Consider the following 72,089-nt stretch of genomic DNA (forward strand, 5'->3'; position numbering starts at 1 on the left):
TATTAGCTCAACGGTGTTGTAGTTAGGTATTATAAGATTAACCAAAATCATCTTTAATGACAACGCTGTAAAAATTGATGGATTTTCGAATTCCAAAATTCATCAATAATTGAATTGAAAATATTTCCCCAACATGATTTCACTAGGCAATTTTGAAAAAGAGCGTATTTTTTACGTTACGTTTGTAGCGTTTATAGGATAATATATTTTAAAAATTGCATTGAATGGTGTCAAGGCAGTTGGAAGGTAGGTAGATTGTCATTAATGTAATAGAATTTAGTCTAAGGGTAGTCTAATTTAACGGATTTTTAAATGCTTCTTGCCAACCAATTTCTGAGAATTCTTTCACAATATTCTTTGAGTATGTTTGCAGTTCTGTCCACGATTTTCTCTTTGACAACACACTTCTAAATTAGATGCTAGGAAGGGCTCCTATCTTTAAGCAAATATAGCGTCCACGTGTGTTTGAGTCTAAAAGGTCATCACAGCGGGCTGAGGAATTCAGCAGTAACTTAAGGGCTTCAAGCTCTCATCTTCGAAAGGGGAGGGGAGGAGGGAGAAAACTTTTCGAGCATACATATTTATAGACAAGTATCTTGTATAGATGCTTGCGAGCAAACATAACAGAAGTTTTGGAGTAATAGTGGCTGTACGGTGGAGCTCATCTCTAGCCTCCCTAGTGAAGAATCCTCTCTTATTCCAGGACCATCTTCTATTTCCAATTCAGACAGCCTTTACTATGCAATTTCATGTTCGTTTTACACTGCTGGCCAGACATGGGTTTATGATGCCGACGAAGGAAGACATTAATTAAAGAGAAACGCAATATCAGGAATGGCCGAAACCTTAGCGACGGGACATTGTGTTCTGGTCGAGGGAGCAGGAGCAAATAACGACCGGCGTCGTAAGTGTCTGCTTGATGTTGGAGTGCGGCACATGTTGTCAAATGACAACCACCATTTGACATTGCACTGCGTAATGAAAACAAGACGCATCGTGTTACTTTTGAGACAAAATAATGACATCAAGAGCTGTTGCTGACTTGGCAATAAAGGAATTTTACTGCTGTCGAAAGCGCGGTAGCTGGTAGAGATTACGGATGTTATGCTTGATGATCGAAGAAAAATAAAAAGTGACAAGGAAAGCAGAGGTCAACAACAAAAATTGTTTTTGGTAAAATATTTTTCCTTCAAATCCTTCCTTCAGCCATTTTTACGGAAATTAAAATACAAACAAATTTACCCTCACTCTACGCCTCGGGGGCGCGGGAGCCTAGTGGGTTGGGATATTCGCTGCAGACCGTAAGGTCATAAGGATACACTTTAAATTATGACGAATGTATTCATCCGTCAATTTATAGGATGAGATTCATAGCAATCCCATTTTCGTCAGCAACGAGCTTGTTTATCACAATGATGAACTCGTAATAAAGCGATCAATAAGAAAACAAGTCCACCAACATAATAAAACATACCTAAATACAAGATAAAACATGACGTAATATAGCATACCTCACATGGGTTTGGTTCCCGGTAACTTTGGACATTCGCAGCTTCACACAAGCTGGGCCAGTTTTTGGAGACCAGATCTTCCTCTGAAATACTATTCGGCACGCGGCAAGGAAATTGCCCCCAACGCTGTTTTGTGAACTATATTTTCCAGTGAATGCTGTTCCTTTATCCTATCATTGGAGGGCGAAATTCAGTTAATCATTGCAGTACTTCCAACTATAATACGCCCAAATTGACGATCAATGAAGGGGAACTTTTTTGAGGATGTGATATACAAAAAGAAATTAGTAAAAAGACTTAACGCGAAAATTAACGCGCTTTACTAAATAATAGCGCTTAACGCTCTTGATGAAAAGGTAAACATAATGGAAAAATTAACGTATTTGGCAAATTTCTGCAATCAGAAGAAATTATCAATGAATTGTAGGTATTGATTCATAAGCCAGCGAATGAAATGAAAGTATAACAGTCGAAAGGTCTTATAATTCATATACTAGTTGAAACCTAAAGGTTGTAGCTCTATAACATAAAAATGTATTCCATACTATGATTGCTACGAAAGGCACGTTTTGAAAATGGTACAGTGGAAAATATAACATTGTCACAAGACAAAGAAGACGCATTCATATTAGCTATTTTTATTGCTACACATCAAACCGCAATCGGGAGTAGAAGACCAAGCGTATTTCCCGATTATTTTCACTTTTTCATTTTAAAAGTTAAATGATTCAATGTTTAGCCCCTTATAACTCGGGTAATTGGCGATGGGTCGCAAATGGACGAAAAGCAAAAGATACTAGTGAACTACTTAAAGTAACCGCTTATTTTAGTTTACCGCATTTTTATTTCTTTTAACTCTTTATAAAGATTACTTCTACGGAATGGAAAAAGAGGCATGGGCAGAATTGGAGATAGGAATGAATGTTGATGGGGAATCCATAAAATAAATTTGTTTTGCCGATGTTCAAGTTTGAGTGAGTTAGTAAGTTCAAGTTTGAGTTTGAGTTAGTCAGCTGAGGGTTTACAATCATTACCGAAAGCATTAGAAAATCAATTTGATAGGTACGCGATGAGGGGCATTGAAAACAAAACCAAATTTATGAAGTTTTTTAAAAAGAAGGAGAGTAAGGGAAACGTTGTAATAGAAAGGCTAAAACTAGAGTGGGTGGCACAGTTCGCCTATCTTGGAAGTGTTTTGAACCGAGATAGTCAAAGAAGTAGAAACTCCAGGAAAATATTCGATTCCGGAAAACCTTTCCCAAAGAGGAGGAAATTGATAACAAGGACGTCAAGTAAGAATTTTAAGAAAGGACTTCTGAAAATTTTGATATGGAGCACAGTTCTATACAGAGCTGAAACATGGCTGTTGAATCAAGTTGATAGACATGATTTTGAGTGTTTTGAGATGCAGTTGTGGGGAAGGATGGGAAAGGTAATATGGATATATTACCTTTCCCATCCCAATATGGATATATTTCCTTTCCCATCATTCTCCACAACTGCATCTCAAAAGACAAAATCATGTCCATGGAAAACATAAAATGGAAAGGAAAACGAAAGAAGTGCTAGGCATGGCGGGAGAGCAGAAAGGATTGATGGGAGTAATCTTAAGGAGGCAGGACATTTGAATACCGAGAACCATGATTGGCGATGGAATTCTGTAATGAAGGGAGAAGGAATGTATGCCGAATTGAAGAAGAATTTATTGTGATGTGGCAGGTAAGGTTTTTCTTGCTAGGCGAAACTGAGAAATGTAGCTATGGCTCCTCTGTATTCCCATCTAAAACCTTCCATAAGTGGTATACAGCGTAGTAGTAATATGAAATGTATCACTTTCGAGGATTTTATTTCACGTGAAGGTATGTGGGGCTGAAATTAATTAAGGAATAACGAGAAGGAACTATATATTGCAATTTAATTCCTGTCCTCAATAATCCCCTCGAAGAAACTCCATTTACCATTGAAACTTTTCATGGGGATTTGGACGTGTATTATTCTTTGTAACTCCCATATTACTTGGAACAATGTCCAATGCCCTGCCCGCGTTCATCATAATGGAGCATTTTAGCATTTGCCTCCTACCTCTAATGAATCAATACAATTGCATTGAAATCTTAAAACCTGAAACCTTAAGCCATGTTAGGGGAAGAGTGAAAATGAGTGAAATTTTACGAGCCAGAGGATCTGAGTTTAGAATCCTCTTATCATTTACATTCTTCGGAGCTTTTTTTTCAATTAAATATGTTATGATAAACTCCCTAAGATGAGCTTGATCCACGCTATATTGAGCATAGTTTTTATTGGGAAACTCAGTCTAGTTTCAAAATAAGTTTACAAAAGTCTCCGTAATTTTGATATGTATGAAAACTATAGATAGTACACTACGAAATATTTCAGCGAAGATTTTAAGCACAAATTTGGCCATAGTTTTAAGTAGTACACCATGTGTGCATGGTTCATGTTAAAACCAAATCTTTGCACTGAAAAGCAGAGAATAGTGAAATACGATAATTGAAATATATTTTCCACGCGCAGTAATGAAAACAATGGTTGAAAGCTATGTGTAGACGAAATGGTACGTAGAGATTAATAGCATCCCCGGGTAAGAATGTGCTAATATTTCGTTATATAGTATATCGTGATTTTCGAGTGTAACTTCCGTTCAACAAGTCTAATACACAAATAGTAGCAAAGGTGAATACTTTATGCCTGCTTACCGAGCAAAATTTAAAAATATCCCAAAATATTTTGGCCACTTTTCCAAATGTTTGTTTCAAACGAGGAGGGTATAATATTTTTTAATTGGAAGAAAATAGATGTACCGAATTTTTAAAGAAGTGGATAAGAAGTGTGCTTGAAAAAGTCATTGAAGAGAATAGTCAATCGAGAGATTCCGCAAATTTCATTAAAAATGTCTTCCAAAATTAAGTTTTTTTGAAACGTTCCACAAATTACAAGCACAAGTAAATCGCAGAAATTCTTCCCAGCATAACTATCCATGTGTGTGAGTGTGTTTACATGTGTATGTATGCATACTGTAAATCCCTCTCATGAACTACATCCTTGACGTGGTGAAAGGGCTTGTGTGTACCGATGACCCCTAGAGCCGTGATGGCGGGAGCAATGATAATTACCCTAACCGGTAGATTAGCCAATAATATATATGTATATACATGTATGTGTGTGTATATATATATATATATATATATATATATATATATATATATGTGTGTATATATATATATATATACATATATATATATATATATATGTATATACATATACCCATGTGTGTGTGCATCATGAAAAGCTTCTTTAAAAGATAAAAAACATGTTTTTGCGCTCTCTATTAATGTCGAAGAGATGCATGTATACGAGATAAATATAAAATGCGTATAAATAAAATATATATGTTGGTTTTCATTATCTGGAGATTACAGCCTTAATAGAGTATGGTAGTTGGGACTATCATAATGAATATAAGTTACCATTTCTAGAGTACGTATATTTTGATTATGGTTTGCCATTTCTTCAACGTTCCCAGTTCCAATCAAGGATAGTGGCGGACGAAATCCTGTGGAGAGTGGACCACGATGATACCTTTCACTTCCGTCTGCCGTGGGACTACCTGAATTGACCCAACATCTAGGGAATTCGAATATACTAGGCCTGGCTTCTAGCATGTTTGTGTATTCCACAATTTGCCCAAGGCAAATGGACCCGACCTTTAGAGCATTCATTTATAATTGCGGAAGGAGTAATATTTGCCCACGTGTCATACTTTCGGTGGATTTAAATCAGTTCCTATAGGAAATGGATGAGATGATAATGTTATTGATTTGAAAAGGAATTAATTAATTGGTTCGGCGAAGTTTCTCGAATTTCCCATCAAAGTTCTACTAATCCTCTTAAAGACCCATGACCAAGCGTCCGGAGGTGATATTTACCTGTACCTCATGCAATTTGCCAGCTTCAATTGATTACAATAATTCCCTCATATAGTATTTACATTCCGTCAGAAAGAAAGAAAGCCAGTCCGAAGAAAAAACTACCATAATAAGAAAAACCCTATTACCGGAATATATTCAGGTATTTTCTGAAAATATGATGAAAATATTTGCCAATTTGTTCACATTGGATGTAAGTTCGTACTATTTTTATGATTGAGGGAAATATGGCACATCTTTTAAGACGATGAAAACGTTAGTTCTTGAAGTCAATTCTTGAGGCATTCTAGGAGTTGTTTATTGTTCTATTAAATGATTAATTTAAGTGAAAAATTTTGATTATTCTGGAATTATAACTTAGGAAAAGCCTTTTAATAGTATAAATTACTGCTTTCTTGAAATTCCTGAATATTAAACAACTGAATCGCGATGCAATTACAGCCACTATTTTGACCGGATAAATATCTCGGTTAAATTACTTCAATTTGGCATCTCACAGCCGTAAGTAAAACTATAAGGGGAGATATAAACAGCAAATCAGCGTTCTTTATGATGTGTGTGGAACTAACAAATGATAATAATTATTAGTTTTCAAAGATTTAATTTTCTGCTACGTTTATATTTATTCTATAATATGAATCAAAAGTAATCAAATTAAAAATAATTATTAATATGCCTTGAAGTTTTAATAACAGAACTATTGGAGAAAATAATGAAACATTTGGATATTTAGCAAAGTATTTGAAAAATGGTGGAGTATTTAAGAACACCTTGCCAACACATCAGGCTGCTTTAAACTTTAACCTTTTCGAGTAGGAGCTAATTACTGTTCCTGTTTTCGCCCTCCTTTGAAACCATTGGTAAACAATTATGTACTACTGTTGCTGATCAATAGAGCGGTTAATAGCTCTCCGTTTTCCCAAGATAAAGGCGCAGATATTTCGGAACAGCCCGCTTTTACATTAATCGCCATGGCCATTATCTCTAACCCATGGTGTATGGAATTTCAGTTCTTATGGAGTGAATTTAATCACATAAGACCTATAAGGAGCATGGTTTTTATCCGAGTTATAAAAGACCCCAACTTTATTGTCTGAATCATTTCGCTCAAAAAAACCTTGCTACCATTTTTCTCACATAGGCTGAGGGAAATTTCTCAACTAGTTAAATTGGCGATAATGGTGCAAAATTCCAGGTTACCCTCTCGTTTTTCGTGCCTGTGAGAATGAAATATCAGAATTCTGTTTTCTTCGGGAATACCATCAAAAATCATGCAGTAGGTGTATGTAAATCGTAGACTTCATTTAATGTGAAATAAATAAACCCTACATTTTCCTTAGCATTAAATTAATGATTTCTGAGTATCAAGGACGCAATAGGAATGGTTCACTGTTTCATCATGAGAGATTTTTCTAAATGATGATTTATTTTATAACGAAATATTTAATATGGCTAGATCATATTAAAAAAATATAAGGAAAAACCTTTCTTTATAATTTTTAACACTTATTCGAAGGACAGAGAAAAGAGTTCTATGGTTCTATTATTGCTGTTTACATAGGGCTGACCATTTTGAATTACATGCATGTAGTTTTAGATGTTAGGTTCGAATTCAGGGAGGCATTGCATTATTGAGCTGTCATATCTATCGATGACAGGCCAACATGACAAATGTTTACTTTTTACCACTTACGAATATGCCTATAGAAAAGTGAATTTTCTCATTCACTATTAACGAGATTCACATATTGTATCCAAGATAGTCTTTGTGTGGACAAAAAACTTTAATATAAGCAAAATGTCTGGAAAGGAATCGTTTATACCCGGGGGTTGAAAGCAAATTCATTTTATAGTCTTTGTTCCTCTAATGTTTGTGTTAACACAGAATTTTACTCTACGCTCTCGACGACGCTGACTGAAACAATGGTGGTGGTATTTAACAAATAACATTCTTAACGAGCAGGTCGTAAAATATTTAATTTATGAACAGTGAAGATTTATAATGGGCGCAAGTTGACTACGCCATGATGTTATGAAATGACAATGTATTCGATCACGCCTGACTAGCGTTGGCTACGGTGGTTACCGTTCCGTAGGCTATATCCTCTTTAGAGCACGGGAGGAAGTGTTCCGATAGGAGAGGGGCACGATAACCTCAAGGGAATGTGCGAAGTCGGAGTGTAAAACATAAATTCCAAATGAGGGAGGCGGAAGTTGGGATATTTCATCGCGAGAGCGGTGAGATTGATCTGGATTGGAGGGTGTAATGGATGCGTGGGATGATTCATAAATAAATAGGAGATTCAGAGTGCTATAGAGAGGGATTCGGGGGTGAGTCCCGGATTCGAGGAGGTGGAGTGTGAAGAGAGGGGAGACAGCAAGGAGGGATTGGATGATGACGATTGGCTGGGGCGGGAGTGATCGGGTGATTCTGTCGGAAGATGGATGAAAAAAGATGAGGGCATAATACAGGTAAGGTCGGAGTTGGAATTTTCTCAAAAGAAAATTCACTCAAGGAAAAAAAGTTATTTTTGAAAGTTTTCGGAAAATGGATGTAACAATGGAATTCCGAGAAAGTTTTTATGGACCTTTTCATGTTGTGCACATTATATTAATTTATTTTTAGGCAAAAAGTTTTCATAAAAAAAGGTGAGGGTTCCATTTCGGTTTAAAAAATTTATGAATGCATATCCGGGTATAATGTTATATATAATATTATTTATAAATCAACATTTATCATTAATATTACTTACATAGCCCTTTCTTTTATAATGGTTAATAATATTCTGTTTTAAAATTTTGATTACAAGTAAGCAATGCTGTTGCCGTTCTCAATCTTAAAAAACGTTTCCGGGTATTATCCGTGACGTACTCAGCAAATTTTTGGATCACGTCAAATGAAGAGCACCCCCACATAATAATTTTTATTTAGCATTAATATTAAATAATCACATAATTATTCATTGCATAAGGAGAAACAATATACTGTCCAACTTGGACGTCACAAAAATGAAATTATTTTCGCTATCACCTTAAAAACCTCTCTGGTCGTACTGCGGCAAAATCAATTTGAGTAATTTTAAAATGAATACTGTTTTTATATGAAACAAGGATAGGATTGTTAACGTCGTGATTATGTTGTTTGAGTGCAAAAAAATTGACATACAAATAGGTTTTACGGAAAAGGTATATGATCTTGTGTAACGTTTTGAAATTAGTTTACGGGAGGACAGCCTTGAGGTTTTAATACCCGTTCAACTAAATGTTTAGAGATATTCTGAGGGTTTTAAAGTGTTACTATCCATGTCCAGCTGATGCTGGATTATTTAAAAGTGGAAAATGGCCAGACATATTTAGATTATTTGTATTCTGTTGACACCATCTTTGTAACTTCAAAAATCACGAGATAAACATGTCATGGCACATTTTTTATATGACCAGATAGTTTTGGACAAATGATAACTCTTTTTCGTATTTCTCATATCTTTCCATGCCTATTGTCTTATGAAATTATGCCTTTTTAATGGATCTTAATTAAAATCTTGTAAAAATGTTGGTTTTTGTGGCTTCCGATATCAGTTTTGAATCTCGCTGGGTTCTATAAATTGAAACGTGGAATCACCTTAAATATTATAATGATATACGATATAATATTCCCTGTATTCTCGTGTATTTTTCGGAAGGCATGCGAACATAGAGACACTTCTAGTTTCACAGGTATAAAAACAGAGCAATTTCACAATTAATATTCCCTGGCTAAGATCGTGGTTTCACCTCTGCGTTCCCAACTGATTTGGCACCATGGTCGTAGAGAGTAAATAGTGTGTGTAGAGAGTGTTTCTAGAATTGCTGTTTCTTTTTTATCTGTGCAATGGAAAACTTTTATCCTATAACGGCTTAAAGAGTTTCAAACGTTCTGTAATCAGAAAAGTTAAGAGGGTACAACCTCATCGCTTAAATCTTGCACCTTGTAAAGTGACCTCGTGGTTACAGAGCAATTATTTTCTAGCGGCGGAAGATAATAAGCGTCATGCATGGCATTGTAGTGAATCAACTAATGCCATTCAATCTCTCACTCAAGATACGTGAGCAAATAGCGCTGAGAATTCCTTCAAAGTGGTCACGTCAAGTGACCACTTTGAAGTAGTCCCCGCCCTTATCATTGATCGCTATCTCGCACCTCACTCCAGGTTTTTCACCCGTCGGAAACATCAACTCTCTTTTCTTTCGGACTCTTTTCATGTGACCTGCGTTTACAAAAAATATTAGTGTTATCTTCGCATACATTTTGGCTGTGGTTTCCCTTATTGTCGTAACGTATATGCCTTTCAGCATCGTGCCATCTTTGCTGATTTTGTCTTTTGGTAAATCATGACCGCAAGCCACATTGAGAAATTTTCATGGGAAAATCGGCTGAGTCTGCCTCCAAAATTATCCGCGGAGTTACTGAAATGAGTATTATTAATCTGCTCCAAATTGTGTTGCCTTACCCATAATTGGTGCAAAATGACCATAATTAAATCCGTCTGCGGATTATGTTAGCCTGATAGAATGATTATTATATTTATTAGCTGTAGTTTTTTGTTATTTGAAGCATTAGATTTGAAGAATAGTCATTGTTTCATTATTAACGTAATGTGGCAAATAATATTAAGATTATTCATCACCCTCTGGGCTTGAATTACTATTCAATTAAGGAGTACTTTATGGATAATATGAGCTTTAGCACCCAGTTTCTCCATGATATTGACCAGTAAAGTATGTAATATGATTGGCGTATAAAACCAATCAGAAGTTTCTAAAAATCGCGGTTTGAAATCATTGATTCAGAATATGTTGTCTCACGGTTCTGCTCAGCGAGAAATAAGTGGACAATACAGATATGAATGTGATTTATTTTTCTACGTTGCCCAAATTTTTGTATAAAATTAAAAAAATTGAATTGCATTGATTGTTCTGTTTTATCATAAATAAAAATAAAGATAATTTTGGGGATAGAAATAGGATATAAAGACGCTGTAATGGGTGAAAATTCTATGCTCAAATTGAAGTCATAAAATAAATGCGCAATCAAATTTTTATTTTTCTGTTCCTATAGCAGAGACTGCCATTAATACTCTCCCTTTCGTTTCGGTTCGTTATGTTTAAGGTACACATGAAGTATGATGATTAAAATACACGCCTGGAAATATCTTTAATTAAGGATAACTCTGGTTTGGTAATTGAGCGGGAGATAGTTGTGAACACTTTGGAACTGAAAGTGAGGGGTCCAAAAATGCGAACAGGTGAATGGAACTTGAAGGATAACACATTTTATCCAGGGTGGATTTGACCCATGGACCTCACGGTAGGAAGTCACGCCTATCGGTTTTCCTGATATCTCTTTGTGAAACCACTCGTTCCATTTTGCCACTTCTTCCGTCGTTTCATTTTTAACCCCCTTTAACTCTCTCATCGTCAGTGGGCACCGCTAATTATCCCTATTCTTCAGCTTAACGTGTCTTTGTTCTCCACTTTCCGGGCGTCGCCTGTGATAGCGAGACTACGCGCCTCTGGGCTCGTTCACCCTCCACGTTTGAATTTAATTGTCCTCTTTTGTACAGAAATATAGTATGTAGATAAAATTTCGACCTTTTATTACATATGGTCCCCATATGTAGTTAGAACCTTTCAACACCCATTTTATTAAGCCATTCGATCCCCTTTACACAGTTTATAATCTATTCCGTCTACTGTACAATTTTATCTATGACGGTTTGTGTTTTTAAATAAATGTCTATTCGCCGTCAATTGGCGATATAGTTTCTGAGAAAATATGACAGCGTCTGGAAGCTACTTAAAAGTTAATTTTCGCATCAATTGTTTCATTCTATCAAGCATAAAATCTTGCTATCCTTTAGCTGAACTGTCATTCCTTCTCGTGTTGTTTTGACATGTATTCCTGAAGCTTAATCGCAGGTATTTAATACATAAAGAACTAATTACATAGTGTAGCTTGAGATGCACACGTTGGGCACCTTAAAAGGTAAAGGTTGAATATTATTTGTGAAATGAAGAATATTAGTGCCGTATTTCGTGCTTTTCCATTTTTGAAGGACTGAGGTGATAAATAGACGCGGAGTGAGAAATCATTCGTTTCATTCAGCTAAAACTCGGAATTCTGACTATGCAGAAAGGCTCGAGAGGAATTTATCCCTTAATTATCCCACTCTTGACGAGAAACTGTTAAGGACATTATTCATCGCGTGGAATTGCTCCCAACATGAAACCCAATTTAATTCAGGATTAACCTTGTAAAATTAGCCGTTCCAGGAATTAAATTCGGTACATGGAATGAGAGGGTCTCACAAAAATAACTAATTAGTCTACTGTATTTATGATATGTTTGTAATTTGCACTAATTTTGTCTCGTTGCACCCTGATGTCATTATCCTCTTTTGATTTTCTAGCTATTCAACAAATTCCATCCAATGTTTTGTATTGCATCTTAGAATGTTCTCTGTTCCCTACATCATTTGGTGTATTATATTTTGACAGTCTTGAATGCTACAGATCTAACGTTCCATGGATAATATTATTTACTTGAGTCGCTTATTTAAACGGACAATATACTGTGCGAGCAAAAATACAAGTGAAAAAGTTTCCTGCTAATCTAATTTTTCTCGTTCTCTAGATAGGTGCTGGTAGTCATTTGATCCGCCTCCGATGCGCTCACTAATCGTTTTTCACCGCGACCCTGGGGTGTTGGCCCATGATCGAAGGAGCAATCTCAATCAAATCGACACACTATTGAACCCTACCTATCCCTTTTTGAACCTGCGTGTTACCGATCGGACTCCCTTCTCCATTAGGAGAGGAAGTGTTCCAATTGTGGCACATGGAATTAGTCTCCGTGCTGACGGAGGAGAAGTGCTTCGTTTCCTTCTTTCTCCCTTCTCTCTCTCTTTTGTCTCTCTTATCTTTCTGTCTATGCGCCGTCGAAACCACGCTCCCCCGCATCACCTTTCATTTCGTCATATACGCCTGACCTTTTATCCCTATTTGGGACGGACGGCCCTCTTTATTCCGTTCATCACTTCGTTTTCGCCTCACTGTTTCGCGAAAGTTGGATCGCCTCTTGCCGGATGGCCAGCCCTAGGGGAGACGTGATAAGCGCTCCTGCCACAGAGCAATGAAAATACCGCGTGTCCGGTCCGTGCGGCTAGTCGTGGCGTCCTTTCGTTTCGGTGGTATGAACCTCCCGTTCTTCGATCGAGTCGTGAGAGTGTCAGTAATGCGCAGCTTCAGGAATGTCCCCCTACCCCTCTCGCACCACCGCTGGAGCTGGCACATGATTCGGATGTGTCATATTTGGTAGATTTAGCTTCCTACTCAAAAGAAAAAAATAAATAGAATTCTGGAAGGGAAACTTCCTTCTATTTTTTTTTCGACGACAGATTAATCAGTTGGCATGAATACGCTTGCCGTTTTGACACGAAAAAAGGGTTTTCCCTAAAAAAAATGAATGAAAAGCGAGAAGAGGAAATGGGAAGAAGATTTCTTGGCAGACCGAATGTCGTACCCATGAACTTGGGGCCAAAATAGAGGACATTTTATGAGATTTTCTGCCAGGCAAACTGAAATTTTACTTTGTATTAATGGTCATGTGTCAGCTATGGAATTCTCTCCATGTTCCCCATTAAGTCACAAATTCCGTTGTTAAACAGGAATCTGCTCGGGAACTCTTTCGCGGGTTTTGGGATTTCACATTGGATATTGACGGCGGAGACCCACCATATTTTCTCTGAGCTGGGAGTTGATTTTTAATATCATGTCTATGTTATTACCAATAGATAGGCTTCCAGACGAAGCAAGAATCCATACGTTTCATCATCGGTAGGTGAATGTCACTTTATTTACTGCATCGTATTTTGGTGTCAACCGTTACGAAGGAGAAAAATGTTGTGATTGGATTGAATTCATCGTCCATGTCATAGGTTGGTCATTGAATTAAACAGCGTAGGTCACTTTAGCTCCCATGTGCATTTTTACCCGGGTCTCGGAAGAAAAGCAAACACCAAGTATAGCAAGCTATTTTGTATTCTTCATCCGAAATTCTTGCCTTTGGAATATAAATGCTGAGTACATTGACGTCATGAATTGTCCTAAGAATTATCTACACCATTTTGAGAGCTTTAGACCGAGAGAGGTTTTCATCATAAATGATAATAAAATTTGGAGAACAATTAAAGTTTATAAATGTCTAAGTCATAACGAAAGTTCAATTCATATTATATGAAAATTGTTTTTGCTCCTAATTTTGACAGTAAAAACAATGAATTTTCGTATCAAGTTTATTGGTTTCAACCATTTAAAATTAAATTAAGATGAGCGCTCTCAGTAATCTATGTTTTCAGGCTCGTTTAAGAACATACCTTTTCACTCCTTATAAATAAACTTCCTGGCCTTCTCCATTCCCCCCACCCCCCTGGCGACCTCCCCCTCCCCCACTTGCCCTTGCACACCTCTCCTCCACCTCTATCTCTCCTACCAGCTTCAATCAATCCAACAACCTCTTTATCCCTTCTGCACCTCTACTCTTGAACACATACAACATATACGTATACCTGTATATGTAAGCGACCTGCATTATAAACTTTGTAACTGAGGATGACGCCGATGCGTTGAAACTAGTCGTACCTAATTAAAATTGGTGGATGGATTTATTTTGTGTTTTTTTTTCTTTCAGTGTAAATTTTAAATTAATCTTATACGATTGCCATGACCAGTCATAAAATCTTCAAGATATGATCATAAATTATTTTTCATCACCTTTGAAGCCTCTTACAATAATGTAGCATACGTGTACTTCATAATGGTTGTTTCGAATTGTGATCATTTTTTATCATCCTTTATTGTGACCATTTTTGGAAAGGAAAGAATCGATTAAAGAAATGATTAATAATAGATAAAATGATAATTATAATAGTTTATAGGCCGCAGAATCAAATTTTTAGACCTAAGGGCGTAGGTGAGTGTTCGATGCGTAATGTAAGCATAAGGAAATTGTAGCAAGTAGGAGAGCCTGATGTAACATGCAGCATATTCCCTTAAAAATGAAAAATAATGATCCAAAAGTGCACACATTTGTATTATATAGCGAGCCTTTTAAAATTTGATACCCTGAATGTCAAAGTCCTAGCGAAAAAATACAATCGCATCTATGCTCAACTTCTTTGAACATTTGTAGTTTGGTTTGTGATTTCCGATCATCGTTAGTGTTTCAAGCGAAATTGATTTTATTCTGAAGTCGCTTGTTCGATGATGTTTTCTTAGAGTTATCCATAGTTAAAAATGGTCTCATCAGGTTTTATCTTTGTGTTACTGAAAATAATATTCTTTATATTGATTTGTCATAAGCACTACATGCGGTGTTACTAGTCTTCAACCACAAAACAACTTTCAATATTGATGTTACCGGCAGTTCATATGACTACCTCCTCAATTTTCTTTCCCATATTGCACGCCAATGGAAATTTTATATTTAATTAACAATGATATTCATTATTTAGATAATTTTAATAATAAATATAAACAAATGCTGCAGTCATTTCACAATGGAATTACGTATGAAAATGGTATGGTGTACTTCATTGACTATGATACGATTCCCATTATGCATGATCGGCATAATCAATTATTAATGATAAAAGAATTAATTATCAAGGATAGCCTAATTTCATCAACTTATAATAAATCTGTTGAATTTATTACATTTAATTACATCGAAATACTTTTCATCCATACTGGGAAATTTAATTTTTAATATCCACGAATGCTTATTGTCTTTAGTTTTGTAATCTTTTATGGGTCCGTGACCAAAATAATAAAAATACGAATAATGGCGGAATACAAATGAGAGGAGACGGAGGAAAAAATTAAAATTACTTAGTTCTCACCAGCCTAATGACCATCACAATATGCAAAAGCGCGGTCGAGTACCATACGAAATTAATTAAAATTTTCATTACAACGCATTAAAATAATTCTGTTTTTAATTTTTTGAAAGTGTGAGATGGCATAAAATCCAGTCCAAGTAAACCTCGGAACGGATGTAGGGTTTAAGGACAGCTCTTCTCCATATACACCGGCGGAAATCGGAAATTTATCTCATCCATCCAACCACAAGAACTCCATCCTAGATTGTTCGCCACGAGTTATTGTTTTTGTCTTCATAAAGAATATTTAAAATAGGATAAATATTGGGATTTGAGAATTGCTTTGGGTAGGCTTAATGCATGCCTTAAAATTTTTACTTTGCGATCGATCAATTGATTATTAGCCTTCTTACTCGAATTAGCTTCTGCAGAAACACTTTGGTCGCTGGGGAGCCGATTTCTATACCTTCTCTTCAAAACCCTCCTCGAGGAAGTGCGCAATGTGGTGTCTCTATATTTCGATGTGATATGACTGTTCACCGTCCGGGTCCCGCTTGCCGACAACTTCACCCTCCTGAAAAGAAGATTCGACACTGATACTAGTAAGGTTTACGTTATGTTTCAACATCCACACACTTCCTTTGAGACGAGGACTTCTACGAGCAAGCGGACAGATTTTACCGGTCATCACAACCAGCGACCGCAAAGTAATTCTTCAGATACATAGATAACACGCTTATAATCTGGCCACATGGTCGAAACACTTTGAACTCTTTCCTGGACTACATAAATTCCCAACATCCGAACATCTGATTCACGAAGGGTATGAAAACAATGGCCGGCTCCCTTTTCTGGGAATACTAATTCAAAGAAAAATAGACGGAAGACTGGGGCACAGCGCTTATCGCAAACCTACCCACACCGATCTCTATCTCATCAGTCGCAGTCACCACCATCCTTCCTAACGCTGTGCCGTCCCATCATCATTGCTACACAGGGCCAAATATATGGCCGACCAGGAGAACTTTCCAGGCTAAATTAAAAACTCGATGAACATGTTTCTCCAAAGCGGATACATTTGCCGCCGAGGTTACTTGGCCCTAAATAGGTGCTTGGAGAGAAGCTGAAGAAGAAAACAGGAGACGGGCGAAAATCCTGTGCTCACAGTCTGCCTACCCTGTATCTTCACGTTATCCATAAAAATCTCCGGAATACATAGGAGATTCAATATTGCCGTTATTCCTCTACTCCCTGCCAAAGTTATGCCTCAATATTCCCTGATTTTATCAGATACCCTGTGAGCGCGGTAATGTTTATGTTGTTGAAACGGATCGTACGGTTTAAACCCGAATGAAGGAACACAAAAGATACCCGAGATTGGGACAATTGGAAAAATCAGCACTCGTCAAACTCAGCGGCCGAGATCACGCTATCAATTTGGACGAGGCGAAAAGACCATGCTGCTCGCGTGGCTATTGGCAACGGTTAGTAAAGGAGGCTATTTGTGATTCACTTCCAAAAGAAGAATATCAATAGGGATTCAGGCTTTCAATTATGAAACACCTGGAGACCTCTTCTGAAACGAATATCAGAAACCAGGTGAAACGCTTGGCCAATTACGAGACGCCAAGATCGAATTTGGTCCATAGACCAATCAGAATAAACCTGATCTCAGTACCTACACATATATGCTAGAAAAAATTGCGAAGTGGCATTCAGGAGCTTTAAAGATGATGACCGAGTCGGTTGTCAAAATTTCGGCGGCAATGGAGACACTAACGCAGTGGAACATCTGAGAAGACTTCTCTCAACATAATTCCGTTACTTAACTCGTTTAAAATGCAGGTTTATTGGTAAAATTGTTATGTAAGAGAATTTGACACAAGCACGCCATGCAGGCTAAGATAAATGCCATTATTCTAATACCTTAATATAGTTTCAATTTAAAGGTCTTTAGATTTCTTCCACCAAAAGCCTACAGAGGTCAGTACCATTTTAGAAGTTATATCACATTAATTTGAGTTAATTACCTCCAAAAGTTAAAATATCGCACGATTAAAACAACAAGCGACTATTTTGGTACTTATCTTTTTAATATAACTCAGCAATAACAAGAGAATAGGATAATAACGAAAGAGTTTCCTTGTTACCAGTTCAGTTATTCTCGGTCGACTGAAATTATGACAAGGTTATAAAGAAAGAAACCCAAGTAGTGCGGTGCTATGGTGAGAAACAGAAATGCTTTTCTCGAAAATTCCTTTTCCTCAAAATTTCCCAGGGAAAACTTGGATTCTTCTCTCTATCTCTTCCATTCAAGGATGGTCTGTTGTGACAAAAGCGCGTTTCCCAGGAGAGGTTTTATTATCGATTGGGAAAGCGAAAAAGAAAAAAAGGGGTATTTCTACTCATATAGATTTAATATCTCGAATACAAGCCCATTCTTCTCTATGGAGACACACATCTATCCAGACGTACTACAAATAGTTTGAATAATAATCAGGAACTTAAACCGGGGTAAAATAAGTTAGAATAATATACGTAGAAGTAATAAAGAAGTTCCCATCAGGTCAGGTCATTCAAATATTGTGCGGTAAAATTCCGTTAAAGCTGTTGCACCTCACCTTAATACAGGCAGAGCATTGGTACCCTGCCTAGATTGAACTAATTTCGGAATACACAGGATGCGTTGATACGCTCCTCGTTTCATGGTGCATCATTATGGACGAACAGAAAGCGTTACAGGTTTATTGATTACACTAGGTTGAGGGCCATTAGTAGCGAAAATCACATGCATGACTTAGGTATTGCCTCGGTATTAGTTTAGAGAGACCGACACCCGAGGGTAGAGCTACTTGACTTTTAAGTAGTCAAACCTATTTGAAAAGATTCATTTTTTTAATAATTGAGAAACTTTCATTTTATTCAACTGCCATGCAGTTGCGTGATTTTTCATCATTTTTTTGTCATTGTCAACTTTTCATAAGACTAATCTATTGGCGAAATATTTAACGTATTTTCCTCAAACTAAATTATAAAGACTTACCGATGATCAGATCTTGCTGATTCATTAAATTGATAAAATAAGTGCGTTAAAAATTCTCAATAACATAGAGTTTGTATCAAATTTTGCGTAAAAAATGAAATAAAGAGTAACAAAGTGTGTAAAATATTAACACAGGCCTATGGTGAGTCTGCTATGAGTGAAACAAGAGAACACGAGTAAGCGTTTCCAAGATGGCCGTGAAGACGTTGAAGATGACGAAAGCCCCGGACGCTGCAGCACATCAACAACCGATGAAAACGTGGAAAAAGTGAAAGAAATGGTTATGAATGATCACCGAATCACAATCAGAGAAGTTACTGATAATGCTGGCATGTCGACTGGCTCATGCCATGAAATATTTTCGAACGTTTTTGGTATGAAGCGCGTGACAGCAAAATTTGTTCCAGAATTGTTGAATTTTGAATAAAGACAGCGGCGAATGGAAGTTGCTCAGGAACCACTAAATGAAGTCAACGACGACTCAGAATTACTGAAACGTGTTATAATAGGCGACGAAACATGGGTTTATAGATATGATGCCGTAACTAATGCTCAAATGCTCAATCATACCAGTGGAGGCATTCTGGATCGCCAAGACCGAAAAAGGCTCGACAAGTGTGGTCAAATGTGAAGGTTATGCTCACCGTGATCTTCGATTTTAATGGCATAGCGCATCATGAATTCTTGCCACTAGGTCAAACGGTCAATAAGGAGTACTACCTATGAGTTTAACGTGAAAGCGATTCGAGCGAAACCGTTTGCGTGAAGCGATTCGAAGAAAACGCCCGGATTTGTGGGGAAACAATTCATGACTTTTGCACCACAATAATACACCTGATCACACTTCATTGCTTGTTCATGAATTTTTGGCCAAAAACAATACTGTAACGATGCCCCAACCTCCATATTTGCCAGACATGGCTCCGTGTGACTTTTTACTTTTTCCAAAAATGAAGAAAACCTTAACGGGCCGTTGTCTTACAAGCATAGATGACATTAACAGCGCATCACATGCTACCTCAAAGATCGAGTTTGAGAAGTGTTTCGAGGATTAGTTGAAGCGCTGGCACAAGTGCAATCAATACATCTGATGGGGGCTATATTGAAGGTGGCAGCATTAGTGTAGACGACTAAATAAATATTTTTTTCAAAAGACGAAAATTCCCTTTATTTTATGAACACACCTCGTATACACGTAATAACCATGAGACATTTATTAATGTCATGCTCTGTACCTAAAAATGTTAAAATATATTTCCCTTTATTGCAAACTTTTAACAAGTTAAAAAAATTGGTCGATGATTTTACTACGGTTAACATGGTTTTTGCTTCTTTAGCGAGGAGGGCACGCCATATAATTATTTCCTCCACGAATTAAATGTTGGAGAAACTCAAACGAAGTCTACGCAGGGAAAACGTGCCTTTTTCATGAGTTAAAATCGGAAGTTACGGGAAGCGCAAGGATGTATTTTTTTTATTTTTTCTTTGATCGGAAGGTGAAGGGAATGCAAGTAGAAAATACTTTGACTTTGTCTGCCAATGTGGGGAGGGGGAGGGAAAAAATCAAGTTGGATTTTTCCGAAGTATTTTCGGTACTTGGCTTAAGTCTCATCAAAGGTTACCAACCGAGGGGAAAAATCAAATACTCTGTCTTAGTCTCAAAATGCTTTCATGACCACCGCCAGTCGGAGGGAAAAAGGTCCAACAGCTCTCTCGCGTTTCTCCGGAAGGACACCAAACTTGTTCGCCGAAGGCGAGGTTCATTTCGAGGAATTTCGGCTGTACGCGCGGGAGAGTAAAAGGTCAATGGCTAAGGCCTGTTAGGGGTCAACTCAGGTGAACTCCAGGTGGCCTCGGAAACCCATTCGATCGTTACTTCCAAATCCTTCAAGAAGTCTCCACGGCGGGATTTAGAGGACAGGGGCCTTGATTTTGTAACTTTTCACGGTATCTTATGTGTTTTGCGGAATAGATTCCGCGATCAAATTTGAAATCTCATGATCACAGATTGAAGACGAAAAATTTGTTTACGGATGCAAATATTATTTCTGTTTTAGCCAAAGACGAAAGTTCGTCCCAAGGTGGCGGGATGGTAAAACAGAGAGAGTCATGAAAAGCAGCACAAAAATTTTATTTTGCTCGGCATCAATGTGAAACATGATCATATTTAAAAAATGAATCATCATAATTGTATAAAATTAATAATAAATTTGTCTTTTAACAACTCTTTGAGCCATCTTCTTGCATTAGTATATTTATTGCTTCATAGTTCATTGACATATTCGAATAACTGGTTGGGAAATTGAGCCTTGACATTCCTCGGTCATTTTCTAGGGTCTTTAAATTAACTATACCATCTCAAAATGAGTGCAGTTTGTTTTCTCTTCATCTTGTGTTTTTCCTTGGATCTCTCTTTTCTTTCGAATCTCAAAGTGCACACTCATTACGAAATTGGCTCGGTCATTTTCCCCTAACACAAATCGTCATCTTATTCATCATTAGAAGATATCACGTAGAACAATTTGAACAAACCAAATAAAAAATTAGACTATATTTTCATGGTCAGCTGACTTTCGACGGATAAACTATGACTTAAATTTTGTTGTCAGCTTTGCATTACAGCAAAACTGCCTGAAACACTTTAATATATTAGTAGACACATTTGTGCTAAGTTATTTTAGACGCGTGGAAAACTGAATTTTTACCCACTTGATGAGCGTGATAGGTAAACATAGAGCACCTTGGGAATGCATTTTAAAAATTGTTAATTGAAGACTCGTCATTGGGCCTACTTAATTAGGATATCGGCCTTCATTGAGATGCATTTGTAGGCCATAAGGAAAGTAAAATGACATCCAGGTACAGAGGTGAATAACATCTTAATTAAAGACAATTTTGAAAACTCCAAATATTGTTTGGTAAACACACACAATAATGTCCTTTGTTATTTAGAGGAGCATACCAAATTTACATTATTTATAATGACTGGTGGCGTGTTTGTTTGCCAATAAACCAATATCGTAAAACCTTACCTTTTTATATTTAGTTTTCTAAAACATATTCGTAAACACTTGGGATCGGGATGGTTCGGTGGCTTACGTACAGGCTCTCCACCGATAGGGCCCGGGTTCAAGTCTTGGAGACAACAAATATTTTTCAGAGGTATCCCGATCCCTACTTGAAGTGCTTTGTGGAGACTTTGGTGCCTAGCTTGTGAATGAGTACGCAGTCCGACGGATGGGACGTTAAACTGCAGACTCCATGGCGCCTTTCGACAAGAGTAGGCTAATGCCTACGCCGGTTTTCTCTCCAGCCTTCCTTACCCATCCATCCCTAATGGCGCAAATGACCTTAGCTGTCGGTCACCTCCCATAAAAACTACTTCTCATAAATACTATGCGAATAATACTGCATCAAGAGTTAATATATAAGAATTAACACAAAAGTTAAGCCATATAACAGTATGACAAAATTAATTTTTACAAAGCCTCGGAAGAGTAACCGAAAATTTTAATCTTGGCCATTTGATCCTTCGCAAACATTCCGGACTGCCTAATGACGACCTTCTCTACTTCTCGAACCATGTTGAAATGCTTGAATAACTAAACAGCCCCAGCCAAAGTTGTATCAGGCAAATATTTTGGATAGTTCATATTCAACTCGTATTGCTACCATTCATAAGCAGTTCTTTGATGTACTTATCCTTAAATAAACCGAATATACATATCGAATGTGCCTCAGAACAAGTTTTCAATTGTCAATCTTTCTTCACGAGGCTTAAATATTTCTTTTATATTAAAATATTTTCCTGTTTCTCTCTCTTTGTTGGTTCATTTGACCTATGCCCCCTGATAAGCTGTTCTTGGCTTATCACCAGGTTTTCCAGGGGGTGAGCCAAACAGTTCAAGTGCAACACATTGCCGCCGTGAGATATGAGCGCACGATCTTTACATTAGCATATGGGGAATATTATTCAACTGACTGATCTTGTTGGTTTTAATTTGGTGTTTATCAGAGCAGTGAAACCCTTTCGTATATTTTCTTCTTTACAGTGGGAAAATGTAGTTCCTATTGTGCTGAATTATTCGACAGTACGTTGTTAGTATATTCATGTATAACGGCTTTACCATTACATTGAAGATGAGTTGCCTGAGATTGACATTTTACCTAATTTAACCGTTATTTTTCTGCATTAAGAGAGTGCTGTTATTTAAAACATCTCATCATCATTTTTAACTTTTAAAATACAGAAAAAATAATTTTTTGAAGAATATTTTAAGTCATAATTGATGTATGTTATAGCTTCTGTATGAAGGGAAGTGATAATGACATGGATTTTGAGTGAGGATGTTAATAATATATTAGTGAAAACCTTGAAATGGAGCGTGCTGTTGTACGGCGCGGAACCTTGGCCATGGGAACAAGATGATGGGCATAGATCAGTTTTGAGATGCATATGTGGGGAAGGTAAAATTGGCTGAAAGGAGAACAAGCGAAGAAGTGCATGATCGGGGAGGAGAGAGGGTTGTTGGGAAAGCTCCAGAAAGGCAGAGAGAGTAGAAGCAGAATATTTTGATTGGTGATGAAATATTGGAGACTGCGACAGAGGAGAGAAAGTTGTGAAAGTGAGTTGGAGGTAGGAAAAAAGATAGGCTTTAAGGTTGGAAGGGAGAATGTGTGCGGAATTGAATATCATTTTAAAGAGGAGTTGGAATTCAGGTTATTTCATGCTAGACGAAGATAAGAAATGTAATGACGTTAAGTCGTCTATTAAAAACCTAACTTAATCAGTAGACTACCAAATAATAATACTCGTAATAATCTGACGCATATACGCATTACTTCTTTAACTCAAATGCAAGAGATTAGGCAATAAATATGGATTAACATATTTTGTGAATGAAATTTTTTATAGCTCACGTTACCCTCGGAGTAAACTCTTGATTACTCTAAATTATTCCGGGAAATCCTGGATTCTTCGGGAAAAGACGGATGGCCACGGATAGAAATCTTTTTAATTTAATTTCAAGTCTTTTTCCTTTTTTCAGTAATTCAGTTTTGATTTATCGTCAGCGCCAAGACCAAGTCTCACTTGGTTGAGTGAGGGATGATAATTGGAATCTGTTTGGCACATAAACTTTATTTCTTATTGCTTGAGATATTTAGAGGGGAACAAATTACAGATAAGTTATTTCGCTAAACTTTTGACTGTTTACCAGATATATGAGACCATAGAGTTGTCTTAAGTAACAAAAACCTCAATTCATTGATTATGGCCAGTAATACATATAAAAAAATTAATGAACGTCCATAAGGGGCACATTAAAAATGTTCTGCTTTCAATATACGCACTTCTATTGGTGCCATGCCTGATTAACATATTTCATATTTTATTAACTTGGTTGAACGCCACAACCTGTACCTTGGAATAAAGCAAATGCAAAATAAGATATAAACACTTAAAATGTCAATTGAGCACGCCCAGAAATACCGATCAGTGAGATGAACGTCCGTTCCATTCCACGTCTTTTTTATCTGTAGTCCGAAGGAAATAAATGCTAAAGATTATATTATCTATATTGTCACATATAGATCATACCCTATTAGTCATTCCACTGCATAGAGGGAATTTAAATTCATTGAGGTAACATGGAAACTGAGAACCGCTCGTTAGTTGGCATTCTCGCTGATATCTGAAAATATGACTCACAAAATGCAATGGTTCTGGCATTAATTCCAACAACTAATCTTCATAATTTGGTATCCTCGGTCCGTGTGGGTACGATCTCAACGGTTCATGTACAAGTTGTTAAAGCCGTAGGTCCTAACATACTGATCAATCGCGAAGGCATTTCGAAGTGAGATAGACGTATCTCTGACGCGATCAGTCTCATTTGATGATAGGGTGGAATTGAACGAGGAGGTGGTGGGAGGAGGTTGGTGGGGGAAAACGGCTGCATACTCCTGTTGGTGTGTTTGCTAGAGCGACTGGATTTCAGGGAAGTTCCTGTTGACGGAGATGATATCCATATCCGTTTTTCTTCCGCCATTTTGGCTCCTGTCTACGTTCCCTTCATCACCGTTCAATGTCACGTCTCTCCTACTCACTAAATTGTGGCTATGCAAGAGAGGATAAAATGACGATAAAAGGAATTAGTAATAAGAACGGAAACGTTCAGGGACGATGCTGGAGATAGACGGGGTGCGTGAGTGCGTTACGGAATGGAGGAAGGGAGCATTTTCAGGAAGTAGTATATGGTAGGGAGTTGGGAATAGAATGAAATGAGGGCGGGGGGTGTAGAAAGAATCTGGGGTTATTGGGCACGGAGTAACAGTGATATTTGATGTAAATCCGTCGAATATAGAAAATGGGACGCAAAACTCCTCTACAGACCAAGGAAAACAATTTAACTTACTCCTCTTTAATACCGGAGAATTTTCAGTTTCTACGGAAAAATATTTGGTCAATATTAGGTTTATGGCTGCAGCCGTATAAATGACATTTGTATTCTACACCATCAAAATCGTGTGGGATTTTACTGATAATGTATTGTACATGCATAGTTAGTTTGAAGCAGATCAAGTTTTTCCCACTAAATCTTCTTTTATAAGGTATAACTTTTACTTAATCATTACAACCTCACTCGTTTGAATGGAAATCTTATCAACTCAAATAATTAAAAAGATTTTTTTAAACTTGAAAACCAAATAATATTTCTGTGTGAGTTTGTTCTACTGAAATAAACCCGTTCTGGAATATATTTTGTCCAGCACAATGAGTCGGAGATTCAGGATTTACAATTATGGCGTGGAGTAGACACAGCGGAAAACCTGAGGCGTGTGCAATAGTATAATATTAAAGGGTTAAATAGAAGAAAATAATGCGCAACACGAGTACTGTGGATTCTTTCGAGAACTCCGGTTTCACCTCACAATATCTGATATTAGAATGATTAGACATCTGCTGACGGTGCTGCAAACTAAAGCTGTAAATTTCTGTAGAATAGTCTATTAATTAAGGTTGGTTTTGTCATATCCCAGGGAATAACCCTCACCTGACATGGTGCTATACGTATACACTATTTACACATATATCCTGAAATAGAACATCCTTTAAAATTAAAACATATGCAGCCTTCTTTTGTGCCCTAAAATATGGTATTTAGTGTGTATTCCTGGCCAAAAAAATGTGAAATATTTTTTTTGAGTATCCTAATCTAAATCGATACTTCGAAACTTTTTCAAGACTTTTAAAACTATTTCATGTCAAAATTTCGCGTGACCACTCACTCATAAGATTTTCCTTCATCACCTAGAAGTCAAATGATAGCTACTCACAAAGAGCTTACCTGGATAGAATAAAACGTTGAAATGAACATTTGAATTCGGATTTTGTTTCCAATTGTTTCACTCCCATTCTAAGCGACGGTTCAAATGATATGGCTTTTAACTTAACATTTCCAAGACCAGGAAATCAAACAGCACCTCGTGTAATTTAACAAGCAAAGGTTGAATGAAGCTTGATTTTCAAGCAATTGGCGAAAGAAAGTTCTAGGAGTAGCCCTATGTCACGTGGAACGTAATGGATCATGTTTTTCCTCGCTGGAAATTCTTATGTATTATGGCGAAAACAATGTCATATTTAAAGGAATATGGACCAGTTGACTTTTAAAGAGTTGAAATACTTACTTGTGTTTAGGAACGCAAGATAAACGAGGAAGGGCAAATCTGGTTTTATTAATATTTTAATAGCTATTTGAAAAGTAATCGATGATGACCTCGAATTTGAATTTGAACTCGCATCATCCACCACAATAATACCGTACCTAATTGGTAGTGCCAGTCATAGGTTAAAACAATGACCATTATTTTATGCCAAATTTACCGGTGGCTTTCGTTTTTTCGTTAGTTTTGAAATGTCCATACCAATAAATATTCGAAAGTCGTTTGATAATATTTTTTCTGCGTGAGAATTAAAGAAAGAAATTTAAAGCAAAGAATCATACTTTGATCATGAAAACTATAACTCAAAGTTAAAAAAAAATGGTTAAGACTGAGTCTCAATAGGAGAAGAGATATTGATTATCTAGACTAAGAACACGCAAGTAGGTCTCGGAAACTGCTGGGAGCAGAGATGAAATAAGTTGGGTGAGGAAAGAAGACTAACGGAAACAAGGGGTAGGGTACGATACTGACGTTGGTAAGGAAGGTTATTAAGGGGGCCCGGGGAAATGTGATGCAGACAGTATTTAGAGAGGGCTTCTCTCTCATTTCGGGATATATATAGTGGGCTCCTGCTATTGAATTGTCCGCTCTCACGGATCCCCTTGGCACCTATAACAATACAGATATACTGGATGACAATTTGACATTCTAGCTTGGATGGGTATCAAATGTTTGGCTCAAAATTTCTCTCTCGCATGATCGTCCTTCATTAGGAGTGACGGAATTGCTGCTGCCTATTTCACCGTCCTTTCTCTTTCCGACTTCTGATCATGATGCTCTATTGTGTTGATCATTACTGTCAACAGTAGGCAGTAACTACAAGATCCTGACAAATAGCAGTACTAGTTTTTTATCCCGCAGTCGTTCACTGGACCGGTAAAGTTATTAAAATAATAAATAATGTCAGACTGCAGTTTAAGCGACACACTGCTCTATAATTTATCAATCACGTTGCTCTCATTCGGAAAGCCCTATCCTAATGGGCGTTTATGGCATCTATGAGTGGAGTTTAGTTAATAAAGGGGTTCAATTAAAACGACACCTTTCTTTTAGCAAAATAAAAAAATCATTTATCAAATAATAATAGCTGGTACCGAATCCAGAACTAGTGACTTATGAACTTTGCTGGGAGGACAAAAAAAAGAATTTCTCCTGAATGGGTGAGTAAATTGGCGGAATAAGCGGCAAAAATAGCTTTTCTCCTGAAGATGCCGCGTTCGAACTCAAGAGAAACGTTTGACCATATTATTTTTCATACGCAGCTCTACTCAAAAGTCAATTGTCTCAGCTGCCACTTCAGCATTGTGAAATCCTAAGTTGAAATTAACTTAATGTCAAATTTTGAACATATGCTTGGTTACCTAATTAAAGCCTAGCGCAGTGGAATGAAGAAAAAATTTTCTGATAAAAAATTTATTTCCTCATAAGTACAAAAATATGCAAAACGATGAAAAAAATATTTACCTACATGTTAACGTTTCAGTCAATGCAAAATGCGGATTTGAACAATTGTTACGCTATATATTTGAAATTTCCCTCCCCGGACTACAACCTTGACGTGGTGGAAGGGCTTGTGCGTTCCGATGACCCCTAGAGCTGTGCTGTTGGGAGTAATAAAAATTGCTCCTGGTAGGGTCACCCATGCCAGATAGGTCGAAGGTTAGGAACCAGACGAAAGGTAGTCCACGCAGCGTCTGTTCCTCAGTGAGGCGGCTGCGATGGCGTCTGACCCCAGTGGGGCGGCCAGTAAGTGATGGTGTCACGTTAAAAACACTATTGAGGAAGGCAACGGGAAACCACCTCAATTATCATTCCCAAGAACAATGTGATGGACAATATAGATATTTTGAGTCCTGGCAACCACGGGGCTCGGCCCAATCGGCCGTGTGTCGTGCCCGGCAGCGGGGGAGGCAAGGCTTCCGCGGTCGTCATCCCACGAACCCCTTGCAAGGGAAAACCAGCAGCAGCAGGACAGAAGACGCAGGAGAAGAAGACCAAATTAGTTAGAATAGGAATGTGGAATGTTAGGACAATGATGAGCACAGGGAAATTGGAGAATGTTTAGCGAGAGATGGAAAGGGGAAATATAGATATTTTAGGTCTCTGCGAGGTGAGATGGAAAGATAGCGGGGATTACTGGAGTGATAAGTATAGAATAATATACAGCTGTGGGGACGAGAGCCAACGAGGGGTTGCCATAGTATTAAATGAAGAGGTAGGAAGAAGCGTAGTCAACATAGAGCAGGTAACGGATAGAATATTACTAGTGGAGATAAATGCAGAACCGACGAACTTAGCTATTATTCAGGTATACATGCCACCGAGCAACCATAAGGAAGAAGAGGTCGATAGGATATACGATCAGTTAGAGGACATGATTGCATGTGTTCCTGCAGGGAAACATTTGATAGTGATGGGGGATTGGAATGCGACGGTAGGCGAAGGAAGAGATGCTGACGAGGTCGGGGACTACGGTTTAGGCATGAGGAATGACCGCGGGGAGAAAGCAGTTGAGTTCTGCAGGAGACAGGGCTTAGTCATCACCAACACTTGGAAAATGGAAAATGCCAGGTGACTCAGAAAGGTATCAGCTAGATTATATCCTGGTTAGACACAGGTTTAGGAACAGTGTGATAAATTCGCACAGCTTCCCGGGAGCGAATGCGGACTCAGACCACAATTTAGTTGTTATGAAATGTAGCGTACGTTTCAAAAAGATAAGGCAGGGGCGGCGAGTTAGAAAATGGAATGTAGAAGCATTAAATGGTTTGATAAGGAAGTAATACAAACAGGCGGTAGAGGAAATCATGGAGGATGGTAAAGAGTTGAGTACTATCGAATGTATCAAGGAAGGGTTGTCTAAAGCCGCAAAAGACACTATTGGAACCGTTAACGCTAAAAGGACTAGGAAACCATGGATCACGGATGAGATGATTACAAAGATGGATGAGCGGCGAAAATGGAAGAATGTAAATACAGAACAAGCCAAAATGAAGTACAAAGAATTAAACAAGAAATTGAGGCGGGCAACAAAAACAGCAAAAGAAGCATGGTGGAAGACGCAGTGCGAGGATATGGAAAGTCTGCAGAGGAAGGGTGAAATCGGTGTGCTGTGCAGGAAAGTTATCTTTTTCGGGAAGTAAGAAAGGGAGATCAACGATAGCAGTTAGAGATAAGGCGGGTAAGGTAATAGTTGACGCAGGGAAGATCCAAGAGAGATGGAAAGAATATATAGAAGAACTGTATAGTAAAGAGCTTAGGCCAACAAAGTTAGACATAGAAAAGGAACATGACGTAGAGGAAGATAGCTTAGGTCCAGGCATACTAGACAATGAGATAGAAAGGGCATTAAGGGAGATGAAACCAAATAAGGCCGTGGGGGTGGATAACATTCCCGCGGAACTTTTAAAATGCTTAAAGGTAAAGGCTACATCATGTAAGGACTACAGGACGATAAGTTTGATATCTCACGCAGCTAAAGTTGTTCTCAGGATCATAAACAAAAGGATAGAGAGTAGGGCAAATGATTACTTAGGGGATGATCAGTTTGCGTTTAGGAAGGGGAGAGGTACGCGTGATGCTATTGCAGTAATGAGATTATTAATCGAGAGGAATATAGAACACAACCAGGAGGTATTTGCCTGTTTCGTAGATTTCGAAAAAGCGTTTGATGAGTGAATTGGGAAAAACTAATGAGTATTCTGCAGAAAATAGGAATAGATTGGAGTGAAAGGAGTCTAATCCGCAACCTGTACATGTCTCAGACTGCTCAGGTGCGAGTGGGGAACGGAGAGTCCAGTTGGGCAGTGCCTTACACCAGGAAGAGGTGTAAGGCAGGGTTGCCCATTATCACCGTTGCTGTTCAACCTGTATGCAGAGGAAATGATTAAAGAGGCATGGGAAGAACTGGAGGTAGGAATAAAAGTGGGCGGGGAAATCGTAAAATCAGTTAGGTTTGCTGATGACCAAGCTTTAGTTTGCCAGTCAGCCAAGGGGCTGCAAGCATTGCTTAGTGAATTGGAAATTCAGTGCGACAGGTATCGGATGAGAATCAAAATTAATAAAACAAAGGTTATGCGATTTTCTAGAAAGAAAAAGGCTAAGCTAAACATTAAAATATGAGGGCAAAACTAGAGCAGGAAGAACAGTTTACGTATCTCGGTAGTGTTTTGGACCAACACGGTCAAAGTAGTAAGGACGTAAGGAGAAGAATTGCGCTAGGCAAAGAGGCTTTCACAAGGAGGGAGTTGATGACGGGGACGTTGAGTAAGGATGTTAAGAAAAGACTCGTAAAAACTTTGATATGGAGCCTACGTACGACGCGGAAACGTGGCCATTAAAGCAGGTGGATAGACGTACACTGAAGGCTTTTGAAATGTGGGTGTGGAGAAGAATGGAGAAGGTGTAATGGACAGAGAAGAAAACAAATGAGGAAGTACTTGGTATGGTGGGCGAAGAGAGGGGTTTGTTGGGAGCAATCCTATGGAGGCAGGAAAAGTAGCTGAAGGTAGTATTGACCGGCAGCGGGATGTTGAAGACTGTATTACAGGGGAGAATGTTAGGCAAACGAGGGAAGGGAAGGAACAGGATAGGGATGTTGGACGGGATGATGGGAGGAAGAAAGTACTCGGAGCTGAAGAGGGACCTGATGTAGAGTAGGATGTTGTGTTTTGCTAGGGGTCACAAATTATTTAATTTGTAATTATGTCTATCCAAAAACCTACCTTAACCGGTAGATTACCTAATAATAATAATAATAATATTTGAAATTTATAAATACAGGGTACATTCCAAAAGTAATGCAATTGAATTTCCCGCGCCACTCCTAATGGCCGGAGTGGGATCGAACCACTTAAGGTAGGCGGGGCGGGGCTCTCGAAGCTGTGGAAGAGTCAGGACGTCCGTTATTGTAAACCTCTGCGCGCCGACCTTGCCACGACAGACCAACCGGGCGAAAATTTCAAGTGAACTTTTGCAAGGTAATGAGAATGAACCTGATTATTTGGAGAACATTATCATTGGTGATAAAACCTGGATTTTCGAATACGAACCAGGAACAAAACGCCAAAGCTCTGAGTGGCACATCGACCAGTCCCCTAAGCCCAAAAAGGCAAGCATGGGCAAATCAAAACTGAAAACAATGCTCATTGTCATATTCGACAGTAAAGGAGTTTGTTCTTCAAGGACTGACAGTTAACGCTGCCTACTATGTGGGTGTGATGGAAAGATTCCGAAAAAGGGTCACCAGAACGAGGAAAGATATCTCCGATGCCTGGAAAATCCATCATGACAACGAGCCTTGCCACAACGCGGTACGAGTCCACGAGTTCTTTGCCAAACACCAGGTACCAACGCTACCCCACCCCCCTATAGTCCTGACGTCACCCCAGCGATTTCTTTTTGTTCCCTCAGATTAAGGTAGCCCTGAAATAAACCCGTTTTTCGTCGATAGAGGAGATACAATCAGTTCCTATCATTGCTGCTGCTAGATGGAATACGTTCCCGATGCCAACTTTTCGTCAGTATTTGCACATAGCGACTCGACACTTAGCGCTCTCCGAAATTCGATCGTGAAAGTATTTCTCCCTTTCAGTTCCATTTGGGATGTGTTCCAGAGAAGGGCTTTGAAAACTCTCAATTTTTCAAATTTTTCTCGATATATTTCTTTTGATTCCAGTCCCACTTACGGAGTGAGGTTTTCGCCGAGAAATGAATTTGATTCAGCCCCTTTGAGTGAGAAATTTATTTTTTTGATTCGTCTCCCTGTTCTTGTTCCCACATTTGCCTTCACCACTGCGAACCCTAGTGCGAAGGTTCCCTGCAGAACATTTTCCTCACACATTTACTTCAGTAAGTCCCGAATCCCTAACCTGGACAAATTTCTCCTTGGGTTTGGGCACGGCCTCACGATCCGCTAATTCCCACCAAAATCCTTTCCCTGTCTCCGTATCTCCTTTGCACATCTTCCAGTCATTTTATTTTCCCTTGTGACCCCTGGCTATTGAAGAGACCGCCCGCCCCATTCGGCGGTCAATTTCTTCCCACTCAATTTTTTATATCTCCTCCTTTCATCTTTCCTGCCTCTTGACTATTCTCTTGCCTTTTGAACCCCTCCGATCTCCCTTAATTTTGGTTCTACCCCCGACTCGAATATCTCCCCCGGGGACCAAGCAATCGCTCGGAGGGATAGGGATAGAGTAGGGGAGAGGGAGGGAGGTCGACGGGGGGGACTCTCGAGGACGTGAGGGGAGGGAGCACTGGGCTGATGAAGCGGGCCTTTGGTTCATTAGTGCCTTCCCACGCTGTCGAAGGAGCGGCCTCGTTTGCGTGAAACACCGTTCTCGTTGTTAGGCGTCAGCGCCGCCGGAAACATTTGAACTGCTTCTATAGGACCCAAAAAAAATATTCCGGTGGGAAATTACAATGTTTGCACGTAAGGAAATGCTATTGCGCCTTTCTACTACCCTTTCAAAAAAATTAGAAGAGCTCAAGTACTCAATACCGCACTGAACGGAAGTATGTGGTAATCGGTTAAATGAAAGGAGCACGTATTTGTGAATTGTCGATCATGCCCTTGCACTTCAGATCATACGGAATCTATAGTTTAAATCATACGGATCTTGTTAATTAAAACCAAGATGAAACTTACTTGCAAGTAAGTTCAATCTAGACATTAGAAATATATGAAGGAAACTGCTTGCGGCATGTATTATTTCATAGCTAGCATGTTTCGAGAATATTTGTAATAAAAATGGAATTAATCATGTTACATATACATTACTCACGATAATTTAATAATTTTTCTTGTGGATTTAAGTGTTGCAAAATGCAGATCAAATTTAAGAATCCCAGGAGACCTCATAGCTAAGTCACCAGTTGAGCGAAGGAATGATCCGTATTCCACATGATCAAAATATTGTTTTACATTTTGAACTTTTTATGTGGAAAAGCTAAGTGGTTTAATTTTAAGTTCGATATGAAGAATTTCCACCAAGTGACGCCAGAAACTGTTTTATTGTTTTACATATTTATGCTCTGCGTAGAATTCGGATTGAAAAATTGCCACCGCGGTCGGATAGTTTCCCCCATCCAGGAGAAATTTTCGAGGATAGGACTAAATTTTGTAACGATTTTTGTGACAGATTTTTCATGGTAACCAAATAAGGCGCATAGAAATTTAAAAAAAAAATTCCTCTCCTCCGTAGAGCTTCCGAAAGATTTCGTGGCTCTTTCGTTGAAAACTTTGCGGTTGGAAGCTTAAGTGGAATCGATGTATGGGAAGTCAAAGGATTAAAAAGGTAGAGACAAGGACTGCGGATACGAGCTAATCGGCAAGACCCAACTTTTATGCTGAAATAAAAGAGTCCCCATGCATGACGTTAATGGATAAACGGTAAGTGTTACTCTTTTGATAGGATTATTCCTGGATATTGTTTGCTTTTCTTCTGGTTCAATGATAATCGGCCTCCGGTGAATGTTCAATCTCAAGCCGTATCAAAACAATGGGGTCATCATTGGATTAAGAGTAGAACTTATCTCGCCACGGTACACAACTTTCCACACTAAACTGCGAGAGTTAAGCCAATTTTAAGATCAGATTTCAAAATTGTTTTTCAATTAGCGCTAAGATCCTAGTATGTAAGTGATACGGAATGCCAATCTGAAATTATGGCTTTTTTTAGCTATTCTACCGAATTTTAGGAGAAATTTTTCTTGTCAGCAGAGAAGATTCCATTAATGGTGCATTATAATAAAAACCTCTAAGAAGCCCTTGCCAATTACAGTTGTTGAAAATATTTTAGTGCCCCCATCTTCTGTGTTTACTTGAATAATACTTAAATGCGAAAGACTGTCATTTGCGTCAGAATTCGATTTTATTTGCAGTATAAACTTTAGTTAAGAGTGGACCAACGCCGATAAAGGTATTCTCATTTCCATTTATTTTGCTAATTATTGCATAATCGATCATGTTCTTCAACGTCGAAGTTGAAATAACACGCAGATCTTATTAGTTTTTACCTAGACCAATATTTAACTACTTGAATGTAATTCCAATCTAGAAACAAGAAATGACGCAATGCAAGTTTGAGAGAAGGAGATAGGATAGGATATTGAAAACAATGTGGCATTAGGAGAGTCAGTTACTTCCAAACAGGTTTAAGTTATTACCTAATACTAATGCCTTTGTTTATTCGTAAATTCTTCCTGTTTTCATGCCGTCTAAAAGTTTATTTTTTTCCTTCATCTGCCCTACTCATCCAGCATATTCCCGTCCATCACGGCATTCAACATACCAATACCTTTTAATATTTCCTTCCCCTACTTTTTCTCATATCCTCTAGAAACTTCCTCTCTTCGTCCACTCCCTTCAAAACTTCAGCGTTTGTCTTCCTCTGTGTCCAACCTATTTTCTCCATTCTTCGCCTCGCCCAATTCTCAATTTCGCATATTAGAGTGTTACTACGATGGATATAATATTAGAATAATACTGCATTAAGAACTTTTCGAACAACTTTTCTTAAATTCTTTGCCAATACGTATGGGTTCTTTATTTCGGAAAAAATATGCTGAAAACCCTTTAAAATACTTAGGACGCGCAGAAACTGACGGGGATACGGATGCTGAAACTTATTGACGCTCCTCACGCCCTACTATCTGATTCCCAGTGGATTTTTCACTGGTTAAAATGTATCTTCTCTACGGTTTACCAGGATTTTTAATACCAACTTGAAGAAATGCATGCTTTCGGCGATAGAGGGAAAGGACGACAGGACTAAAACATCTGCAAAACAATCAAAAGAAAAAAAAATAAGGGAAGTTTGCTTTCAGAATTTCTGGTTTTTCAACTGAATACGTTCATTCGAATCTGAAAAGTTTTTGCTCCGAAATTACAATAGTTGATTCTCATTCCACCGTGTCTTTTGTTCACTATCTTCTCGGCTTTCACCAATTTTTTTCACGTTATCTTTGGTATATAAAAACTACGCTATTGTGCATAAAGTCTCTTGCTGCCACTGTATGCTCTTGCTCCATCTCTGATACATAGCGTTCCGCAATAGGGCTCACGGAAAGTTTTTCAGTTAAGGCATTTGCATAAATATCAGCAAATTTCTGAAAAACCTAATTTTCATTTGTGTTTCCAATGGAATTGCATTTCTCATTAATCCACTCTAAGGGGCTATTACGATCGTAAACTCCCAAATATTTCCTATCTATTTCTTTTCATTAAAAACCAGAGTTCCTGTTTTAACATTTACTGAATATGTAAGTGAGTACTTTGGAAATATTATAGTTACCAAATTGCGAATTGAGTAGAAAATATTTTCCCAATTTTGAATAACATATAAACAAGTTAAGCGTTCTTCACATTAACGAGGCAAATTATTAATTCCATAATCAATTACATTTAGTCGAGTAGCTGTACTGATGATCGCACAGTGAGTGGTGTGGAACATTATACCGAATGAAAAATGTATTGCAAGTTAGAGAAAACTGTATTAAAATTAATTTTCAACTCATTCAAATAAAATAGTCGGTGTTATTACGAGACTCGCACTTTCATAACAGTAATTTGTAGAACAAAAAACAAACGAATAATAAAAATTTCATGGGGGGTTTTTATCATAGCTTCCCAGGAGCATTGAAGCTTTTGTTTATTGCAGAGTACACCGTGATCGTTTCAATGTTAATTTCATCTTAATTTCCCAGCTCAAACTAATGACCGATTTCACTGCAATGTTACTCATTTAATGATCAATCACGCCCATAATTTTCACATTTAAATTTGGTGATAAAAAAAATATACGCGTGAAATTAATTGAACTGTTTTAGGTTCAAGTATCATCCTGAGGATAACTATTTGAATGCTTTTGACTTGATGATAATGAAATGAAACGTAAAATCTTAATGATAAAATAAGGTTTGGTTATTGGAGAGTGTAGAGTTAACATAAATTAACACAATGCCAATTTATTTTTGAAGTTTGTCTGATGCAGTTGACTTTGGAGGGAAAGTAGCCGTGTTACCTGCCTGGCCGGGATATTACAGTGTCTGATTTAGAAAAGGCTAGACTGATAGGTTGTGATTTGGTTCTCGTCACGATTTTTAAACGAATTTACGTCGAGTGTTGAGAGGGTTGGTCAAAGCTGAATCATAACCCCTTCATATCAATTTTTTTTGAAATCATGAAATAAATTCATCCATATGCCACGATGAGCAATTCATCATTATTTAATCATTGAAATATGCATCTATACTGTCGTAAACTGCAATTGGTAACTATACATAACGATGCATGGACTGAAAGGCTATAAAAGCAAAGAAGCAAAACATTTTGCCCAATTGAAAGAACTGCTCACCCGAGAAGAATACGTTTTAATTTGATTGAGATAAAAACCCATTATCGATGGCTATTTAAATTTTAGTTCACCAAGGATCATTCCAGGAATGAAAAATGAAATTAGAGGTCAATTGAGACCGAATGGGGGCAAGACAATACTACCGTATTCAACTGACGCGACATTATTCGAAAGAGCTGAAAATAACCTATTAAAATAAAATTTTTGAAAAACGTTTTTCAATATCGGATACTATTTTTAACCTTCATGACAGGACTTATAACCATTGTTATCTTAAAATTTGACTCAGGTTTTAAAGGGGGAGTTTTAAGAGGTTCTGGATGGGAAATGGAGAAGGGAGGATTAGTTTAGCTGCAATATGGATCGACGGGAACCGATTATGCAGTGTGCGTTCATGAAATCGTTCGTGCGAGTGAAAATCATTTTCCTCAGGTTTGATTAGGAAATGTGTCTGTTTTGTTGAGTCTTACTCGCTTAAATCTTTCATGATAGCATTGAATTATGTTGTGTCCAGTTATGGTACGACCGGGAACCGTGTATCTGGAGAGAGGGGGGAGGGGACGTTGTGGGGGAAGGCTGCAAAAAAAGAAGCTTTGGAGATACAAATAGGTTTCCCCGGTGCGATATGTTCCTGGAAAGTAATTGGGGAGAGTAAGATTACGAGAGGGGCGTGCTATTTTCCGTCAGGGAATGGAAGAGGACGAGGGGGGGGAATCAATGAAATTTCACTTAGCGAGAGTGCCGGAAGAGAGGGGAGGAAGAGATTTCGGGGGAGTCAAGGGAGGGCGGTGGAAGTGGATCCCGTGAAGTAAACGCCTGGGTGGGGGAGGGTCGCCCCGGAATTCTGTGCACCGCGCACGAAGAGCAGGAAAAGTTTTTCCCATGTGACAAGGTTAACGGCGTGGCGGAGGGTGTATCTTTAAAGAAGCCTTCCCCTCGAAATCGCGAATACGATGATGCGGAAGCGTTGTCATTCGGGATGGGAGTTTGGGCACGTTTTCGCGTGTACGTGAGGTGCGCCCAGTGCCCTTGCATTAATCAGGAGAAAGGATTCGTTCGTTCTCTCTGATTGTGGGGCTTGGCTCCTGTAGTTGAAAAGTTTTAACCTTTTCCACATGTGAAAAAAAATTAATGACAAAGGGCACGTCACATTGTTTGAAATGGTTGGAAGGAAGGAATTAAAATCAAGTATTACGCAGAGAAGATTCGTCGATTTCGCGATCCTTCTTGTTATGTTCTAGTAAATTCCCGTTGTAAATAGAATGTACTGCGTCATGTGGAAGAAATTATGGAAATATGCTTGGTGGAGGGCGGGTTTGTTGACAAATAAGCGATTCATTCAAGGTATTTTACCTATTAAAGGTACGTTTTGGGCGGTCACTAATGACCACTATCAGCTTCTTATCATAAGAAATTCCTCTGTTCACCCTACATATATGTCCTTCATTTCTTTGTAGCTTACACTGGCCTTCAAGCTGTCTAAAAAGCCTATTCTATTCATTTCTCTGCCTAGATTACCCAACATTCTCCCTACCTTAATGGCCTTAAACCTCCCTTCAGAATCCATTCAATTTCGATGCCTTTTTCGATTTATCCCAGCAACTAACTTTCCTCCCACACCATATTTAAAACTTCAGCGGTTGTATTTATTCTTTTAAGAACTTTTCATGCACACATCTCAAAACCTTGTGTCTACGATGATCCTCTTGCTTCACATACTAGGTTTTAGATCCATAAAGTTCAACGTTCCTAATTAAAGCTTTTAATTCTAAAATAAACAAAACAAATCGATTAATCAAGTGGTTTTTTATAATCATTTTGCAGCGAAATATTTTGAATTTATTGGGTTTTCTAATTCCAACACAATGAAAACCGTATTTGTAAACGAAAACTACATTTACACTCAATAATTAATTAATTTATTTTCTACACTGAGCGTGATTAGTCATCTACTGACTATGAAAATATAGGAAAATAATAAATTCACCACCTTAATTAGTAAACTGCCATTTATTCATAATATCCGATCAGCTAATTGAAATGGTGAGGTATCTTTCTCAAATAACCTAGTCTCTTTATCTTAATGAGTTCTCCGGTTAGTGTTAGATACATTACTTTTTTTTAAATGTACTTGCGGTTATTGATAGACCGAACTCGTAGCACGGATGCAAAACGTATAATTTACGATACGCCCATAGGTGGGGTTCCAGTTTTTACGATAGACGCGTACCAGTGCTGTTTACGATTTTTGACCTAAATTTCTGAATTATCTGTTTTCCATTAGGGCATTGCACGAAATTGAACCGTCATCAGCGGTGGACGCTCATTAATTTATTATCCTGATATAAGTGACATTCCCACCTCCTTTATATGATTGCCTAATTATGCCAAATTACCTTATCGGTTGGTAATTTATTGTTACAAAAATCTGTAACAGATGGAGAAGACGGTCGATTTTCCATTGGGAATACACTTTTTCGTGTGTTCCATTTGTGGGTTCCATTGAACACACAAATAAAAAATAATGGTTTGGTTGTGTGGCTTGGCATAGATGTTGGTGGTACATATCATATCCTATCATCTGTTTGTTTATTTCCTATTCCTTTTCCAGTTGCGAAAAATTATCGTTAAACGAAACGGGAGTTAAACGTAATATCCAATGTAGGATTTTCACTTCGAACTTTAGCCAGTATATCCTCACTCATTGATTCTTTATATTTTTCCCATAATGTTTTTGGGTTAGATGGATTACAGGAGGTTATTATGATGGCAAACAAAATTCAGATTTGTCCTGGAAGAGAAATCAAACTGGCCTCTCGCAATGAGTCATTCCAGTGTTGATCTCCTTCTAGCAACCCTAAATTCTGGCAAGCTTCTATGAATGTCTCAGATATTTCTCCGTTTACCGTTCTTAATTCTGCAAATGAGCGAGGTCCTCTAATGGTATGTAGAAGCATTCTTAAAAAATAACATTCGGCGTTGTTAGGATGGACTGTGTAGACTCGGCCCAATGCGTCACATGAATAAATATTATTCTCAGAATCAAAGTTGCCCATTTTTCTTCTACAAAAGACTTTCCTTGATGTATTCCACGTATAATATCTCGGCAATTCTGAATACAATAGTGTTCTTGCAAAAGTATCCTGCTGGCATAGTTGGAAAAATGCTGTTTCTATGACAGCAAAAAAGTAAACAAATTACATACATACAAACAAACACTCTCCTTTATATATATAGATATAGATTATCACGCTAGCACATCCGTCGAATCCCGACTCCCGCTCGAGAGCCTCTCCAATGGCATCCATTGGACGCGTCTCCCACGTGATTCCCCATCCTCTCTGCTTCCTGACCGAGTGTTCCTAACGCTATTGCATTTTCCCTGGGGAGGATGGCAGTGGGGTGGGGTAGGACGAGGATGCAGGTGAGGAGTGTAGGTGACACCTTACATCCGCCTCGCTCATGCTATGATGGTTCCGCTTAAAGGTGGGAACTTGGGAGAAAAAGGTGCGGAAAGAGAGAAAGTCAACTGGAGTGTTATTGCAATCTTACAATATTAATGTATTTTCTTGTAAAATCAGCGATTTCTTTTTTGTTTCATTTCAATTGGTTCATCTACTTGAAACAAAACTTTTTCAATATTTTCAAAGCGAGGAGAACGTCTCATCACAGAATCCACGATATCCCGCATAGAATTTTCACTGTGAATTCATCTTTGTGTCTCGGTTTACCTATCTTCACTTGATGGATAACATTTCAACCAATAATTAGCTATAATTCCCCAAATTTCTAATATTATGTTACTGCTATACATGCAAATATGCCCCCGAGGATTACGTTTCGAACTCCGTGAGCATCCTTCCTGTCCGGACCACATACTTTTTCAGTCAACTTTTTGCCCCTCGTATCTCTCACTATTTTTTTGGCCTCTCCGGTCACCTGTCACCCTCAGGTCCCTCTCGTACAACTTCAACAATCTGCCCGAGTTGTTTTGGGTTAGTTGTCGACATCGGGTCAATATTTTTTTTAAAGGACGAACCGAAGGTAAATAATTTATATTTTTTTTAATCGAGACAATGCGTGCGACTGATAGATGCTTTCTGGAAACGTGAAATAAACGACTCCAAGGGAAATTTTGGGTTAAATACGTACCGCATTCTTTGTCTCAACCGAAAGGGCCTAAATTTGCACATCGACACAGATATGGATTCCAATGCTGTGGCCACTATGCAATGCGGTGATCCGCTCACAAACTGAGATACCCGCTTACGTATGTAGCCATATCATTTGCTTCTTCATTGCCCTAAGCTTCTTTTAATTCGACGCGTTCAAATATTAATTTTACTCACTTTGTTCCATGTTAATATTTATTTGTAGACTCTAGGAAATATCCGCTCAGAAGTGTTCAATTTCCTGGAATTTGGAAAGAGGATGAAATGGAACAAACTATGAACAATTTACAGTATTTCATGATTTTGGGGTAAGCATTTGGCCAGAAAAATGTTATATGGAACTGTAGTCTTCCTATTATGAATTGGTAAAGCCGGGAGTTATTCATAATGGAAGCTACTATTAATACAGAACCGTTTCCTAGTAACTTATCGTAGCAGCAAAATTCTGTGACCAAAATGTGTAGGAGTATTTATTAGGTAATGTAAAGCTCTCAATTGTATATTTTTCTAAATTTTAACGAGTAATTTGTCTCTGATAAGATTGCTCAATAGCAGAAGTATTTCTAGAACTAATTTTGAATATGATTTATGATTTTGAATGGAATTGTTTCAATTGTTGAAAAAGGAAACATTTAATGCATGAGCAGACAGAGGACAGAATTCATTTACGACTGAAATATCCAACAATTCTGTGGATACTAAAAAATCGCAAGTGAGTCCAAAAATTATATTTTTCTTGAAGATCACTTTATAAAATCAATACGTAAGAGTTAACAAAAATCCCAAGGAATAGTGACTGAAATCAGAATGCCTTAGTAACATTTTAGCAGCACATTTGGGATGGAGAGCCTTGGATACTGATTTTCAAAAAGTAATCAACGCTATGGAATTTCCCGATATCAATGACAACCTTCAACATTTGATGGATATTATTTATTTCCTGATTATTTCTCTCTTTCCATTCCATCAACAACAGCCAAATTTCCGATTTTGTGGTGTATGAAACGCCCATCAAATAACAGTAGATTTAAATTAATCTCAAAAATGACTAATCAGTAATTAATTGATGAGAATAACTGATTGACATTCAATAAATAGAGGAGATTAGAGGAACTGGAGCCTTAACCCTACGTGATTTCAAATATGCTATCTATCCCGTTGAAAATGCACGAAATGAACTTGGAGACAAGAAGTAAACTCGGAAGGCATGAAGAATTGACGCGTTAATATCGATAACGATAAGACACATAGTGTGCGTCGCAAGAAACGCCACCATATGGGTACAGCATGGTAAGCAAACCGCATATTTTCCTTCTCGGAATCAAACCCTTTCCCTCTTCCTCCCCGCAGAAATGACGGTCCTCCACTAATCTCTTCTCCTCCCTCTATCCCTGGCTCATATTACAATATCTCACTCCCTGCGACTTCACAGGTGTTTATCATGATCATATATCATAGCAAAAACCTAGATTTTTGCCTCATCACACTTCCATTACTGTATCGAACGCAGAACTCCCGACGTGAATTTCACATTACCCCTAGTTGCGTGCTCTACGATAGTGTATGTTCCGTCTATTTTTTTACAATATGAGTTCTCTCGTGCTTCAGTTGCTCCAAGCGAGTATGCTACGGCTGACTCACGGGCATTATTAGCGGTTATAATTATTTTTACGGTTTTTCGTTCGAAGATATGTTGTTTCATCGGTTTGCAGGGGATTGGCGAAAGCACATTTTAGTGTTAGGAATACAACAGAAATTAAAAAGACTCCCTTATTCTGAAGAAATTGGAGATGTTCCTGAGTACTTTGTTCTTTGTTGTTTCATCATGCCTTTGGGGCTGCTATCTTTTAACATGTTACTTAGGAATAATGAGAATAACATGAGAGGTAGCGTAAAAAATAATTATTGTTTAGTTCAGCTATAAAGGGAGAAATAATGCGAACGCTACCTTTACATTTACCTTATGCCTAATCATATATAGAAGCTGCAGTCTGTTGTTTACTGCCATTTAATGGAAAAACAAAGATGTACCCTTTAAGGAAGGGTAATTCGATGTTCAGTCTTTACCATAATATAAGGGAAGGAAGGGAAGGAGCTTTACATTTTTGCATGATGGAAGAAAAGAGTCACATATGACATACTTTTTTCATATATTTTTCCGTAATTTCACCAAAATATATGCTAGACTGTGTGCGTAGCCACTAGAGCATATTGCACGGATGTTGAAAAACAGGCAATGGAATAAAAAATGGTAAAAAATGAGAACAAAGTAACATTTTGGAAGAGGAAAATTGCATTAGAATTCGGAAAAGAAAAATAAACAGTTTACTTCACGTTTCGCTGAGGGGGACACTATCGGACGAAACTTAGAAATTTCAAATAATTATGACAATGCAAAATGGAGAAATGAACAACCCAGGAGTGACAATAAATATTCGAAAAACAAAAATGGTGAAATTCAACGTCGAATTTGAACGTCATGCCAAGTGGAGGACTAATACATCAATTTAAAATTGACACAGATGGATGACATGTTAATGGGGATTGAAAGATTAAAGTGAAGATTAAAAAAGGGAAAGTCAAGGCAAAAGAAGCTTAGTAGAAGCGGTATGGGAAAATCATAAAAATATAATTAGAGAGATTAAGTGTACAATAGATAGATATAAGATATTAATTTTCCCCAAGAAGAATAAGAGATCAGATTAACGCTGTAATACCGCGCTAGAGGGGAAACGTGCCTGTATAGTGGGTCAAAAGAGGTATGGTGAGTCATTACCCCCTGCCGCACACCCTAGCGGTGGCTTGCAGGGTACTAAGTAATGAAATAATTAAAAAAACCAAGTAGAATAAGAAAGAACACTGGATAAAAAATGTTTTAAGAGGGAAAAAGGCATTAGAAATGACTATTGAAGGCTACCGCAACGGGGGTAAATAGATGAAAAGAGGTAGACTAGCAGAGAGAGGAGGTTACAATACAGCAAGTGCAGTATTCATGACCTATCGCACGACCAAATACCTCATGATGATGGCCGAAATACTGGTCTTAGATTTATGCTCCTTCATTATTATATTGAATCTGGAAGTTATTTAGATCACACGAAGGACCACATATAGATTGTGTGTGTGCTATTAGGGATAGTTGGGCACTTTGGTGGGGGTATATTGTTCAATGAATGGAGGAGAGAAACCCGGCGTTGGCATTGACCTACTCTCAAAAAGGGGAACCAAGGGATCGCACACAAATAAAACGTCCCATCTCATGGACAACGTACTCCATTTCAAATGATCTTCAAATTAATTTCAAGGCAGGAAACCACTGAACAATTCTTTTACAGTCGGAAGTAAAACTCTGATCCAAACAAACCATATCCTTCTTTACAGAATTTCCCATTTGAACTTCGCACAGTTGTAGATAGATATAAACATGGGTGGTCGGAAAAGTTTCCAACTTAGAAAATTTCAGAAAATTCCAGAAAAAATGTCTTGTATCTTTGTTAGGTCGGAAACTTTTCAGACTACTCTCGTAGTTAATAGATTGAAAATTATTTTCCCATTTTCATATTACACATTTTAAATAATTTGGCTTGCTATATTTTATGGAAATTGTGTACGACTACGACCATACACAAGAGCATTGTGCGAAAGGGGCAGGCTCCTTTCTTAGGGAGACTTCGGCAGGACGGTGTGGTAGAATGAACGGGGATCGATTTCAGTGTGCTCAAATTTTCCACCATTGTGGGAAGTCGTGCCATCCATGCATTATGAATCAAAGGAGTCCCAAACTGTGTGCCTTATCCAAGCGACGATCTTCCGCGGGAGAGATTACACGGCTCATTTCTTGCGGGCACGAGTTTGGTGCCACCAAACTCAAACACGGAGGTGCGTGCGGTGAATATCTATTGGCATTTTAGCCCGCGAGCGAATCAAAATTTTTTCATCGCCGACAGCTCGATGTGGTGGAGGTAGAGTGGAAAAGTAAATTAATATTTGCGTTTCAAAGAAGGACAGATTCAATTATGAATAATTTCTCTTATCTAATTAGTCACAAGAAGAAGCAGTTAAGAGTCTCCGTCTAGTTCTATTAATATTGAATTCCGACCATCCCAAATTAATGGACCTAGGATGGACAGTCATACGCAAGAAAGAAAAACATTATAGAAACGTTTTTATCGTTAATTTTTACCTCCTCCTCTTTTCTTTTTACGTCCTACGGTTTCCGATGAAGTTTTCTTTTCCAGAAAATCGTATTGAATGATTATAGAGATCGGATTTTCTAAAGACATGATTCTTAATTTTACCGAGGGGACTTCTGGTGAAGAATTGGGCCCTACACTTATTTGGTCAAGTGCTTATATTCAAATTTCATGAGGTCAAGCCAGTCAAAGTGCTTTTGGTTGCGATAAAATAACAATAAGTTTGCATATGCATGGACAAATCTTCATTTATGGTAGAGAAGGAGCGTAAAGTAGCTCAGATCTTCATGTTTATTCAAGGCTCCGTGCTTGGCAACAATGCCTTTTAAGTTGCAAGTTCATTCCGGCAAACGTAATATCCGTCGCAGTTCATGCAAAAATGTGGAAGAAGGATCCTGTGCACCATTGTCAAAAAAATTAGTGCAGAAAAGGTGATTAATTGATGGTTTTACGAAATGAAATGTTATGTATTTCGGCAATGTTATGCTCAAACCATGTAGAAAGAGAGGAATGGCGTAATTTTTGTGAAATGTATATGCGGTAAAATAATAATATTTAAAGTAGGTTAATTGCCATTATACAGTAATAATACGTAGCAACAGAGTAAGTATTTTGTAAATGAAAATAATTAAAACATATGTGGAGAAGGATGCGGACACGATACTTAATTATTATTCCCTTCCCTTTCTGTCTTCTACATTTTTATATATCCCATTCACCCGAATCACCATCCGGACTTACGCAAGGAACATATTTCCAAGAACATAGCTACATATTTAATATAGCTGATGTACTGGTTGAAATTTGACGGGGTATGTACTAATGATTTTAGTTATAAAGAAACTATCAACTTTTAATAAACTGTGATTTCTTTGAACGTTGAAACACCGATGTAGTGAAATCAAGTACTTAATTATTCATCGTCAAATTCCATTGATACGTAGATCCAATATTGTATTTTGTTAAATCACCTTCTGCTTGACATGAGCACCCGCATTAGCTTTGATTTATCTTGAAATAAAAAAGTTACCACTATTTCCCCTCCAGCTTCTCATCCAGTTATGAAACACATTGTCCATCTGTGAAAAATGTGGAAAACTACCACTATGCTTCAATTCCTTTTTCTCTCCCACCTTTGGGGCAATATAGTTTGAGGTTAAATCAATAGAAGGAATGCATGCAGCTACTTAATACTTCGTAACATCAAGAACTTGAACCCTTCACTACGACCCAGTCTCAACCCTTCATTACAGCTTATTACTCTTCATCAGCTCATCATAGAGTTATAACCCTTTCGCTAAAGAAGATAGCTAGGCTCCATTTTTTGGGCTTCTCGGTTTTTCATGAGCGTCCCTCTGAGACATAAAATCCTTAATATTATCACTTTTATGAGCTACGTAGATATGTTCACTTCATGGTTACTACGGGGCATATAAAATATTTATAAAGGTAATAGAATATGCATATTTCTTTCTTTTATTCAACGCAGTGCAAAATGCCAGCAATCTCGAATTACCGTCACTCTTATCCCAGCCGAATCATTCCAGAGGAGTCTTTCTCGACCATTTTCTTTCACTTTTTCCACTTCCGTGAGGCTTTACTTCACTCTTTTCTGGCCTCCCGTCACCGTCATTTTATCCTTCTTCCAAATGTTTCTCAAAGGTGTCTTCCTTATGTAAGATTTGGCAGCTGAAACCCTCACTTTGTGGCAAAATTCCTCCAAAACTTCACCGTATGCCTTCCTTTTCCAATATATGCGTGTATTTTGGTCGCTTCCTTGGGGGAGTACTCTCAACAGCCACTCAATAATAGCCTCTGTTATGAATTTTCACAATTACTTGGTTGTTTACCTTTTTAAATATATTTTAGGGGCGAAAGTTGGATAGACTGTTCATGCAAATGTATGATCTATTTTTGAATCTAGAGACCTTACTATTGTAGTCAACAATGAAGTTTTTTAAAGCTTAAAATACTAAAAGAAATATTTTATTCCTTGTAATAACCCTCGATTCTTATATATTTTTTCATGGTGATGCATTTAGCGTTCTCTCGTTAATTTTTGTTGTTTTACTTTCATGGCGAAGAATTGTTTTTTCCACTAGCAATTAATTAGATCGATTTTGTATAATAATTTATAAAAGTTATCAATATCCTCATGATATATTGAAGCAAAGGATTATTCAAATTTTTCATATTTGAATTAATCCGTATTTGTAAAAAAAAGTTAGTGTTTATTCAGTTGGAATGAGCATTAAGGATATATTTGAATTGCCTACTTCCATTGAGAGCTAGAAATTCAACGCACTACGTACCAGGTTTGTACATGTTTGTGCCATATTAAGTGACTTTCGTTTCTTAGAAGGAAATAAGTAGCCATATTATGTTTTATTTCAGCGTTGCTTAAATTAAGTCCCGGCGGGCGTCCTTAAGCTGGTTTCGTGTAGTTTCGCTACTAACTTTATATCATACATTCCGATAGTGTTACCTGGAGCTGCAAGAATTCCACAGTGTAAAATAAATCATTTGTCTTTACCGGGAGTCGAACCCAGATCTCTTGCTTTTCGGGTAGTCAACGAAAATTGAAGAATACCAGGTCGAGTCCCGGTAAATGCGAATGATTTTCAACCTGGGAAATTCTTGCTCTTTTAATTCACATTAGCGGATGACTTAATTAAAGTAACTGTCGCGGCAGCTCCCGTAGCTCTTTAAAAGTATTACCCAGGTTTATTTTTCCGTCCTATACTCACCTTACGACACTTGTAGACATAGAGTATTGTAAAAACAATCCTTTAACCGCCCCAGTCATGGCGCAGGGATTTCGAAGGCACAAGGTTTTCTTTTAAATACATATATTGCGCTGCCATTGACGTTTTCGTTCGCGGAGGAATATAGGTCGATCGGGCGGAAGGCGACCGCGAATTCATCACAAGGGAGGAGCGATGATAACCGCGGAATGGTTTCGATAAAATAAAAAAATGGCCACAATATAGGCAATAAAAATCCGACGCGAATGTGAGGAGGTCGGGGGAAATTGGCCTTTCTGTCCCTCCGAGTCGCCTCCTTTTATTTTCAGTCGTGGCAACTCACCTGCAAAGGTGCACTCGCCCTTTTGACGGTGCGTGAAATTGGCCCGCCGCTACCCCTTTCCGATGGAAGCTTCCCTCACTTCTTCCTGCTTCCATCAGAGCAGACGGGAACGGTCGCTGGAAATTGGGCTTGCTTCTATTTGATAAAGGGCGAGGTGAGAATCCAATGAGGGGGAATGAATACCCGAGGGTAGATTAGGAACAGGAAGGAGAAGGGGTGAAAGAGGAGGAGGAGTAGCAAAGAGGAATTGAAGGCTACAATATTAAAAAGGCCTGGATGAAGAATAAATAACATTCGAAAAGGCAAATACAAAAGGGTGGATAGGGCGATGACAGTGTTGAAATATTCGTACGAAGGAAAAGGGATTGAGAACTCTTAAATTATTTACTTTTTAAGCATTGATAATATCGACGAAATTCCGCCGGCAGAAAAAGCATGTGCTTCTATCTTATTTCCGCAGGACGCAGGAACAGGATAAAAAAATCACGAAGTAGGCCTTCACTCTGCGGTCGCTCTCAGTCCGCCCATTGCTTGAAAAAAACCTGAACCGATCTTGATTTCAGTTTATTCAAAATATGGTCAAGGTGCATTGGGTAATTTCTTTATATTTTAATATTTCTCTATATCTCAATAAGGAGAGCTCAGCAGATTGCATTGAGTTCCATCAATTCTGAGAAATGCGTCCGATATCAACAATTTAAGGCAAACGTTTTCACTCATCCATCGGATCAGTTCAATATTAGAATTTTTCCCCTGGTCAAAATATCCACGAAAAGGAATATAAAGTTTGATCATGGAATAGAAAGATTGATCACCTCCTTTAAAGGTTTAACGTAAGTAGAGGAAAGTTGTTTTCATTTATAAAATCCGCATAGTAGTTCATTTAATAGCATATTAGATATTAGTGGTTTCTCATAGTTTACCTTAATTTATTTAGACCAAGAAATATTACCCACAAACTAGAGTTCATTGCATTGAATATACTAATACCTATTTGCTCTTATTTAAAAGGGAAATATGCATTTTATCCTACATAACTATGTGCCTTGAATTTGCTATTTATTCAAAGGTATATTATTAACCATAAGCGTTTATTTAGTGGGGTAGAAAGAACGCAATAGTGGTCTCCCGACAAAGCTGGTCCATGTCTCAACTGAAATTATATCCCCATGAGCGAATGTGTTTTACGATATTTCTGCTATGATTGCTTATACGTACAACGGTTATCCTTTGATGAATAAGACATAGAATGGTTTGAGGCGTCACTTTGTGGAAGCGATTTATATCGGAAAAGAAAATACTTTGTTCTTCCATATGTATTTTATTATTCACCAGTGAATAATACAATATATGTTCATGTAATAGTGTGTTAATATAATAATATGTTTTTATTATTCACAGTGAATAATAAAATATATGTGGAAGAACAAAGTTCTTTTCCGAATAAGACATGGTCTGAATCATTCTTTATTTGTAGAAGTGGATTGAAAGAAGTTACCAATAAATTTGGCGGAAAGCTAAATTTCATTATTATGATATTATAATCCAAGTACAACGATGATAACTTCCTCGGAGTTGATAATCTCCTTGCTCGGAAAAGCAATATTGTCAGCAAGCGTCACCTTCATACCCTTCTTGGGTCTCGGGAAATAACGGAAGCAAACTACGCCATTTAATCCCATCTCGATGCGTATCTGCATCTGAGAGGGGAAAGGGATGAAAGACGCATGCTCTTGGGTCAGGCACCGGTTCCATTTAGTCCTAATTAAATGGCGATCCTCACGGCTCAATTATTCTCCGCAATTTCATTTAGCACACAGTAAAGGAAGGTTTGAAGGAATGCCTTGCTAGGAAATACTGGGAGCTTACGTATTCATTTTCCCAACTTTATACAAAAAATACCCGAAAACTACGAAAACAGTCAACCTATAGGAGGAAAAATGACATTGCATCCTGATTTGTGAGATCAACTTGAAGGTTGTTATCCGCGAAAATTTCCTGAAATATCTTCGCTGGAGAGAAATATGGCGCAAATAATACTACGCTCTCTTTTTTTCTGCATGCTGTATTAAAAGAGAGAATTGTACTTTGTTTGAATACAATGTTTACTGTTTTCAAGTGTCATTAATGTATCTTTCAATGTCAATGTCTCATTTGATGATTCAACTAACATGCGAAAAAATTCCCAAGTGTTTCCTAAGCCACCTCGTTCAAAGCTTAGATTTCTCCTGCCTTTATAACAGTAATAGTTACACCTTTTAGATGTTGTTAAAAAACATGTAATTAAAAAAAAAATTCTGATGTGTACACTCCAGCATACTTTGGGGAAAATTTACGCATTTAAATAGAGACGGATGGTTTTGGAAAACAGATGTGCTGAAAGAGTGACGGAGTAACACGGTCACCCGATTAAATGGCGCTCTGAAAGCAGCCACTTTGAAACGATTACTTACTAGTGCCTTGACTTAGCTTAAACTGTGCATTTGAATTATTAGAGGCTTTATTATTACACTTCAAAATTATTTTTCTGGCATATAATGTTAATTGAGATTTTCTAATACAATATTGGTTCAAATATTTTAACGAGGGAGATATAATTTGATTAAAATAATTCCAAGGTTTAAAATGGACTCCAAACTGCGTATTCACCTTAGTTCATTATCTAGAGCTTTAATGCATTTGAGGGATAAATTATGTAGTTCGGTGTTCGAGATCTATACTCAAATAATTATTTGATAGTCTAGTTCAAGGTAGGTTTTGAATGGGCACTGGTTGAACATTACTACATTTCTTAGCCCCTCCTGGCAAGACCCAATCTGACACCCCACAATACTATGAACTCTTATTCAATTCGACATATATTCTAACTCCAATCATTCCATCAGATATGCTTATACTACTACTACTCCTTCCTCGTTTGCCTACCATTCTACCCTCTAACATAGTATTTAGCATCCCATTGCCAACCAATATGCTTTGCATCCATTTTTTCTGTCTGCTTATGATTTCTCCCAGCAATCCCCTGTCCTCCCCCACCATTCTCAGCACCTCCTCATTTTATTTCCTTGCTATTCACTTCACCTTCTCCACTATCACATTTCAAAATCCTCTAATATACGCCTTTCATCATGCTTCAATGATCATGTTTCCCCACTCGTACATAACCACGCTTTTAATCAAACTTTAAATGCCTTTTCTTAACATCCATATTCAACCTCCCTGTCATCAATTCTTTCCACCTTGTAAAAGCCTCTTTGCCTAACGCAGCACTTCTCCTTACGTCCCTACTACTTTGACAGTTTTGCTCCAAAAACTTCCTAGATTTATTGAAATGAAATGCACCTATTTACCTTGTTATTCCACGCACTTTATCTAAAAATACGACCCCGGTTTCGACGTTGAAAGTCGTCATCAGGTGGTTCTCTTAGAAGCCAACTTGGCCAACTACCTTCTGAGCGGTGGAGTTGGTCAGAGAGGGAAGGGAGGGTAAAAAGGTTAAAATGTTGGTGGGAGGAAAAGAGACACATCTTTCGGTGTCAATCATTGACTTCAAAGAGTGGTAGATCTAGGAGTGGGGAGTTGGAGGGACACAAAATTTCGTTGGTAAGTTCATATTTGGAACGGACGCATTTCAAAATTTTCAACTGTTCCAAAGCACCGTGTCTTTGACCTTTATTTTCAAAATGAAGAATTTTAGTCACAAAGTCACTTTTGTGGTCACTTTCGATTACGTGCTTCGCAAAGAGGGATGTAATGTTAAAATGCAAAATTCATCGCATCGCATGTATACCTAGTTGGCTTCTATGAGGACCATCTGATGATGACTTTCAACGTCGAAACCGGGGTCGTTTTTTAAATAAAGTGTGTGAATTTACACAGTCATTAATTGAATTTCATTCCATTGCGCTATCCGAGTTCCATAAAGTTACGTCGGGGACCACAAACTTCCGATATACGTAAACTGTTCCACCTCTCTTGTTTTTGTCTTCATATTTTACCATTTAACTTTGCCTTTCTCTTTCTGGAAAACCGCATGACCTTTGTTTTATTATATATATCCTATGTTACATCATAGATTTCCGAGCTGATAAAATGAAAAATTAGCTCTTCTTAAAAAGCATGTCATATCACAGCACACTCAAGGTTAAACACTCCTAAAATGTTGATACAACTTGTTGCCATTCCAACCAAATTTACCGTGACGAATTCCTCTAACTGTCAAGCGCCGGAAATTGAGACAATTTCCGCCAACGGTAATTGGGAGCCATACGCTTTCATTCCCCGAGATAATTGTTCAGCCTATGACTACTCCACCTTTTTCATTATGAGGAGGATATGCATAGAGTAATTCCGGGACGCTTGATAACGAAACAATCATGTAAAGTAAGCATATAAAAAGGGTTAAAAGTACCTAAGGATGTGAAAATTAAAATAAAGATAAAATTTAGGAGTATGTAAAGTAAGTAAAGATTTAAACAAAACAAAGATCATGACGTTTAGAGAAAAATTAAGGCTCAAATTAATCGTTAAAAAAGGAGAACAATGACGAGAGTAGGTGGAACAAGTATCTTTCTTGGTGGAGTTTTGTACTAAGACAGTTAAAGTAGTCACAACATAAAAAGAAGATTGACTTTAGATAAATTAGTATTTAAAAACTGACGGAATTGATGGCAAAGACTTTGAGTAAGGGTGTTGAGAACGTAGTTGTTGCGAACTTTATATGCAAGGTGGCACGGAATCGTAGTGATTTAGGTATGATGATGGGCTAGATTGGAGGCCTTTAAAAGTGGTTGTGGAGAAGTATGGAAATTGCTCTCTCATTGCAGGGTATAATGTTTTTTTTTGAGATTTTTGATTGGTGTAAGGCGACGGCAACGTATGATTTCAGCAAAAAAATGAGTGCGAAGGTTTAAAATTCTTTGATAATTGCTAAGGATTCAAGGAAAAGAGATAATTTCTATGATACTATTACGTTCACCAATCTGAAATTTTAGCTTACGGCATTCCATGAGATATTATTCCAGTTGTAAAGAATATATAACAGTGTAAAGATTCGAGGGAACTGATCGGTTCGTGAGGTATGCGTACTACTGAAACGTGATTTGAAATGTCTAGTCAAGTTTTTCCTTCCCTTCTATCGTTATACCTCCCATGGTACCCTTCAATGAAGTTTTACCTTGTGGCAGAACATTATGGTCTCCAAATGCTTAGCTCTAAATTCTCATTTCTCATTATTTTTATGTAAATCTCCAGTGAAGCATTAGTTTATGAAAAAACATAATAGAAGATATACTGCGGATTGAAGCTCATATTCTTAGTATTATACCAAGTGATAGGGGTGCATTTGGAATGGGGAAGTAGTTCTAGCAAAACTGGAAAAAATTAAACTTCGATTGCAAAAATTTCTTGGAATTCAACCCTCCATAAAAACCAGGAAAAACCGAAGCTTTGTTTTAAAAGGTGAGAGTAGAGCTCCATCTGTATATACCCAGATGCGTGCAAATTACACACTTTTGGGTAAGGATAGTTACTTTCCCTGGGCCACCATTCGATTTCCCAAGAAGTTTTGGAAGGCGAAAAACCATGCCGTTTGGACTTCGAGTCGAAGCTGAATGGAGTTAGTTTATGGCACGTTTAGGCTAACTGAGCATCCATGAAATATTAATTTTATCTGGAATAGAAAATGATTTTGTGGGAGAGTACCGTATTAATGAATAACTGATTGAAGCACTTTTCCAATTGATAAAATTATTATTTTACGACCGGGTTTCGATGTATTACATCATCATCAGGTAACCAACTGAAGTTGTGTTCAAGCTTATATACATTCCGGAAGGGGTGGAGAGGACGTGGTAGGAAACGAGGGGGTGTGGAGAGGGGGGAGGGGAAAGTGGGGGGGAAGACAAGGGAGACATTTGCAAGAAATAGCGGAAACAGTGTATTGACCTTGTTAAAAAACACACAGTATGTCCTCTCCACCCCTTCCGGAATGTATATAAGCTTGAACACAACTTCAGTTGGTTACCTGATGATGATGTAATACATCGAAACCCAGTCGTAAAATAAAAATGTTATCAAGTGGAAAAGTGCGTCAATCAGTTATTCATCATGTTCGACTTCCACCACATCACGCCTGAAGCCACTCAATTTAGTCCGTATTACTTCGGATTTATATAATGCAGTCACAAAAAGAATTTTCAAGATGGAAAGTTCAAGTAAAAATGGTAAATTAAAACTTCCACTCAAATGATTTGGAAAACTCATGGTAATTCTCATTTTATGTTGCATTAAAATTACAGGGAAAAACTCTCTCTTTTTCTGATTAAAAACTTCCACCGAAGAAAATTTTTTATGATGAAGTCTTCAAAGTATTAGGAAATGTTAACCAAAGTTAATTTTGCTAAAGGAAAATTAATTACAAAATATCAAGGTCATATATTAAAATGCACTTTAAAAATTTACCACTGAACACCCAAAAACCATCCAAAAATAAAACTATTTACTGTTCTGGTGGAAACTGTAAGTGTGCGTGACCTCGTTTGGAAAACGTTGAGCAATTAATTATCCAATATTATCCAGTGCTCAACGTTTGTTTGATGACCATGAAGATCCATGTCCTCCAATATGGCGATGTTTATGTTGAAAATAAACCGTGTTGTTGGATTTCCATTCCCCACTGGCAGAAAAACCCATCCTCGTCAAAAAGGCCACTTTCGTATAATTATCCATTTTGATTGTGAGTTCCATTTGATTGTGACTTCCCACTCGGAGATTATTTACTGGACCAACGTGAAAGTCAGGAGTGCATCGATTTTTCCAGGGACGGAAGCTCTTGTTGATGGGTTTCTTGCGTAGCAGATATGCTCAAGTAAACCCTATAAATTTCAACCCTCATACATCCTTTGATAATTTATGGTAACAATGGATCACACTCGGATAATGGAATCTAAGAGGTGGCCAGGATGCAAGGTGTTTTTGAAACTCTCTCCTTAACTATTAAGTTTCTTTCACAATGATTGTTAAAATTTTCCTAAATAGATTGCAAGCCGTGATAATCTCGGCCATTTATTCACGCAGAACAAAATTGGACACATCGATAAAAATAATTAATTAGATTTTAACTCATGTAAAATATCGAAGCTCTTAGGGATTGTTTGGTGAAAATAATGTTAAAATTGGAATTTCTGCAACGTGGGACACGGTCACGGAAAACTGTGTGCGTAAATGCAAAAATGGGTGGATGTTTTTTCCAAATTCATAATTAACCTTGAAAAAGAGTTCTTGTAATTGAATTTAGCCAACAAAGGTTTGAACTCCGATCGGCCTTCGTGATAATATTTGTAATGTTGAATCACCACGAATTTTCATATCAATTTACAATTGCATTCGTAATACCTATTTATTTGTCGTGCTTGTTATGACTTATTTATAACTTAGATAATAAAGGATCAGTTAAGGGCTTATAAAACATGTATAAAGAAAACTGAGAATAAGAAATATATAGGCAATATTAGTTTTCCAAAGAATGCAATGAAATGTAGCAATTTCTTCACTACACATTTAGCTAGATTAAAAGAAACTGTTTCTTAAATTTTAATTATTTCTTTTAGAATAGCAATAGCAACGCATGGGCATGGGTCTCTGTTTAAATGTATTTTTATGATGAAATCCGTATTGAAATATCTTATTATGGACCCAAAAATGACGCACTTCTCATCAGTTCATGATAATTACATACCGCAGGCTAAATGAGAAAATATACGGCAGTTTATCTTTAGGTGTAAGAGTATTGCCAGTATTTCAGAAGCATAAAAAATCTAAAAAATCTGATGCAAGGAGGTGCAAGTCCTGTGGATAGAGAAAACTATTAAAGATGCTATATATATATATATATATATATATATATATATATACACTCGTATGTATATATATATATATATATATATATATATATATATATATATATATATATATATATATATAAGCTTTTCTTGAAAAAATAACAAGAGCTTATTTATATTTACATACCTTTAAAATTCTTTGGAACAATTCCAGTTTAAATAACGTGCCTATTCATTATGGCCGTTAAAAATTTCTCCGAAATATTAATAATTTTCAATAAACGATATTTCGTTAATTCTCCTTATTTCGGCATGGGCTAATATTTAATGCTATTGAAATATTGTCTAAATATAGTTAATGAAATAAGATATGATAAATCCGTTTCGGTATATTTTAAAGTGCCACTTGCCCATACTAAATCACATTTTATTTCATTTCAGGTAAATTTTTCCTACTGTATCTGCTATGCTGATGGGGTAAGTCAGTTTCCATACAGATCACTAGCTATACTACGATGGATGAATAATCAAATAATAGCTATTGACTTGGGATTATTCAAAGTGAAATTGCTAAGCGTACTGCTTTAAGACCATTTTTTGAGAACATTATGGCTTAACCTAAGTCTCAAGTTTCTCCTTCTCCCTTAAATATCCCGCGCACTCTTCGCTGGCTACATATTTGCATATTCCCTACTAAATCCAAGTGAACTAACAGGTTTGGATGATATCTTGAGAATAGCTTGAGTTATATCATGACAATGAACATCTACAAATATGAATGAAAGGGAACTTTAAATGATTTAAGATTTTTACGTTTTCGTGAAATGAGGGAGGAAAATCTTTTACGTAACTACCAAATTTAACATGCCATTTTTAGCTCGACCTTAAATATCCTAATTTGAATCTAGAATATCAATATCGCAATGAATATATGTGACATAGCGAGGTAGATATGTATAGGAAACGAATAGAGGTAAATGTTATACTAGAGGTTACAGGAGTCGACTGGGATGTAAAAATCATACACTTTATAATAAAGTAAGTAACGTCTTTTGGTACCAAGGAGAAATTATAAAATAATTGGCTACAAAGCATACTTCTTCATAGTAAAACCAGCATTAGTATTAATATTTTGCCACAGATAATGCTTATAATTGGTCATGATGAAGTCCTTCAAAATTTTCCACACGGAAAATTGGAGAGATAATTTGCCACTCCCCCTTTAAATGTTCCCTGTGATGTTTGAAGAGTTATGTATATCATCCATAAGTTAGGTCAAAACTTCTACGAAGTTGTGACCTCAGTCTTCATAATACTTCAAATGAATCCATAGCTTACACTGTTTCTGCAAAGTTCCTGGCTGTGGGCTGCGGGTTCCTGCCTGTGGGCACCATGCTGAGACTGAGCCCCCAGCTTGTATTCCGTTATTAAGACATGAGTCAAAATCTACTGACTCACTCAACATACTGCGACGCTTATTTGAATATTCTTTGCCCTATAGACATTGATATAATATTGGGTAGCACTGAGAAATATAATTATTGATGATTTTTAATTACTTTATTTCTATACTGAAACTTGCGTGCCCAGATTGATTTATCGATGGCTGTGTCTTCAAATTGACAATGGAGATACATACCCTAGATGAAAATGTTTTATCTAAATGATGAAAGTAAGCTCGCTCCCTTCACCGGGTGAGGTATGTCGACGCCTTAATATTTTCTGCGTACAAATTCATTAACTTGGGTCACATTTTCGGCAATGAATAAAAACTATAGTTGTCAACCAGAAGGCTGGTTTACCCGGTGAGGGCAGAGCTAACCTAATACTAGAAGTAATGGCGTGTGCAATTCAATATCAGGATGGGGGATTAGGGGATTAGGGGAAAGGGGATTAGGTCTTTCCCTATGCCACTTAAGGTTTCTCAGGAGGATCTGGTACCCGAAAATTCACACGGTTCGGGTGGATCTGAGAATGTCCAGAGGCTTCACACGGAATAATACCCGGCCCCGCCAGTCAGTAGACCAGCGCTCTACCAGGGGGACTATCACCTTACCAGTAACAGTATTTAGGGGAGGCGACCGACTGCCAAGGTCATTTGCACCATTAGGGATGGACAGGAAAGGATGAAGGATGGAGAGAAACCCGGCGTCGGCATTAGCCTACTCTCTACGAAAGGCGCCAAGGGTCCGCAGCTTAACGTCCCATCCGACGGACGGCGTACTCACTCAATGTGCCCTCCACAAAGCACGTGCAAGTAAGGATCGAGATACCACTGAAAAATATTCAACATCGCCGAGATTTGACCCCGTGCCCTCTGGGTGGGAAGCCAGTGCGATAGCCACCGCAAAATTTCGATCCCCCTATCCCCTTTCCATTATGAATAAAAGTTAGGGCGACATATTTACGTGGTGTCAAATGTATACTATTATTTGATTTGTAAAGCGTATTCCCAGAAAAATGTGAACGTATAAATACGCACTAAATAAAAAAATGTATCAAAAATGCCAAAAATATTGCTTTAGACTATAAAATTAGTAGATTTAGGCTATGATAAAGCAAAGCCGACCCTCCGTGGAAAGTACTTGGTGAGTGCTGAAGTATTTTCAGATTGTCTAAAGTAATTGAGAAGTTCAAGGTGAATGATTTTTACACATTTTTACACAAATTTTAGCATTTTCATTCACGAAGCGGATGACTCCGTTTCAGTAACCATTGCGGCATCTCCCGCAGCTCTTTGATTTTGTCTAATATTTGGGTCAATTTTCTGTTCTCACTGGGAGTATACCTCCCGTTAATCACGGAATTAATCTTGAATGACGCCGATCAGTATAGAAGAACTAAATTAAAAAAAAATGAGCTCTACGGTCTCGTAGATTAATAAAATAAAATAAAAACTCATATAGCCGTAATGAGGCTTATTTTTTTATACTTAAGGTTTAAGGAAGTTTTTATTTTATATTATTAATAGAGGGACTAGTCCTCAAGCAGTCGTGACCATCTTTTAAGCCGCATCGTTTGTTTTTCAACAGTTCAGTTTATAAATGTGTCTATGGATTTTTAAACAGTCAGGGGTAAAGAGTGCAGTGATATCGAATGTGTTCGCGAGAAATCTAGATCACACAATTATTTATCCAGGGAGACCATTGGACTTTACAGCTAAAATTGAGAAGAAATGACACGGCTACATCTAATTATCAAGACACGACTGCCATTCTTCCTTAGAGTTTCCGAGAAAAAAACGTTTCGCTACCGAAGAGCGAGACATCTTGCGATGGGAGTCGTGGGAGGAGCGAAAGTTGACGAAGGATGACGTTGTTCTCGCGATCGATCTCAATCGATCGCGAGAACTACGTCATCCGTTTAATCATTACGTATTCCCTCACGAACGAGGTAACCACACCCTCTTGTCAGTTTCTACACTTCAATTCTCGATTTAATTCACACTTCGATCCTCCGCCCCTCCGCTTCTTGCCTTCTTCCAGGGCGGCAACCCTCTTCAAGAACGGGTGCGGGCCGGCAACCCGTCGCATCTCCATTCACACCGCCCCACTTAGATTCGGAACGATAAGGCTCTGGCCCCCACCTCATACCCCACCCCTCATTGAGCTCGGGCTACCTACCGTCCATCCCTGTAAACCACACCCCTCTCCCCGGGCCGCACACGCTACCACAATTAACTACTCTCTCCCAAAAAGCCTCTCATCCGACCCCACGAACAAGGGATCGACTCCTGGAAAATAGCCAACTCCATCAATCCAAACTCCTAACCATTTCCTTCTTCCCGATCCAACTTCTTGTGCATATTTTTTGTATGGGCAGGTCGGAAGTGTATACTTCTGCGTTTTCCAAGTCACAGAAGATGGTGAAATTCTCAGCCCAGGTTGGCTATTCGGAGCAGCTGACCGATTTTTCTCATCCGCTTATCCACTTTCGAATACTGCCATGATCAAGCGTAAAACAACCGCTGATTTTGGAAAAAAGGTGCTTTTTTAGTCGTCATTATCTTCAGATGGGAGGATTGATTCTTCCGCCCTTTGAGATGAAATAAACCTCGATTTAGCAGCTTTCGAGTTAGCGTAAGTCGTATCATGAAACTTTCATGGTAAATATTAAATTGTTAGAAATCATTATTGGGAGCCAGTGCAGTTCTAACTGGCTATTTTATTTGCCAAAAAGGTGAAGAGGTATATCATGGAAGAAAGGATAATTTTTTGGATATGTCTCTAACCCAATTAATACCTTGATCATAAATTAAAACTTCATATTTACCATTTTCGATTGCCGATAAAGGGCGTGAGAAGCTTTATTGCTCCTGTAACTCTATCACAGCTCATTTTGTAAATTTTGAAAAAATATGTACCTCAAAGTCAAATGAATACTAAAATTTCACACAATTGACAATTAATCATTTTCTAAAGAGCTCGTAAAGCACAAAAAACATTTAGTTAAAAGAATGGATCAATTTTTTGAAAGCAATTTCTACAGTTCAGTTAAAAATCCCCGGTAATTTATGTGTAGTGAGTCAGCTGGGCATAATTAATATTGCGACGCTCTTTTAAGTCTTTAACTATGCGGCATGTGGATTTGAAGTTTTTCAAACTACAATCTAATGTCGGCAGTGTCTCGTCAAATGTTGAAATTTTAAAAATTATTTTCTCTCTATCACATCGCTTCACCAAATCGAACCCCAATTAAGTTAAATCTGCCTTTTGAAGATATATTTGTAACTTCGACACAATATGCCATACCCGTGCTATACATCGGATATTGTAAGCCCGGCAGCCCTGTAAGAAGGTTGCGAGGAAAATAATGAAATATCCTGATCTGGTGTGAGTGAACGTGAAGCCCACAAAATCCCAAAACCAATTTCCCAAGATATTTTCACAAAAGGGATTATGTACTCCTTAAAAGCTTTAAGTGATTTCGAATTCGTTGTTAAAATTACTTGTTGGTTGGAATTTAATTCCTTTTATGTTCACAAAGAGTGAGAAATTAATGAAGGCCCTTGCCTTAGGCAGGCAATACTGTTTCAAATTACCACACAAGACACACTATGGTATGTCTTGTAAGTATAATGGGATAAATATATTAATCCACAGGTATGCATTCTTATGCGACCTGATATCCTCCTCATTGTCAAGAATGTTGATATTGTATTTGATCTGGGAGAATAAAATGAGAATTATCTACCATCTCTCGCAATGACGCTTCAAATTTGTCGAATTGAATGTAGTGATTGGGTTTACAGAAAAAGGTAAAATTTACTTATTGTGTCTCGCCATATTGATTGCCTGGCCCAATTAGTAAGTACTAAACGATGGAATGACTCTTTAAGTTAATGCGTCCACTATTTACCAAGAGCATTCGATTCCTGGTTGTTAGATACGAATAGATGTATTAATCACGGCTAATTCAGAAACAAGCTTGTACTGAGATAGGATAACTTATGAGGTTAAATTATGATTCTGAACATAATTTGTCTTATGATTTGAACTAAGCTTTAGGTCGATTTTTTTACGAAATGTATATAATGAAAAAATTAGCGATAACGTATCAAATCAAAAGGTAAGAATCAAATGACAACTCGTTAAAACATGTTAGGAATCCTTTTAATCAGATTTTTTTATTTTGTTTCAAATTAGACATACGATATGTTGAAAGTTGGTGAGAAATTTGACAGGGACTTTTAGGGGGTCAGCCGTAAAAAATTTATTTAATGGGATATGTGTATCGTTATTCAACACCATTTTAATGTTGGAGTCATTATTTGTGAGAGAAAAAAAAACGGATTTGTCAACTTTGTTGTTATTCAGTGTCTTCCATTTCCGTAGCGGGAGGATCAAGCCGTCAATTCTGTACAAGATAGAAATTAGTTCATTTTCTCTACGCTAACCGAGATAAGGAAAACGTTTAGATTGCCTTTAAGTTAGATACTATAATCAATCAACGTTTTCGCTCCTATTTAAGCGGTTCAACAGTGAAGTTAATCCTGTGCCTCCGCAACTTCCAAGTCTCTAAGGTTTCATTTAAGGAGAAAAGCTTTCTCTCTCACATTACGTCTCCTCTTTTACTCCTTCTCCTCAACCGTGACCTTTCCTATTTCCTCCTCTCCCTCCAGCGTTCCCGCATCCTTACCGTCCCTCCATGTTCCATCCTTTCCAAATAGGGATCCTTTATTCGTTCCCTCGCCGCTAGCGGAGGAGGTGAGTAGGCGTTAGCATCCTTGTCACGGGGAGGGTCGTTTAATCTGAGCTATAGAATGGACTGTGGGTGCCTTTCAGCCGTTAATCCCCGCATCACAACCCCCTACTTCTCCTACTCCACACCAACTGTCCCATACCTTACGCTTATCGCCTAATTTCCTCCTTCACCCAATTCAGTTGGTTCTCTTCCTTAACCTTTCTTTCCTTTCCCATCCCGTGCTCGCGTCTCCCCGCTCGGTTAGCCCCTTATTATCCTCGAGGTTTCTTTGTGGAAAGGGGTTGATACTGATAAGATCCATTTTTCTCACTACATGCGTCTAACTCATCTCTCTCTCTTTCGCCTGTCCTTTTGTTCTTATTCATCCACAAACGTCGTCATCTATGATTTATCTAAAAGATTAGCATCGCATTTCAATCTCTTTCTTACTCTTCATGCGTCTAAAACGAGGAAGCATTGTTTTCATGAGAAAAACGTGACTAGTACCCTCGAAGGTCACCTTATAGAAATACGCACGGATTAAAACAATAAAAATGAAATATCTGACCAGTTTTTCCGTTGTCAAACTTTGAATTTGACGCATTGAAGGTAACATATTTCAGTGAAAGCATTGGTTTAAGTTCCAACAAATGAAACTAAAAAGGAATATTTTTTTAACCCTAGCATGCACTTTTTTATAAGAAATGTATTATTCTTTTTTATTTGTCTAACGAATGTGTAATAGTGGAAATTGTGTAGAATAAAAATAATATAATATGGGTATGCAACAATTATCAAGCATAGATAATTAATGAACATTTTAAAGCCTTAACATTTGCGTGGTACTGTGGTGAATTTAATTCTTAAACTGTATTTTCTAGTACATAGTCAAAAAAGTCAAAGTTTATTATCAAGTTAAATGTTGTTTTGGGCTTACTCATGTTTCCTGGAAGTGTTGAATATTTGTATACCCATTTTGGTGGCTTTCTAAAAAATACTACATGAGGTAAAGTCGAGGTGTTACGTAAATGATAACTACCAAATAGACTTAGGGGGTTATCCTTGCCCGAAAAAATCAAATAAAACGTCCGCTATTCTGCTTCGTAAATGTGATGGCAAGAGATTGAGTTTCAGTTAATGTGCAGTATTTGGTATTTTTTCTTGAACCATCCATTTACTATATATTTTTTAAGCTTCCCAAAAAATATCATCAGGTGATAACGCTGATTCACGCTTCAAGGGCATCATCACTTGATGATGTTGCTTCACGATGTAACTTGGGGAGAAAATGAATATATTATGATAGACAAAATGATATTTCTTACTTTTAATTAAAACTACAACGAACTAAAAAATCACAAATTTCAACCGGGTTACCCTTGGAAAATTTTTCGATATTAACTAAAGCTTAGAATAATGTTTTGCACAGAAAAATGTCTTGGAAATAAGTTAAAAGAATGATATTTTCATTCTGATAAATAGAAATACTTAATATATAAATGGTCCAAAATCAAATCAAATTGTGATAATTGCTTTTCCTTTCCCTTATGAATTTTAAAATTTCACCAATATCAACTCTATTAATCTGATTCATCATTTGGTGATTTGCCAAAGAAGAGTTTCGTTCGCTGAAGCTGTTCGATTAACCTCGCGATAAAAAGGGAAAATTTCGCCTCATTGGAATTAATTTCGAAATCACAGCATTTTAAAATCAATGTAAAAGGCGGTGCACCGACCTGGAATTTTTTCTATACATCGCCCGAAATTGGAAACCAGATAACAATTCCCAAGGGATATATGGAGCCACGGAAATTTGTGGATATCGGACTGAATCTGCACTCACACAATGGTCCAATGCCCTTCTCGCTTACGTTGCCATTTCTCTCTAAATGTTAGCAGTTGGAATTACGCCAGTTGGAGTGCATTTTGGATTCTGTGCGTACATAGTTTTTGATAGCTTGATAAATTGAAACTCAATTTCCTATGGAGAGCTTTGAAAAGAACTATTCTTAAATCGAAAAGGTTTGGACTTTTCCGGTGTTTTGCAGATCTGAGATATTAACCGTGACAGTAACATATTATTCTTCCATAAAATATTGTCTATTATGAACGAATACGTGAAATTGGGAAAACTAATTGTGAAAAATTCACTCAGAATATTATGAATCCTAAATTGACTCGTACTATAGTACGCTCGAGCGTTTACAAATCTATCATTATATTTGTTGATTTGGGTAAGAATATTAGCAGACCTAAAGAAGTTTCTACAAACACCTCAATTGAATATCTCATGAAAAAATGACGGCCATTGATCTGAGTATGAGTCCCGGCAACTAGGAGGTCACGGGTTTTTGATGCCAGGCAATAGGAGAGACAATGGTCCTGCTGTCGTTATCTCAAAATATACTTGAAAAATGAAATCGACAGCAGCAGCACAGAAAAGGAGCTAATTTGCTAGAATAGGGACTTGGAATGTTAGAACAGTTCTGAGGTCAGGTAAATTAGAAAATAAAAAGTGAGTGATGGAGAGAGGAAATAGGGATTGCAGGGTTGTGCAAAGGGTAAAGGAAGGGGGGCGGCAGGGATTACTGAAGCGATTGTTTTAGGGTAATTATTTTAATATGCTCTTGACGAAGATGGAAATCTTGTATATTAATTAACGTCTCTTGGTACTTCATTGCTGGAAGGAATCAATTCCGATTAGAGTTAAACGGCAATTAATACAGAGAGCGAATTATCATTTAACAATTTTTCGCTTATATTTTTCACTAAAAGGAGAGAGACAGCACGAGAGAGCTATTTAGAAATAAAGAGACGGAAGGAAAAACGTGAATCAGTGCTTCGAAATTAATTGAAAATAGAAGACTTAAAACTATTTACCATACTGTGTATTTATGTATTTAAATAAATACTATCTTGCTTTATATACATTATTTAGATGCATAAAATTATTATATCGTTTAAGCATTTAAATACCTCTACGTAGTATTTTCAATTGTAGACCCCTTCCCGGGCCTTTTCCCTTAACATAGAACTTGTGAGTTAATATGAATCCTCTGCTGGCAGGAACAATTAAAATTTTACATAGTGTGCCACCTATGCCAAATACGTCGAAGTACATGCGCCAGATGAAAGGCGGTTCACTCAGCGTCTCTTCCTCAGTGAGGTACGTGCAAAGGCATTGGATCCAATTTAAAAATACCACCTGTGGGGCAGTGATATGGGTGAGGGCGTCACGTTAGAAACGCTATTGAGGAAGGTAACGGAAACCACCTCAATTATATCTCTCCTTTAGCCTAAGGTATCATATAACTGTCACTTTAAAATGAACTACTCGTATACATTAATACTGCTATCATGAATGTCATTTAATGACTACCTAGCTCATCACTGAAAGGCCCAATTTATGCTCCAGTTGGCTTAATCGAAGTGTTTAATATGACATCTTAATCGAGTTAAGCAGTAACATATTAATGCAAAATTTGGTATGAGATGGCCATAAACATAATCTAACACGGTGTGGTTATTTTCCTGGGGTCAACGCGAATTTCCATGGAATAGAATTGTGTTTTTATTTGGGAAGCCGAGTAAATGTTTTTCCAAAATAAAAATAATACGAGATGGGCGGATTCGTTTTGAGGGTTTCTACCCTAATTCGACGCTCTCCCTTTAATTTAGGGTGCGAGAGAAAATTAAGTACTGCCATTTCACTAGGACGACATTTGAAAAGATTAACTACAGCAACTGTCAGCTCCTTGGAGCTCCTTCATATACTTTATGTCCCTCTTATGGAGGTACAGTAACAACCACTCAATCTCCTGTTGACATCTTCTTTCTGCTCCTTCTCTTATTACTGATATAATCACTTCCCATCCTTTATCCCACTCCTGTCTTCTCCTAGTTCTCATTTGCTCCGCTCTTTCATCCCCCCCCCGCCGTCTATTTCCCCCATTTCTTTTTCTACCCCACCTCGGCCTTTCCCGACCCACTTCACTTCCACAAGATCCTTCACTTGCTTACGATTTTTAATTTTCCCGTCTCGTTCCGTTCCCGACCCCTTCTCTCCCCCGCGACGCCCTTGGTCCCTCAGTTGAGGGCTTCTTTTCTTGGCGTCATCCATCCATCCTCCTCCAACTCTTTATACTTTAGAGGGACCCGAGTACTGGCGGAGAAGGAAGAGAGGAGGGGGTGGGAGGAGATGAAATCCCCCGAACACTAGAAATCTCGTTTTCTCACGAAGAAGTTCATTTTCTCGCGCAAATTGGGAAAGTCCATGATAAAAAAAGCCCTTAAAAACTCTCTTCAAACCTCTCGTTCGCAGGTTTTCCTTCTCCTCTCTCAAATAAACACCCTTCAACGCCCTACGAAGGTTTAATATTTATTAGCATTAAAATGTTAGTCACGTATCAATATCTCATCTCGGAGACTTTGAAACACTCATCAGAGTGCTGAGAAAAACATGCGGCGAAATATTAAGATGAGTAAACACAGTAATTGTATTAGATATGTATTTATGACATGGCCATGGTTCCCATACAGTACATCATAATTATACACACACACCTGATTATAATGGTCGCGTTAAATGAGTTATCTTATGCAATTGCTGTATTACCTTAGTCTTACATATAATGAAGGAATTCTAACAAATAAAGCCTGACACAGCCTCCTTTTTATGGGGGAAACATTAATGCAAACTTAAACGGGATTGAAAATCAGGATATATAACTTGACGCCATTATTTGGAACCTTTGATGATATTATTTTCGTATTCCCAAACAACGGGCAGGTCAATGAATATTAGAATGCATTAACAGACGTTAAATCTATTTTTATTGACTACTTGGAATTAGAAAAAAAGTGATCACCCAAATTGTCCTGTAGGTTGAATGAATTGGTAAGAGTTAAACCAGCCAATGAACACCATCCTATGAATTTCACACATGAGGATAGGATGAAACAGTTCCTTTCCCTGGGCTATCATTTGGTTTCTGTTGAATTATTTTAGCAGTAGCCTACAGAAATAGGGTAATTTCTTTATAGGCTCTGACATTACAAAATATTTTACTCCCAAAACCTTACGAATATGACACCAAATGATCTTCATTCCTATACTAAATGTCAATATAACTCCCTATTTGGGCTTACATGCATCCTACCTCCTTTAGTCCTATCCTACCTATTGATTTCCTCCCTCTGCCCTGATTTCCCTGCAGTCTTCCCTCTATCAAATCTCTCATCCCCCACAATACATAGGATGATCTCCCTTGTAGTATAGCCTTTAGAATTCCATTCTCAATTGAAATTTTCTCCATCCTCCTTTCCTACCTTCTTTGCATTTCTCCTAAAAGCCATTTCCTATTCCCAAACAAAGCCTGCTACCACTATGTTCATTTTTCTTTCCATCCATTTTAATATTTATTTCCTTCTATACAAGCACATCTCAAAAGCCCCAAATTTGCGCCAGTAATATTGCTTCACTGACCATATTGAATTCTTCCATGACAATTTTTTATGAAAAAACACCAAAAACTTTTTCATATTTAATTTTTTGAAGCAATGTATTGGATTCGTAAGTTGAATTAAGAATTGGAATTATTCAAATGGAAATGTTTAATGTTCGGTTCCTCAGATTTTATTGGCTTGAATGAAAATTTGTATGGTCATACATACGGACTTAATCATTGGATGATTAAGTCCGAATGAAGATTAATTTTTGTCTCAACTTTGGAAATCAGTCACATTGTTTTGTTTTAAGAAGAAAATCTAATAGACTCTTAAACTCATCACTACGCTAAAATTTAGTTGCGTGTCGTTAATTTTTCCTCTGCTATTTTTAACAAGACTTTTAAATACACTGTAATTGTGGAAACGTAATCAAAATATTTACATTAATTAACCTTATTTTTTGACATTTTTTCTTGATTTATCTCGGTTGCTAAATTTCATTTTCCTAACATAAACTTTACCAAATTTTCCTCCGGAACTCAAAAGTTCCTCGCTTTCATTATATTTAATCGCTTTCAATTCACTGAAATAGAGACCCGAGTTCCGTTTTATGAAAGGTTTCCGGCACGCATATGTATAATAGAATAAAGACCGGAGAGAGCTTTAGTATAGTTTCAGAATTTAGTGAAAACATTTTACGTCTCCGTCTCCACCGACATTAGATTAGTAGGATGGCATAGATTATAATTTATGTCATTTTTGACTTTCTAGTTCGGGCAATTAAATTTTCTGTCGCGATTTATCCAACAAATTTTGTGGAGACTATATTTTTTACTCTTATAAGGATAGGGTATCAATGTAAAATAAACTTCCAGGTTAAGGAGAAATCTATTATTTTTAACATTTTTTCTCGGCAAAACGACGGACCAAATTTCCTCGTTTTCATGACACTGGATGAATTCGCTATTGATTCGAGGCAAAAGAAATATCGAATTTGAATTCATCTTTAATTAACTAAGGTATGAATCATTTTATAAGCAAACATATCATTCATATCATTAAGGGATTAGCATGAGAAATGAAGAGTTTTTATCAACAATGCGCCTCGATCGATGCTTCCGTTGACTACCCATTGGAACTACTTTTCACTGATTACCAGCTTTTCCTTTCAATGCATTACCTTTGGTTCAATATTTAAAATATCACTATCAAATCATTATGAGTTTTCACAGAGTTAAAACACGCGTTCTATTAATACCTAGGCGGTTAAAATAAAACGATGAATTTAATACTGAAAATCATGCCCTGAATCATATCAGTTACTTAAAAACTAATATTTTAAGATTATTCCAAATTTTCTGAGCAAATATCTTTATGATAACTTCATAGTCTCATTTGAATAAGAAGGTAAAACCAATCAAATTGATAAAATGTGAACACTAATAAAGATTGGATTATACAGAGGCTGACAGAGGATTGTTATCAAAGTTATTTATTTTTTGGCAGTAGAAGTATTTAGGGGAGGTGACCGACAGCTGAGGTCATTTGCCCCATAGGGGATGGACAGGAGAGGATGAAGGGTGGAGAGAAACCCGGCGTCGGCATTAGTCTACTCTATACGAAAGGCGCCAAGGGGTCCGCAGCTTAACGTCCCATCCGACGGACGGCGTACTCACTCAAAGTGCCCTCCACAAAGCATCTCAAGTAGGGATCGTGATACCACCGAAAAATATTCAACACCGCCGGAATTTGAACCCGGGCCCTTTGGGTGGGAAGCCAGTACGTTAGCCGCCGCACCATCTTGATCACCTATTTATTTATTTTTTATTATTTTTTTCTGAAACAGAATTCTATAGTTATTAGAGTTTTGTATGCCATATTTTTGAACAAAATATATAGCAAATGAGAAATTTAGATATTACTTTATCGGTTTTAACAGTCGTTTTTAGGAGAAAATCAAATTAATTATTCCCATCGAGGTGTTTTCAATGATTTTGAATATGCTTAGGAAGTATTTGGTGTACAACGCAAAGATCTTGTTATCGTTTCATTATGATAATAATTCTATAGAAAAGTTGTGAAAATCAACGTTTACATGTGAAAAATTGGCCTTAAGGAACAGATAAAATAAATTCACATTTTTATTCTGAAAATCTGAGAAAGGAAAAAAAATCTTCCCGCCTGCTATTCGTGATACTCATATATTGGCGGGATATTCTCCTGAGATGGTCCGTTTTCTAAAAATGGTTGAATGTACTTTTTCAGACAATGTTCTCACAGGCAACCAAATTGGGCTGAAAGAGGATCACCACTTAAAAAATAAATACCAATCGAAAATGTCAAAATTGGAGGAGCCCTGTTTTATACGCATACGCCACGGAGTTAGGATGAGAGATGTCGGGGAAAATCCGTTTCTCTCCTTCTCAGACTTCGAAATAAAGTTACGAATAACTATTCAGATAACTCTAAATAATAATAAGTTCCGCGTTCCGCTCGGAGGGAAAGAGTTGGAGTCGGTAATCGTGTTATGTTTGGATTGGAGACCGTGAGAAGGCGAGAGAAGGTTTCCTCTCATCCATTTAAAAACGTTTCGGGAGGCGTGCCCTAATTCGTAGGATGGCCGGCATATGTTGATACCCTTTCTGCATAAATAGGAGAGAACAGTTTCTTCTTTTGCCTGATCCAAAGATATAAAAACAGAAAAAAATAATCTTCTCTTTGCATTTTACCATTGCATCTTATCCGTAACCTAACCTCAACTAAGAAGGGAAAACCTGCTATTCCATTTCTATTTAAATGTCTCATATGCCAACACACTCAGGATCACCTCATTAATTCTTTCTAGGGGGTCAGCTTTAACTGGAAAAGCTCCAGAATCCAGCCATACTGTCTTTTTTTCTAGTAACGTCAATGAAATAGAAAAACTGTATGCCGCCCTCCATATCACAAACTCGGCATAAGGCTTGACAGCCCTTAGTTTCGACAAATGAATGGAAATAATCGTGATAAATATTAGATGCAAAATCCCCAAAATGTCAACCGTCTCGTTTGCTGAAAATTTATAGGCATGATCGTATTTTACCTCAGACCATTTCGTTATATTTGCTAACGATTTTCTGGTGATACTCGTAGAGTAAAAAAATGTATTTTAATGTAATAACCTCATGATACTCACTTATAAATACCAATAAAAGGTCATATATATTGCGGAAACGTGTGACCGAAATAATCGCAAATTCCAATAGTGATTTACAATTCCTTACAATTATGTAATTAAATACTAAACATACAAAAGTAAAAATATCAGAGGGCATATAAAAATGTGTACATATTTATTATATAGGCATAAGGCTTGCAGAATGCAAAAAATCTAAAGCAGGAAATTATTTTCGAGTTTTTCACGGTTCCTTTAAATTTCATACAAATATGGAGAGGTACTGAGATAAAAATAAGGAAATTTTATTGCATGGAAACACAACTGTGTTATGTTTAGCGAAATAAAATAGAAAAAGATACATAATTCATTGAACAAACTTAGAAAAGTATCGAACCATTGAGTACATATTTACATGTATGTCAGTCATCGATGTTTAGATTACTAGGCAGTACAGGAAGCAGGCAAATTGAGTCTATATCATACTGAAGAGTGTGTAATAAACATTTTATGCGCATGGGATATATACAGTTTTAGATTTAATTGATGTCAGAATGGGGTTTGCTTAGTGTGAAGAGCTATTTTTAAAGAAGGTTTAAAAGATACGGCAATATGGTTTACTGCAGCTTATTACAACCTACCGCAAGAAGTGACATTACTCCGTAACTGTAGGCATAAACTTACGAAATTTAGTTGGATGGTGAGATGGATTCTATTCTGGGACTAAAGTGACTCCATGTCGCCATTGGCATCAAAAGTCCGCTGTTAACCGCAATATAATTAAAGCTATTTTTTTTTTTAAGTAATCTACCGGTTAGGGTAGGTTTTTGGACGGACACAACTACCAAACAAATATTTTATTACTCCTAACAAAACACAAAATCAATCATCCTACTCTATATCAGGTCCCTCTTCATCACTGAGTACTTCCTTCCTCCCTTCATCCCGTCCAACATCCCTATCCTGTTCCTTCCCTTTCCTCTTTTGCCCAACATTCTACCCTCTATCACAGTCTTCAACATCCCACTGCCGGTCAACACCCCCTTCATCCACTTTTCCTGCCTCCATAGGATTGCTCCCAACAAACCCCTCTCTTCGCCCACCATACCAAGTACTTCCTCATTTGTTTTCTTCTCTGTCCATTTCACCTTCTCCATTCTTCTCCACACCCACATTTCAAAAGCCTCCAACCTACGTCTATCCTCCTGCTTCAATGACCACGTTTCCGCTCCGTACATAGCTACGCTCCATATCAAAGTTTTTACGAGTCTTTTCTTAACATCCTTACTCAAAGTCCCTGTCATCAACTCCCTCCTCCTTGTGAAAGCCTCTTTGCCTAGCGCAATTCTTCTCCTTACGTCCCTACTACTTTGACCGTGTTGGTCCAAAACACTACCGAGATACGTAAACTGTTCTACCTGCTCTAGCTTTTGCCCTCCTATTTTAATGTTAAGCTTGGCCTTTTTCTTTCTAGAAAATCGCATAACCTTTGTTTTCTTAATATTGATTC

This window comes from Hetaerina americana, unplaced genomic scaffold, assembly GCF_022747635.1.
Source record: "Hetaerina americana unplaced genomic scaffold, ioHetAmer1.1.p SCAF_5, whole genome shotgun sequence".
In the NCBI taxonomy this organism is placed as follows: domain Eukaryota; kingdom Metazoa; phylum Arthropoda; class Insecta; order Odonata; family Calopterygidae; genus Hetaerina; species Hetaerina americana.